The sequence below is a fragment of the Bos indicus genome, chromosome X, assembly GCF_029378745.1.
Source record: "Bos indicus isolate NIAB-ARS_2022 breed Sahiwal x Tharparkar chromosome X, NIAB-ARS_B.indTharparkar_mat_pri_1.0, whole genome shotgun sequence".
NCBI classification, from domain to species: Eukaryota; Metazoa; Chordata; class Mammalia; order Artiodactyla; family Bovidae; genus Bos; species Bos indicus.
Genome location: NC_091789.1, coordinates 106,420,582 through 106,492,670, shown reverse-complemented (window position 1 = coordinate 106,492,670; position 72,089 = coordinate 106,420,582). Strand labels below are relative to the sequence as shown.

General features: G+C 43.5%; 1 protein-coding gene across 1 annotated transcript; it reads right to left on the bottom strand.

Annotated features, from left to right (window-relative positions):
• Positions 1 to 19,905: 19,905 nt before the first annotated feature.
• DIPK2B (divergent protein kinase domain 2B) lies at positions 19,906 to 69,846 on the bottom strand. The gene is made up of 5 exons (XM_019956020.2): positions 69,448 to 69,846; positions 63,278 to 63,542; positions 33,497 to 33,670; positions 29,300 to 29,588; positions 19,906 to 27,609 (listed from the first exon to the last, which is right to left on the bottom strand). The coding sequence occupies exons 1-5, from the start codon at positions 69,678 to 69,680 to the stop codon at positions 27,269 to 27,271; spliced, it is 1,302 nt and encodes a 433-aa protein (XP_019811579.2). The 5' UTR covers positions 69,681 to 69,846; the 3' UTR covers positions 19,906 to 27,268.
• Positions 69,847 to 72,089: the final 2,243 nt, after the last annotated feature.

Below are 72,089 nucleotides of genomic sequence, written 5' to 3'. Positions count from 1 at the left end.
TTTTTTTTTATTGCTGAGTATAATCTCAATGTATGAGTAGAATACAATGTATTTATCCATTGTCCTGATATTTGCATTAGGTTGTTTCTGATTTTTGCTTCCAATTTTTGTTTTTCTGAGAATAGACATAGCTGGATCCTAAGATAGGTATATATTTAATTTCACAAGAAATTGTTAGATATCTTTTTGAAGTGGTTGTACCAGTTTACACTTCCTCCAGAAATACATGAGAGCTCTAGCTGCTCTGCATCCTTACAGACATTTGGTGGTGTTAGATTTCAGAAGTTTAGCCATTCTAGTCAATGTGTAGTATCTCCTCGAGTATATAATTTGCATTTCTGTGGTAACTAAAAGTTGAGTGGGGCTTCTTGGGTGGCTCAAATGGTAAAGAATCTGCGTGCAATGTGGGAGACCTGGGTTCAATCCCTGGGCTGGGAAGATCCCCTGGAGGAGGGCATGGCAACCCACTCTGGTATTCTTGCCTGGAGAAATTCCATGGGCAGAAGAGCCTGGCGGGCTGCAGTCCATGGGGTCACAAAGAGTTCGACACAACTAAGCGACTAACACTTTCACTTTCTTTCAAAAGTTGAATATCCTTTCATGTGTATGTTGATCACTCATATATCTTTCATGAAGTGTGCAAATCTTTTGCTCAAATGAGGGTTCCTTTTTTGTTACTGATTTATGGAAGGCTCCTTGTATAATCTGATTAAAAGACGTTTGTCAGACATTTGCATTACAAATAGTTTTCCCAGTCTGAGATTTGCCTTTTTGTTTTCTTAATGGTGTCTTGATGAGCTAAAGTCTCAATTTTGATAACGTCTATTTTATCCATTTTTATAATGTTTAGGTTTTTTTTTTTTTTTTTTTTTTTTTGTCTCAAAGGTATTCTGCTATATTTTCTACTAGGAGCCTTATAGTTTCAGTTTTTACATTTAGATTCTTTACCTCTGAGCTGTAAAAACTGGGGAAGCCAGTTTTTACATTTAGGTCTGTGAGTCATCTCAATTTAGTTTTTGTGTTTTGTGAAGTCTTTCAATCAGCTAGTGTACATTTTCCAAGTTTTCATTTTCAAAATTGTTTCAGCTATTCTGGCTCTTTTCATTTCTCGATGAATTTTAGCTTGTCAATTAAAAAAAAAAAAACTCTGTTGGAATTTTGACTGACACTGTATTGAATCTTAAGCTCAATTTGTGGAGAATTGACATCTTGACGATACTGAGTGTTCAGACTCATGAAAAGCATATTTCTCCATTGATTTAGATCTGTAATTTCTCTCAGCAGTATTTTATGGTTTTCAGTAAACAGATCTTCATATTGCTAAGTTTTTTATATTTTTGAGACTATTGTAAATTGTGTGCTTTAAAAAATCTAATTTCCAATTGTTTGTTGCTATTTTATAGAACTATAATTGATTATTGAATATTAACCTTATGTCCTGCAACCTTACTTAGCTCATTTATTAGTTCTAGTAGCTTTTCTGTAGATTCTTGAGGGTTTTCTACATAAGGAATTATACCACCTGTGAATAAAGTTAGTTTAACTGCTTCCTTCCCAACCTGGGTACCTTTTATTTCTTTTTCTTGCTTTTTTGCACCGGCTTGAACCTCCAGTACAACGTTGAAGTGGTCAGAGCAGACATCCTTGCTTATTCCCAGTTCTGGTTAATTGAAGGTTTTTCATAGATTCCCCTTGAAGATTGAGGACATCCTCTTCTATTGCTGGTTTGCTGAGATTTTAAAAAATCAGAAATATATGTTGAATTTAAATAAAGTGATTTTTGTGCATTGATTGAGATGATTATATGTTTTTTCTTTTTTAGTTTGCTAATATGGTGAATTTCATTGATTTTTATTAATAAAAGTTAAACTAATATTAAACTCTTGGGATAAAGCCCACTTGTTCAGCTGTTTTATTTTATATATTGGTGGATTATATATTGCCAATTTTTTTGTTGAGATTTTTATATCTGTGTGCATGAGGGATATTGGTCAACATTTGTATTTTCTGATAATGTTTTTGTCTGGTTTTTTTATCAGGGTAATTTGGCCTCAGAGAATGAATGGGAAAGTATTTTCTCTCCTCAGTTTTCTTGAGTTTGTATAAAACTAGTGTTATTTCTTCCTAAAATGTCTGATAGAATATTGTAATTACCAGATTATTTTCTTTAACATATGTATTTCTTCTGGAGTGAGCTTTGGTAGTTTGTGGCTTTCAAGTAATTTATCATTTTAATATCTGTGGAATCTACAGTTCTTTGTCATTCCTGATATTAGTGAAATTGTCTTTTTTCCTCCCCATCAGTCAGGCTAGAGGTTTACAAAATTTTCTTGATCTTCTCAAAAAATCAATTTTTTATTTCACTGTTTTTTCCCTATTGTATTTCTAGTTTTTTGTCCTCAATTTTCCCTCTCTTTATTATTTTCCTTCCTTCTGTTTACTTCAGGTTTCTTTAGCTGGTTTTATTTTAGTTTCTTTAGGTGGAAACTGAGATCATTGATTTGAGACATTTTTTAGTACAGTAAGTCCCCAACATATAAACAAGTTCTGTTCCAAGAGCACATTAGTAAGTCCAATTTGTTCACCAAGACCAACAAAGTTAGCCTAGGCACCCAACTAACACAATTGGCTCTATAATACTGTACTGTTATAGGTTTATAATACTTTTCACCAAATAAAACATAAAAACAAACACAAAAAATAGAACATTTTTTGATCTTATAGTACAGTACCTTGAAAAGTACTGTAGTATGTTATAACAGCTGGCATACAGGGGCTGGCATCAAGTGAACAGGCAAGAAGAGTTACTGACTGGAGGAGGAAGTGGAGGTGGGAGATGGTAGAGCTGAAGGATTGTCAGCAACAGAGATGGAGGGCAAGCTGCAATTTCACTCATAACTGACACTGATTGGACTGGTTCCTTGCTGGATTCAATTCTATCTACCCTCTTGAAAAAATGATCCAGTGGTGTCTGGGTAGTAGCTCTTTTTTTTCTCACTGTAGATTGCATTCTGAACAGCTGCTGCAACCTCTGTGTACCATTCTGTGTTCTGTCTGGATCCTATGCCTCAAAAACGAACAGTGTCTCCTCACGTAAAGAAAATCCCCTTGCTATTTCCTATCTCCTAGAAGAAAACATAGGTAAAACATTCTCTGATATAACTTCCACCAATGTTTTCTTTGCTCAGTCTCCCAAGGAAATGGAAATAAAAATGAAAGTAAACAGTGAGATCTAATCAAACTTACAAGCTTTTGCACAGCAAAGGAAACCATAAACAAAAGACAACCTACAGAATAGGAGAAAATATTTGCAAATGATGTGACTGATGAGGGCTTAATTTTGAAAATATACAAATAGCTCATACAACTCGACAACAAAAAAGCAAACAACCCAATTTAAAAATGAGCAGAAGACCTAAAGAGACATTTCTCCAACATGAAAAGATGCTCAATATCACTAGTTATTCAGATCAGATCAGATCAGGTCAGTCGCTCAGTCGTGTCTGACTCTTTGCGACCCCATGAATCGCAGCACACCAGGCCTCCCTGTCCATCACCAACTCCCACAGAAATGCAAATCAAAGCTACAATGAGGTACTACCTCATGCTGGTCAAATGGCCATCATTAAAAAGTCTACAAAATCAAATTCTGGAGAAGGTGTAGAGAAAAGGGAACTGTCCTGCACTGTTGGTGGGAATGTAAGTTGGTGCAGCCACCGTGGAAAACAGTATGGGTTTCTCAGAAAAGTAAAAATAGAATTGATCCAGCAATCCCACTCCTGGGCACATATCAAGACAAAACCATAATTCAAAAAGATACATATACCCCTATGTTCATAGCAGCACTATTCACAATAGCCAAGACATGGAAACAATAAATGCCCGTCGACATATGAATGGATAAAGATGTGGTATATATACACAATGGAATAGTACTCAGCCATAAAAAGGAATGAAATAATATTTGCAATAACACAGATGCAACTAGAGATTATAATATTAAGTGGAGTCAGTCAGAAAGAAAAAGACAAATACCGTATGGTATCACATATATGGAATCTGAACTATGACACAAATGAACTTATCTATTGAAACAGAAGCAGAGTCAGAGACATGGAGAATAGAAGGGTGGTTACCAAGGGGGAGGGCAGTGGGAGAGGCTTGAATTGGGAGTTTGAGATTAGCAGATGCAAACTGATATATATAGAATGGATAAAGAACAAGGTCCTACTAGGTAGCACGGGGAACTATATTCAATATCCTGTGAGAAAACATAGTGGGAAAGAATATGAAAAAGAATGTATATGTGTGTGTGTGTGTGTGTGTAACTGAGTCACTTTGCTGTAGAGCAGTAATTAACATTGTAATTCAACTATACTTCAATAAAATATAAATCAATGAAAAGAATGAGGTGGCTATTGGAAAAAGCTCAGGTCACCAAGACATGGATCTCAAGGTGGGAGGAGGGGGACTGTCATTGGATTCCCTCAGGTGGGTTTGATTATATGGACTTCTAAGAGACCATGATAGGCCATGGTGTCCTTTCTATGAGTGTAAAGAGGTGTGAAGTGACCTTGTAGAAGGAACATTTTCTTCTAGGGCTTCAGCAGGGAACTGGAAGCCTACCTGTTTCTATGGGGAGCCCCTGAGAGATGAGACCACTTTGTCTTCTACCACTTTGGGGTCTACTGCCTCTGTATTTTAATAACTGGACTTCAGCCCCCAAGTAAAACTAACTCAGAAGTCCCAGAAACTAGAGAAAAGATAATTCAGATAAGGATTGTCCAGCACAACTTGTTCAAGATAACCATTTGAATCAAAAAATATGAACATGGGAGGAGTCATTTTCAGTGCAAAATATTTTCTGAGTCAGAATTACTTCCCAAGTGCTCAATTCAGGAGCTGATTAGAAGAAAAGGATGGTTGTTGTTAAGACACAACATGGTGGCTTGCAAACTCAAGTTGAAGAAATACTTCAGTGCATAGCACAAAAACACAAAGATGGAAAATGAGGGACTTGTCATAAATTGACGTGAATGTATGCATGAATTTCTTTAGTATATACCTGAGTAGAACTGCTAGGTCATAGGATATGTGTATCTTCACCTTTGTCAGAATATGCTAAAGCATTTTCTAATGAGATGGTACCAATTTGCAGCTCATCAGCCATTTTGAGTTACTTTGCTGCACATCCTCCCCAACATTTGGGGTTATCAGACTTTTAAATGTTTGCCAATATGATATGTGTATAGTGTTATATCATCATGGTATTAATTTGTATTCCTTCTTTAACATGAAGTCAAATAGTTTTTCATATGCTTATTGGCTACTTATATTTACTTGTTCGAAATGGCTATTTCAGTGTTTTCCCCATTCTTATACTGAGTTGCCTTTTCCCCCTTCATTTGTATGTATGTATTCTTTATATATTCTGAATGAGTCCTTTTTTTTTTTCTTTTAAAAAAAAATTGTTTTTGGCAGCGACACTGGTCTTGTGGGATCTTAATTCCCTGAAAGTGAAAGTCATTCAATCATGTCTGACTCTTTGCGACAGTCCATGGAATTCTATACAGTCCATGGAATTCTCCAGGCCAGAATACTGGAGTGGGTAGCCTTTCCCTTCTCCAGGGGATCTTCCCAACCCAGGGATTGAACCCAGGTCTCCTGCATTGCAGGTAGATTCTTTACCAACTGAGCTATCAGCAAAGCCTTCCCCGACCAGGGATCAAACCTGGGCCTGGCAGTGAAAGCGACAAGTCCTAACCACTGGACTGCCAGGGAACTAACTCTCCATGAGTCCTTTGTTAATGACTGATTTGTAAACATCTTCTCTCATTTTGTGCCTTCTTTATGTAGTCGTCTAATGAATTAAAATTTTCAAAATTTTAGTGTAGTCAAATGTATCAATCTTTTACTTTGTGATTATTGCTTTTTGTATCTTGTTTAAGAAAATGTTCCTTCGTCTCATGTCATGAAGATATTCTTCCATATTCTATTCAGAAGTCTCAAAGTTTTGCCCATATTTAGTTTTATAATCCACCAGAATGCTTATGTGAGGTATAAGGTAGGGATGAAGGTTGTTAGCCTCTTCCAATCTGCCAAATATCCTCACATAAGTAGTAATCTTTTATTATCTCCCCCTTGTTCTAATCAAGGACCTCAACTGAACACTCTCTGGCACTTCTCTCCCCTCCTGAATTTTCATTAGACCAACATAGTTCAGACCTTCTCTTTCTCTCCTACAGAAAAATGTCTCATAGAGACAGTGAACAAGATAGTGAACATGAGGCTGATTGTATAATTGATCATGAAGACAAGAAGTGCTTGATAAGAGGGAGACTACTGAAGGGCAGTATCAACAGGAAAGACCCCTCCAGGAGCAGGTAAGCTTCAGCTGGGTTTTGAAGGATGGTTAGTCCTAAGAAATCCCAAGCAGAAAAAAGAGCAAATGCAGAGGTGGGCTTGGACTCAGAGTCTGGTGGTACATTTGGGTTGGTAGTCCTTGCCACTGTGCTCTGACCTTGTGGCCTGACACTCAGGATCTACCTGGCTGTATGCCATTCCAATGGTTGGTGGTAGAACATGAATGTGAGCAGAGGTCTTGATACCATCAAAGCATTGTATTATAGCATGGTGGTTAAGTACGTGGACTCTAGAGTCAGACCTAGGCTCAAACCCCAGGTCCACTGCTTACTAGTGTGTGCCATGGACAATTGACTACTATGCACTGAATTGTGCCCTCCTCCCCAATTCATATGTTGAAGCCCTAACCCCCAGTGTGATGTATTTGGAGATGGGGCCTTTAGGAAACAAGTAGGTTTATATGAAGTCATAAGACTGGGGCCTTCCATGATGGAATTAGTATCCTTATAAGCAAAGGCACCAGAGAACTTGCTCCCTCTCCCTGCTGTGTGGGGACATGGCAAAAAGGCTCTGTCTACATGACTGAAGCAACTTAGCACACTACAAGCTAGGAAGAGAGTTCTCACCAGACCCTGACCATGCCAGCACTCTGATCTTGAGCTTCCAGCCCCTAGAACTGTGAGACCATAAATGTCTGTTGTTTAAGCCACCCAATCTGTAGTATTTTGTTAAAGCAGCCCTAACCTAAAATGTTTATTTTCTCTAAGCCATGGCTTCCTCACCTGTGAAAAGAATAACATAATATTTACCTCTCAGGGTCTATAGAAGAAGTAAATGCATGCAAGAAGCGAACAAGCACACAACAAAATGAAATCATTTGTTTCTGGCACACAGTAAACACTCAGTAAATCTGTGAAGTTACCTTGAGGAGTGGAAATGGGAGGAGGGCATCATTGTGACTGTGGGAAACCTTCTTCAGCAACATGGATTCTGCAAAGGAGACTAGATCAGTTTCCTTGGTCTCCATGGCGTGGGGTGGGATCCGTAGTCCTTTTTCTGGACCCATGGCTAATACCCTCTCTCGAGTGAAGGGATAGGGCAGGGTCATCTATGAAGAGGTGGGTTCAAACCCCATAGATGAAGTCATTTATGTTAGACTTGCCAGAGTCTGAAGAAATCAGCCAAGCACAAAATTTTAATCAAAAATAAAAACTTGAGCTCAATCACAACTCCCATTCATTGCCATCAGACACAGCTGCCTTTGAACTGTTAGGAGCATTGGACAGCCTCCTTGAGTGGGAATACCTGGGGCACTTCTTTGATGCTCTAAATCTATTTGTGAGCCGGGCCTCTGGCCATCCTGCCAATGTCCTGTTGCTCTCAATGAAGATTTTGGACCCAGACCTAACTGCCTTGGTCTTCACTAGGAGAAATGGATTCTTCTGTACAACAAGAGTGTACGTAAGTCACATGAAGACATGTACAAGAACATTGACAACAGCTTTATTTCTAATAACCCCAAACTGGCAGCAACTCAAATGTCCCTCAATGGATGAATGGATCAAGGATAGATGATATCTCCACTCAACAATAAAAAGACACAAAGAACAGATACACACAACATGGGTACACCTCAAAAATATGTTTAGTGAAAGAAACCGGATACAAAAGAGTACACAGTGTGCAAATGAGGTGCACTTCAAGAACAGATGAAACGGATCTACGGTGGAACCGTTTGGAATTATGATGACCTTCAATGTAGGTGAGAGGGGAACAGTAGTGAATAGGAAGTTACATGGAGGACATTTCTTGGGAAATGATGGTGCTCACGTGGGTGTAGAAATCTGAAAATTCATCAAAGAGTACGCTGAAGATGTGTGCCTTTTAGGTGTCTAAGTTATACCTCAATTAAAGTAATAAGAAAGAAAGGATGGGAAGTGAGAAATGGAATCATCAATTAAACCAGTAGAGCACAAAAGAAGGCTAGATGGAAGAGTCACATCAGCATGTCCTCTGTGGAGGAGGGTAGCCAGCTGCAGTGTGGTCCCGTAAATGGAGCCAGTGTTCCCAGCCACTCTGGGGGGTAGGGGAGCTGTGCAGAGTCACCCCAAGAGGGGAGGCCTGCCTTTATCTGGGTGCAAGGATTGGGGCTACTCAGCCAGAGACTCCTCAGCCTCCAGGAACAAGTTATCACACAGTCTTTCTGAGAAGACAGACAATTTGCTAAAAATTACATAAGCTTTTGCCAGCCCTATTCAGTCTCTTAACCTCTTGGCAGCTGCTTCAGGCATGTCACAGAGCCAGTTGAGAGAGTTTCCAGAGTGGAACAGAGTGGGCGTTAATCCCACAGATTTGCTGCCAAATGGGAAGAAAAATGGCAACTTAAAAAAAAAAAACGAAAACCAAAGTAATAGTATTTACAAGCCAAGACTGCTTTACTGAAGGGCCCAAGTGTCTCCCAGAGCTTCCGCCCAATTCTGGGTTGGATGGAGTTTCCTCCTGTTCTCAGGGGGCCACTCCCACCAACACTGTGGCCTCACTTGCTTGTTCCGTCAACACTGAGCCACTTTCTTCACGAGCAGAGGTCGCTTGTCCCCTTTCACTCAGCCTAGAGTGGCCCCTGCTTCCCTTTCTTTCCTCCCAGAGGTCCTGAGAGTGGCAGGGCAAATTGGATTTCTCTCTCTCTCTTCTTCCATCTCCAACATATAGTTTTCATGCATCTCTCCACAAAAACCTCTATTATGGACACTGCAATGGACGATTACTCTTTGATATGAGTAGCCCAAAATTATGTATGTGCAACCTTACCAAAACTTTTTTAATGTATAAATATTATCCCCCTTTTCTATGAGTATACCAAGGCAGTATAAACTGACTCCCACGTGACTCATGACTCTAAGGAGCAGCACAAAACTCAAATGGAAACTGAGAGACAGCAGGCTGGGGGTTTAGCACTGAACCACATAAAATAAAAGAAACGGTCAGTGTGAAAATTATTTGCTCCAACTTTCATAGTCAGTCACCCAGTTTTTGAAATTCTTCGGAAACTTTGCGTGGGTGACTTTTTAGTTTCTGGGACTTAACTGGAAACTCAACATTAAAACTGGTTCAGTTTTTTTTTTCCAATAAGATTTTATCTCAATTTTTTTTTTAAGCAATCTTGGCACTGAAGATTAAGTCTGTCTCAAAGTCAAGGCCAAGTCTTGGAAGCCTTGGTCAAGTCCCAGTTGGCCAGACCATCTTGGACATGGCTGCTCCCAGGCCACTGAGCGTACATGAGGGAGAAATCTCTGCTCTTTAATATGTCTGCATTTTTTCATAGTAAAAAAATAACTCTCCATGCTTTTTCTTTTATTCTAGGTTCATGTTAATGCTTTTTATTTTCTATAGGGACCACATATTTAATATTGTTATTAAAATAGTTTTAAAGCTCCAAAAGAATATTTATTAAATTAAAAAAATAGAACTGGTTTTGTAAAGAATCCAAAGCCCCATTATCTAAATCCAACCACTGTTAATATTTTGTTGTCTTTACTTCTAGTCTTATTTCTATGCAAAACTTTTTATTGAAAAAGAAGCAAGAGAAACAAAAACCAAAAACAGAAAAAGAAAAAGCTCAACACATATAGAGCAGTTTGATGACCTGTTAGTTTCACTTAGCACTGAAGTCAGAGGCATTTTCTTAGGCATTTTCTTCAGCCATTATAACTTCTCTGTAAATGGTATTTTAATTTACTTACATATATAATTGTGTGGGTGCAACCCTAAATACAGGCTTCTCTGGTAGCTCAGCTGGTAAGGAATCTGCCTGCAATGCAGGAGACCCTGGTTTGATTCCTGGGTCGGGAAGATCTCCTGGAGAATGGATAGGCTACCCACTCCAGTATTCTTGGGCTTCCCTGGTGGCTCAGATGGTAAAGAATCTGCCTGCAACGCAGGAGACCTGAATTCAATCCCTGGGTTAGGAGGAAGGCATGGCAACCCACTCCAGTATTCTTGCCTTGAGAATCCCATGAACAGAGGTGCCTGGCAGGCTGCAGTCCATGGAGTCACAAAGAGTTCCTCACCACTGAGCAACTAAGCACAGGACAGCACAACCCTAAATACACAGGCATTTCTCTACTCTTGGGAATTTAAATTACATACAACTTTGCTATTTAAAATAATGGTGTGATTATATAATTTCAATGCATACATCTTCTCTTTCTTATCTTTAAAATCTTTTAGTGTTGCTTTAGAAAAAAAATTTGGCAAAGTTATAGATGTATATACTTTGGAGAGTCATATAGTGATGCAGGGACTGTTGAAAAAACAACAGCTGCCCCTCACCTCTTCCTTTCCATTTGCCTTGTCACATGGTGGCAAAAAAATATCTTTCAGCTAATTCTTTGGTCTACTTACTCAGTTCAGTTCAGTTCAGTCGCTCAGTCGTGTCCGACTCTTAGCGACCCCATGAATCGCAGCACGCCAGGCCTCCCTGTCCATCACCAACTTCCGGAGTTCACTCACACTCACGTCCATCGAGTCGGTGATGCCATCCAGCCATCTCATCCTCTGTCATCCCCTTCTCCTCTCGCCCCCAATCCCTCCCAGCATCAGAGTCTTTTCCAATGAGTCAACTCTTTGTATGAGGTGGCCAAAGTACTGGAGTTTCAGCGTTAGCATCATTCCTTCCAAAGAACACCCAGGACTGATCTCCTTTAGAATGGACTGGTTGGATCTCCTTGCAGTCCAAGGGACTCTCAAGACTCTTCTCCAACACCACAGTTCAAAAGCATCAATTCTTCAGCACTCAGCTTTCTTCACAGTCCAACTCGCACATCCATACATGACTACTGGAAAAACCATAGCCTTGACTAGACGGACCTTTGTTGGCAAAGTAATGTCTCTGCTTTTGAATATGCTATCTAGGTTGGTCATAACTTTCCTTCCAAGGAGTAAGTGTCTTTTAATTTCATGGCTGCAGTCACCATCTGCAATGATTTTGGAGCCCAGAAAAATAAAGTCTGACACTGTTTCCACTGTTTCCCCATCTATTTCCCATGAAGTGATAGGACCAGATGCCATGGTGGTCTACTTACTACCACTTCTCTAAATACCAGGTTTGAATGAAGACGTCTTATTTTTTCCTATTGTCTGCATTATCTATTGAATCTCCGTTATGGAAGATAAAGATGTTTTGCTTTATTTTTTTCTTCCTAGCCCTCCCTTCCTATACACACTCTTCCCATTCTCCAAAAATGAATATATCACCATTCTGGCTAAGTCAATATGTAGTGTTATGAAAAGAAAAATTTCCACAGACAACGTGCTGTTCCAGTAGGTTTTTATTCAGTGATTCATGAATTAGGCATCATCCAATCTAGCAGACAGAAAGGAGCTCTGCAGAGCTGTACAAGGTGAGAGTTCTTTTTTCTTTCTTTTTAAAAAAAATAATTATTTGGCTGCGCCGGGTGTTAGTTGCGGCATATGGGATCCAGTTCCCTGGCCAGGGATGGAACCCAGGCCCCCTGCACTGGGAGTGTGGAGTCTTAACCACTGGACAACCAGGGCAGTCCCTAGGTGAGAGATTTTAGTGGAATAAAGGGAGCAGGGACAAGGCAGTCATACCAGGCATTTGACACAAAAAGAAGTGTTGGACCAGGTTGGGTACCTTGTGTGGAGCAGGCAAACTCTGATTGGTTGGTTGAGCTAGGCCTCCTTTTTGGGGAGAGCAGAGCATAGATACTTAGTTAAATTTTGATTTGCTGGCATGTGGCTTAGCATGAGTGACTCCATCTTGGGCCTAATCTGGTTGTTTTAACAGTGTTTCGATTATTGTGTCTACGTAAATGCCATTCAAAGCTGAGCCATGTAGTACACAATGCTCATTTTTTCCTTTCATTCATAAATTTTTTTTCCCCTCAGAAATTAATTGTGTGGTTTATTCCTTTGCTTGGTTTTCTATATATTTACTGTTAATTCAAATCCAAATACTTCGCCAATGGTCTAAATTATCTCTCAAAACATTCAGATGCATCAGGTTTGTATTTGCATCTTCCCAAAGGTATAGCTCTTGAAGCCTTCCGACCTGCTCCCCTGTGGACTACATAGCCCCATGCCTAGTGCACAGCTATGTCCCAGGACCAACCTTTGCCATCATCCAGGGATCTTTTCTCCTTTCTCCTGTGCTGGATCCCTTGTTTTCTATATCTCTGGTCTCTTTTTATCTTGGTCTGTGTATGTGAAGTTGCTTTAATCATATCCAACTCTTTGTGACCCCATGGACTGGAGCCTGCCAACCTCCTCTGTCCATGGGATTATCCTGGCAAGAATGCTGTAGTGGGTTGCCAGTTACTTCTCAGGGGATCTTCTCAAACCGGGGATTGAACCCAGGTTTCTTGCATTGCAGGCAGATTCTTTACCATCTGAGCCACCAGGGAAGCCCTTTTCTTGGTCTACTACCTGCTTTGGGTAGAACACCTCCTCCAATAGTTTCCTAAGACAGAGTGCTTAAAAATGAAAACTTTTGAGAACTTGAATGTCTGAGATTGGTAGTTTGAACAGATTTAGAACTGACTGATAATTTGGGTAGAGAACTGAAGGTGGGAAAAAGTTGCTTTCAGAAATTCGAAGTCGCTGGCTTCTGGCTTCTAGTGCTGTTGAGAAATATGAGGCTTTTCTGGCTCTTGACCCTTTGTATGTGGTCATCTGCCCTACTCCCCAGCCTCTAGAATCTTGTAGGGTCTTTCCTTTGTCCCTAGAGCTCTGACCAGTCATGCATTGTAATGGGCTTTCCAAAAGTTCTTCCAATGTAAACACTTTCATTTTGGGAACTTTAAGTTTCTTGTTGATGATTTCTTCCAGTGTGTCCATGTTTGTGTCTGTATCTGAGTTTGGGTATATGGGTCTGTGTCTCTGTATATGTGTTTGTGTGTGTCCCTATGTCACCGTGTGGTGCCTGTGTCTGTGTGTGTGTCCTCTTTGGAAGTCCTATTATTGGATGATGGACCTCTTGGACTAATTTAATTAGTTTTTAATTTAAAATTTTTAATTTTTTCTCTCATTTTTAGTCTGATGTTTTGCCCTAGTTCCTGGGAATTTTTCCACTGGTCAAACCTGGAAAAGTTTGGATCACCAAAATCAGTTCAGTCACTCAGTTGTGTCCAACTCTTTGTGAACTGCAGCACGCCAGGCTTCCCTGTCCTTTAGCATGTCCCGGAGCTTACTCAAACTTATGTCCATCAAGTCGGTGATGCCATCCAACCATCTTATCCTCTGTCATCCCATTTCTCCTCCTGCCTTCAATCTTTCCCAGCATCAGGGTCTTTGCCAATGACTCAGTTCTTCGCATCAGGTGGCCAAAGATTGGAGATTGAGCTTCAGCTTTAGCATCAGTCCTTCCAATGAATATTCAGGACTGATTTCCTTTAGGATGGACTGGTCGGATCTCCTTGCAGTCCAAGGGACTCTTAGACTGTTAGAGTCTTCTCTAACACCACAGTTCAAAAGCATCAATTTTTTGGCACTCAGCTTTCTTTATAGTCCAACTCTTACATCCATACATGACTACTGGAAAAAACCATAGCTTTGACTAGACGGACCTTTGTTGGCAAAGTAATGTCTCTGCTTTTTAATATGCTGTATAGGTTCATTATAGCTTTTCTTCCAAGGAGGAAGCATTTTTTAATTTCATGGCTACAGTCACCATCTGGAGGGATTTTAGAGCTCCAAAAATAGTCTGTCGCTGTTTTCATTGTTTCCCCACCTATTTGCCATGAAGTGATGGGACCGGATGCCATAATCTTAGTTTTCTGAATGTTGAGTTTTACGCCAACTTTTTCACTCTCGTCTTTCACTTGCATCAAGAGGCTCTTTAGTTCTTCACTTTCTATAATAAGGGTGGTGTCATCTGTGTATCTGAGATTATTGATATTTCTCCCAGAAATCTAGATTCCAGCTTGTGCTTCATCCAGAGTTTAGTGTGATGTACTCTGCATATAAGTTAAATAAGCACATTGACAATATACAGCCTTGACGTACTCCTTTCCCAATTTGGAACCAGTCTGTTGTTCCATGTCCAGTTTTAACTGTTGCTTCCTGACCTGCATACAGATTTCTCAGGAGGCAGATTAGGTGGTCTGGTATTCCCATCTCTTTAAGAATTTTCCACAGTTTGTTGTGATCCACACAGTCAAAGGCTTTGGTGTAGTCAATAAACCAGAAGTAGATGTTTTCCTGAAACTTTCTTGCTTTTTTGATAATCCAGTGGATGTTAGCAATTTGATCTCTGGTTTCTCTGCCTTTTCTAAATCCAGCTTGAACATCTGGAAGTTCACAGTTCACATACTGTTGAAGCCTGGCTTGGAGAATTTTGAGTATGACTTTGCTAGTGTGTGAGATGAGTGCAATTGTGTGGTAGTTTGAGCATTCTTTGGCATTGCCTTTCTTCGGGATTGGAATGAAAACTGACCTTTTCCAGTCCTGTGGCCACTGCTGAGTTTTCCTGATTTTCTGGAATATTGAGTGTAGCACTTTCACAGCATCATCTTTCAGGGTTTGAAATAGCTCAACTGGAATTCCATCACCTCCACTAGCTTTGTTCATAGTGATGCTTCCTAAGGCCCACTTGACTTCACATTCCAGGGTGTCGGGCTCTAGGTGAGTGATCACACCATCGTGGTTATCTGGGTCATGAAGATCTTTTTTGTATAGTTCTTCTGTGTATTCTTGCCACCTCTTCTTAATATCTTTACCAAAATAATATCACCAAAATAAATGATAATAATATACTATAACCATTGAATAAAATAAGAATCTCCAAGTCCATATGTATATAAATGTATTAATAAGTAAGTAGGAGGGAAGAAAAGTTTTTTTAAAAAAACAATAGAATGCCAGCTAATAAATGTGAAAGGAATAATAGAATTTAAAATATCACCATTTGAGAACTTCCCTGGTGGTCCAGTGGTTGAGTCTGCCTTCCAATGTTAATGACACTGGTTTGATCCCTGGTTGGGGAGCTAGGATCCCACATGCTGCAGGATCACTGAGCACGAACACCACAAGTAGAGAAGCCCACATGGCAATGAAGAGCTAGCACAGCAAAAAATAAAAATAAAAATCACCACGTGGAAACCATCACAGTAATAATTGATTCAGGCAAGAATCATAATGGATGTTAAAATGAGTGTGTGTGAGTTTGACGAATACAGGACATTTACATAGTCTCGAAATTTCCTCTCCATTTACAGAGTAAATGTACAGTGGAGAAACCAAGTGAACATCACCCAAAATAGGACAAATTGACCTTTTGTATCTTTTGATAGGCTTCAATGAAGAGAGCACAGCATCACTTTTGAGGCATTTCTGCCCAATATGGAGAAAAAAAAAAAACAAACTAAACTGAATCATGAGGGAACAATAGACAAATCCAAATTGATGGAAATTCTACAAAATAAACAGCCTTTTCTCTTCAAAGATGTCAAAGTGATGAAACACATAGGCACACAGATGCTGAGAAACTGTTCTAGATTAAAGGAGAGTAGAGAGATGTGCCAATTAAATGCAATATATAAGCCTGGGCCAGAAAATTTGTTTTCTGTGAAGGACATTATTGGAGAAATTGACCAAATTTAAATAAGGCCTGTAGGTAGATAATAGTATTGTATCAATGTTAATCCCCTGATTTTCAGAATTGTACTGTGGTTATATAAGCATTTACTTTATTTTTAGGATAAAAACTCTGAAGCATTTAGGGGCATATCTGCAATTTACCTTAAAAGTGTTCAGGAAAAAACTGGAGAAAAGGGGTGGTGGGGGAGAGAGATAGGGGAAGACAGAGACAGAGAGAGGGAGAGAGGGATGATGGAGAGGGAGAGAATGATAAAGCAAACATAGGGAAAAATTTAACAGTTGGGAATATGAACACAGGGTGTATGGGGGTTATTTGTACTCTTCTTTCAACTTTTCTGAAAGTCTTAAATGATTTAAAAATAATATTAGAAAAAAAGAGAAAGAAATGAGGAACTAAAAAGATGACTGGATGCCCTGAACAGCCAATGAAGTCTGCCAACTGTGACCTCATGGGCTGGGTGAGGTGGTTGAGGGGCTTCCGATGTTGGGATCTTTTAGCCTTTTCCCATGAGGCTCACTCTTCAGTTCTCCTGCCTTGGGGGAAGTGCACAGCCACTGTCACACATGCCCTTGAGCCCCCAGTTTTCAGGGTGACCTGCTGTGCTAGTCTCTCTGCAGTCCCTGAAAACCCTTGGATTGACTCTCTTCAGGGAAGAAGCTTCTAATCTGTTGGAGCTTGGAGCTTGGCCATCACCTGGCCATGAAATGTCGGGGTGAGGGTAGAAAACTGGGATCCAATTGCTTCTTAACATGGCCTTTAAGACTCATCCATATTTCAGCCTTCTCCTTCACTTTCTGAGAGATCTAGAGCCATCAATTCCTCAACCTTTTGAGAGATTTTGTGATATAAATTGAAGGGCTTCTCAAGTGGCACTAGTGGTAAAGAACCCACCTGCTAATGTAGGAAACCTAAGAGTCATGGGTTCAATCCCTGGGTTGAGAAGCTCTCCTGGAGAGGGAAATGGCAACCCACTCTAGCATTGTTCTCTGGAGAATCTCATGGACAAAGGAGCCTGGGTGGCAAAGGAGCCTGGGTGGCAAAGAGTTGGACATGACTGAGCGACTGAGCACACATACACATGATGAAAATTGGGATGGTCATCAGCATCCTTTGCTGCCAGCTTAGGATTCTGTTCTTTTGGTCCTGCCAAGTTATTTGCTTTCCAGCTTTCAAAATTTTGTTTCTATTTTTCTCCTCTCTCATTTCCCCCTGTGTGGTAGTTTATACCTATTAAAAGCTCCAGTTACTCTCATTTTAGTAGGGGTTGCTTCCGCCTGTGATGCAGGAGACCCAGGCTTGATCCCCGAGTCAGGAAGATCCCCTGGAGAAGAAAACGGCAACCCACTCCAGTATTCTTGCCTGGGAAATCCCATGGGCAGAGGAGCCTGGTGGGAAGTCCATAGCTTTACAAAGAGTCGGACACGATGGAGCAACTAACACACACTTACACAAGTGTTTCATCCATGGTTTTTAACAATCTGTGCAGAAATCACTCTGCATTCTTGATGACTTCCTTTGGATATTGTCCCAGAAGTGAAATTATTTGGTAGAATGTGCGGTCCTTTTGAGGCTCTTGATGAACATTGCCAAATTGCTTTTTGATAGGATTATATTTTCACCAAGTTCCTACAACCTGCCTCTTTCCCGAAATTTTGCCTGCCTTGGGTAGCATTATTTTAAAAGCACAAGAAATGTGTGATTTTGACATGGGGAATACTAACTCACTTTTGGCACAGTTCCTCCTAAAGAATGATTTTTTTCAGAGAGAAGATCCAGGTAGGGGCATGAAATGGAAAGGTGGATTCAGGTAAAGGGCCGGAGGCTCAGGGTACTGTGTGTGGAGTGGGGGGAGGGAGATTTCAGCTCTCTTCATGAGGCACCAGGGTTTGCTTGTAGAAGGAAAGGAATCAGAAGTGAACGTGTGAGCCCCAGGTCTCTACTGCCTTCCAGTGTGGTAGGGGCAGCCCTACTTCTAGTACATGTATATTCATTCAGCTGGGCAAACTGAACAGTGGAAATGGTGCTTCTACTCAATGTGCATCACCCTGGAGTAGGCCCTAAATGGGAGACCTGAATCTTCTTTTTATTGATTTATTTATTTCTTCTGTTGAAGAATAATTGATTTACAATATTGTGCCAATCTCTGCTGTGCAACAAAGTGACTCAATTATATACACATAGGTAATCTGAATCTTCCTTTTAATCCAACTCAGTTTCCCTTCTTAGGACCATCTTGTCACACATATAATGCTTTTGTGTTTTGTCTTTTGTGTTATATTACACAGCCCCAGTATGCAAGGCAGTTTCTTCACCTGGTGCTGAACAATTTCTGCTTCACACACTGAGTTGCTTTTTTGGTTTTTTATTTTGGAATAATTTTAGACTTACAAAAATATTCCTAAATCATATACAGAGTTCCCCCATCTGACATCCCTTAATGTTGACACCTTACATAGCCATAGTACTATTGCTGCAACTAGGAAAAGAACACTGATAAAATACTATGTACTAGTATAATTCAGTTCAGTTCAGTTCAGTCTCTCAGTCGTGTCCGACTCTTTGCAACCCCATGAACTGCAGCACTTCAGGCCTCCCTGTCTACCACCAACTCCTGCAGTCTACCCAAACCCATGTCCATCGAGTTGGTGATGCCATCCAGCCATCTCATCCTCCGTTGTCCCCTTATCCTCCTGCCCTCAATCTTTCCCAGTATCAGGGTCTTTTCAAATGAATCAGCTCTTTGCATCAGGTGGCCAAAGTACTGGAGTTTCAGCTTCAACATCAGTCCTTCCAATGAAAACCCAGGACTGATCTCTTTTAGGATGGACTGTTTGGATATCCTTGCAGCCCATGGGACTCTCGACAGTCTTCTCCAACACCACAGTTCAAAAGCATCAGTTCTTCTGTGCTCAGCTTTCTTTATAGTCCAACTCTCACATCCATACATGACCACTGGAAAAAACAGCCTTGACTAGACGGACCTTTGTTGGCAAAGTAATGTCTCTGCTTTTTAATATGCTGTCTAGGTTGGTCATAACTTTCCTTCCAAGGAGTAAGCATCTTTTAATTTCATGGCTGAAATCACCATCTGCAGTGATTTTGGAGTCCAGAAAAATAAAGTCAGCCATTGTTTCCACTGTTTCCCCATCTATTTGCCATGAAGTGATGAGACCAGATGCCATGATCTTCGTTTTCTGAATGTTGAGCTTTAAGCCAAATTTTTCACTCTTCTCTTTCACTTTCATCAAGAGGTTCTTTAGTTCTTCTTCACTTTCTGCCATAAGGGTGGTGTCATCTGCATATCTGAGGTTATTGATATTTCTCCCAGCAATCTTGATTCCAGCTTGTGCTTCCTCCAGCCCAGTGTTTCTCATGATGTACTCTGCATATAAGTTAAATAAGCAGGGTGACAGTATACAGCCTTGATGTACTCCTTTTCCTATTTGGAACCAGTCTGTTGTTCCATGTCCAGTTCTAACTGTTGCTTCCTGACCTGCATACAGGTTTCTCAAGAGGCAGGTCAGGTGGTCTGGTATTCCCATCTCTTTCAGAATTTTCCACAGTTTATAATTAGATCTTAGAACTTCAACAGTTGTCCCACTGAGAAAGAGAAACGTGGCCCACAGTAGCATGAACATTGTTTAAATAAAAATGACCAAATACACCCCATCCTGGCTACTGTGAGTGACTGCTGCTTCCCTAACTACAGAGTTACCCTGCGCCATTCCTCCCACTTTAAAGATAAGATTTACTGAGGCGTGCAATCATGGATTTACTCCCTGTTCCTGACAGCATTCCATCTAAAGCAAAGCTCTGCTTTCTTGAACTCTCCCCCAAATCACTTAATAAGCCCAAATCTCTAAGTCCTTTCTAACCCCCTCTTACTAAGACACTTCATGTTGCTCCATGGTGCCCGTTCTCCCTTGTTTTGATGAGCAGTAAATTCAACTGGTTCAACTACAGCTCTGTGGCTGCTGAGTTTGAGCTGGTGAGTGTTGTCACTGCTGATGTCCTTTTTCTGCTCCAGGATCCAGCCTAGGCCCCCATGTTGTATGTAGTTCTCCTGTCTCCTTAGGCACCGGCAATCCATGATAATTCCTGACTCTTTTCTTGTCTCTCATGGCTAGTTGTAGGTTGTCCCTCAATGTGTTTGATGTTATCTCATGAGTCAACTGAGGTTTTGCACGTGGAGCAAAAATACCCTTCTCAGTGCATCATATCAGAACGTACCTGATGTCTATGTGACTTATGACAAGTGACATTGACCTTGATCACTTGGTTACAGTAGTGTCTGCCAGGTTTCTTCAAGCATAAATTTACAATTTTTTTTCCTCTTTGTAATTAATGGGATGTTGTGGCAAGGTAACTTTGAGATCATGCAAGCATCCTGTTTCTTCCTACTTTGATCAACCAGTTTCAGCCCCTACTGAGGATTCTTGCCTGCAATCATTATTAATCTGGTGTTTGCCAAGTGGTGATTTTCCACTTGCATCATTTCTTCTGCATTTATTGGAATTCTACTGTAAAGAAGAGCTCTTGCCTTTCCCATTTATTTACTTATCTGGTTATTTATTTGTATCAGTATGGTCTCATAAGAATTGATTTTATTCTATGGATTATTTCTATCATTACTTATTTAATATTCAAATTGTCCCAAATTTGGCTATGGGAGCCCCTTCAAGTTGGTTCCTGTGTCCTTTTAACATGCCCCCAATTTTTTTAGCACGTCCTCCCTTTCTGGCAGCACAAGAGTATTACAGGCTCATCTTGTACTTTCCCTATGTAATCTCAGAATCAGCCATTTCCCGAAAGAGCTCTGGTTTCTCTTACTAGGTCTTAGAAACCAAGACCTAGGCACTGTGTACTGGAGTGTCACTGCTTATAGGCCATCTCAGAGAATAAAGCTTGGAAATATATTTCTACACACTTCTCTACACTCACATCTCTAGCCCTATATCTATCCATCTGTGTATATATATACCTAAAAAATCCCGAGTTCAGGGACTTCCCTGGTGGTTCAGGGATTAAAACTCCACACTTGCACTGCAAGGGGCTTGACTTTGATCCTTGGTTGGGGAACTAAGATTCTACCTGCCTTGAGTTGTGGCCAGAAAAAAAAAATCGTGAGTTCATAGTGATACTTCCAATTCCAGTCTAACATCACAACATTCAAAATTGGAAGGAGCACAAAATTCTGTATTTCCTGACTTGTAACTTTTTTCTCCAAGCAATACTTGCTCAAGACTTAAAGTAGTTTCAGAACTGCTAACCCAGATTCTCATAGGAAAAATAATCACTAACCAGAGCACAGTTTTTGTGAATGGATTTTCCCCCCTCTTTTTAAATTGAGGTAGAATTCACATACTATAAAATTAACCATTTTAAAGTGTGTGTAGACTTCTTGTTGTTTGTTGTCTTATACTATGTAGTCAAAAGGCTTACTTTCCAAGTTACCTAGGTTAGAGAAACCTAGGTTAAACTAGGTTAGTTTCTCTGGTAGTTATTTTATTCTTTATTTTTTTCAATACAGTTGTGTCCATTTGTTATTCTTTGTATTTCATTTTAGTTCAACCCACATACTGGCTGATCTTGATTCTTTATTTGTGGATTGTGTGAGGTAGTCTCATGATTCTAAAAAAAAAAGGTACACTCAGAGAAGTTTCACTCCCTCTTCATCCCTTCGGCTCACTCCCATTCCTCTCTTCTTTCCACTCCATTGACATCCATTCCCTGTAGGGAACCAATCTCATTAGCTTCTGGTTTATTCTTTATATAGCTACACACCCACAGACACATGTATCTGTGTATATATATATCATTTTTTGCATCACAGATGAGCAGATGCATAAATGTTTTCTTGTATATTTTTTCTTACATGAAAAGTAGCATTCTGTAAACACACCTCTGTGCTTTTTTTTCTCGCTTCATAGTATAGCTTGCAAATCACTCCATATCAGTTCCTAGAGATCTTCCTTATTCATTTGTAGAGCTGCGTAGCACTCCTTTGTGTGGATGTGTGCTGCAGCGTCTTCAATCACTCTCCCGTGGCATTGAAATTGTTTTCGATATTTGCAATTATGAACAATGCTACAATCAATAACTTTGAGGCACTGAGTTTTGTGAGAGGGGCTGGTACAAGATTTGAAGGCAGATGACTCAGCTTCCAGAACTGCCACTCTGTCTGCAGGGCCACACTGCTTCCACAGGCAGCTCAGGCCTGAGATGATGCCCTGATCGCCCTAGTGGGCTGGGGCTTCTCCCTCTCCTTGTCTGCTTCTACGATGAGCTCCAATAGGCAGGCCCCTGGTTGTTCAGTTCCCCTTTGCTGGCCTATTCCTCTAAGTTGCCTTCTTGGAGGGTCATTATATCTGCACATTTGGGGCCCCCTGCCTGGGTGTTAACCATCCCTCACAACCCACAGTCACAACCATTTTTAAACAATGACACAAAGTTGTTGTGGACAGACCAGAGTATACTTGTGTGCATGTGAGCTCAGCTGTGCCAATATTTGTGGACAACAGGCCCTAAGTGGGCAGAAAAGCCATATCACCATGCATAGACAGTGAGCCAAGAGCTTTCAATGGGCCAAGAGGGCACTAGAATTTCCTGAGCATGGATGGACTTCCCAAGGCCCCCCAAATTACCTGCTTGAGGAGGATTCCCTCCTGAGCCTGGTGGAGGGCCAGTCTGGGGATGCGAGCGTATTGGCTTCCCAGCTGCCTTTCAAGATCAACCCAGAGTCTGGAGAGTGAGAGGGAAGAAAAATGGCCCCTGTCACACTGTCTGGCAGCCTGCAGCACCCTCATGATTCCTCTGGTCTGGAGCAGAGCCTTGGGACAGAGGTCAAGATCCCTCCCAAGAGGCTACAGCACTCACTTCGGCTGTGTGAGGAGCCCTTTCTGCCAGGAAACCCTCTGCCCTTTCCTAAGGAAAGGCCATCAGATACAGAATGCCCACATGTGCCAGGCCCTTGAGAAATGATCAGTTATTTAAATGGGATAATAACCCTATGAAGGTAAATCTTTTCCTCACCATTTTATGGATGAGGAAAGTGAGACTTGGAGAGACTAAGCAACTTGCCCAAGGTTACCGAGTAACCAGCAGAGTCGTGATTTGAAACCAGGTCTGTCTGATTCCAGGGCTCTACTTTTTTCCAAAATGAACACAAATCCCACAAAGTATTTATTTAAACTCTAGAGGAAACATTCAGGCTCTTGCAATTGCTTATCAGCAGAAGTCAGATGCTACACGGGAGGACTAGGAAAGCGGGAGACCTGAAAATTGTTGCCTTGAGCAAATCGCTGAACCAGTTTCCTTGTTTGAAAAGTAGGACTTGCCCACAGGGCTGTGGGGATGCAGACCTGACAACTGCAGCCAATGGAGTCTTTTCTCCTAGGTCAGTTCCTTTGCCATGATAAGGCTTCCCTGGTGGCTCAGACAGTAAAGAATCTGCCTGCAGTGCAGGAGACCCAGGTTCAATCCCTGGGTCCGGAAGATCCCCTGGAGGAGGAAATGGCAACTCACTTCAGGATTCTTGCCTGGAGAATCCCATGCACAGAGGAGCCTGGTGGGCTATAGGCCATGGGTACTCGACTGAGCGACTAACACTGTCACTTTACCATGATGGTTACTAAATATTTTATATCACCTCTGGTTCCACAGATACTCCTTTTGGTTGTGGAGGTCAAGTGAGACCCCAGTAAATCCCAAGAACCCACTACACAGAGGTTAATCAGCATTCTCAGGCACTCAGAGCTGGCTGCGTGGGCAGGCAACATAGAGTTACACAAGACCTGCACTTAGTTTAATGCTCTGCTGGTGCCATCTTGCATTTCTCAATGACAGGAGGCCCCATGTTTCCGTTTTGCACTGGGCCCCACAAATTATGTAGCTTCAGGCAAAAAGACAGTGGCTGATGAAACCCAGAAAAATACTCTATTGTCTCCAATCACATTCCACTACAATGATTTTATTCTGACTGAAGTCTCTAGAGTGTTTACTCACTTGTCTCCTGGCTGTTGAGGGGAAAGAACTGTCTTGAGGAAGTGGCTATATCCTGTATATGTCCAGCATGCTGTCTTTGTCTGTTCTGGCTGCTATAACAATACCACAGACTGGGTGGTTTATAACCAATAATTGTTTCTCACAGTTCCAGTGGCTGGGAAGTCCAAGATCATGGCACTAGCAGATTTGATGTCTGCTGAGAACAAGCTTCTTGGTTCACAGCCAGGACCAGATCTTCCTGCTGTGTCCCCACAAGGCAGGAGTGATGGAGCTCTCTAGGGTCTCATTTATAAGGGCACTCACCCCATTCATGAAGGCTCCACTCTCATGACCCATTAATAGTTAACTCCCCAAAACTCTACTCCCAAATACCATCACATTGGGAGTTAAGATCTCAACCTATGAATTTTGGAGGGGGACACAAATAATCAGTTTAGAGCACATGGTATACGAAAAACACCAAACAAAAAGGGTTGAAAAACATAGTCATTATTCTTAGCAAGAACATTTTCTGAGCACTTGCTCTGTGCTCAGCCTGGTGCTGGCTGTGACAGGGAACACAAAGAGCTCTGTGCCACTGCCACCTTCAAGGAGTGCCCAGCTGGATGGGAAGGAGGGGCATATATCTCTCTGGAATACCCTTGGGATTAGCCTCATATGGGCACAGACTTGGGGTTCAGGGGTACAGAGGAGGGATTCAGAAAGGGCTTGATGGGGACTGGGCTGTCAGGAAAAGCTTAGGGTCCAGGTAGGACTCAGGTCTAGTTAAGATGCCTGGGGCTTAGTAAGTGGAGGAACAGAACGGTCCAAGCCTCAGACCTGAATATGGACACATAATAACTCCCTCCTGGTGGGTCTGGCTTTTGAATCCATCAGAATAGACTGGAATTAGGGAGTACTGCAAGTTCAGTTCTCTGTAAGCAGACATTAAGATGAGTTCAAGATATGTGTTTGTCTCCTGTGGCTGCTATAACAATTATTCCAAAGTGGGTGGCTTAAAACAATAGAAATGTATCCTCTGAGAGTTCTGAAAACCAGAAGTTTAAGATCAGTTTCACTGGGCTAAAAAAGCAAGGTGTTGGGAAAGGTGATCAGTCACCCTCCAGACCAAGCCAGGAAGTAACTGGCTCAGAAATTCTCAGGCAGCCCAAACCTGCCCTTCCAAAAGCTTGTCTTGGCATCCTCATTGTCATGGTTGCCCCAGAGGTAGTCAAAAGGGAGACCCCCCAACTGCATCGCAGTGTACAACAAAATATGACTTTCCTTGGCTCATCTTTAAATGTCAACAAAGGGACCAAAGTTGGGCAGGACAGAGGCTGAAGGGGACTTCCCAGGTGGCGCTAGTGGTAAAGGACCTGCCTGCCAATGCAGAAGACTAAGAGACTTGGGTTCGATCCCTGGGTTAGGAAGATCCCCTGGAGAAGGAAATGGCAACCCACTCCAGCATTCTTGCCTGGAGAATCCCATGGACGGAGGAGTCTGGCGGGATACAGCCCATAGGCTTGCAAAGAGTCAGACACGACAGAAGCAACTTAACATCCACACACAAGGCTGAAAGGGAAGGCAAGAGGAGCCTGGACTGGTTGCTGGAGTTCTGAAACTATGCTGGCAAGTCACTCTGCCTCCCTGGGCCTCAGTTTCCACATCTGCTGCGTGAAGCCTATTACGCCAGGCATTTTATCTTAAAGGTGGTGACTCAGAGGTAGAAAAGTGAAAGTGAAGTCACTCAGTCATGTCCAACTCTTTGCGACCCCATGGACTGTAGCCTATCAGGGTCCTCTGTCCATGGGATTCTCCAGGCAAGAATACTGGAGTGGGTTGCCATTTCCTTCTCCAGGGGATCTTCCCAACCCAGGGATCGAACCCGGGTCTCCCACATTGCGGGCGGGTGCTTTATCATCTGAGCCACCAGGGAAGCCCAAAAGAGGAGGCCAACTGAGAGGTCTCTGAGGGTAGAAGGCAGGCAGGGAGACTGGGCAAAAGTCCAAGGAACTCCCATTAGTGTTTGCAGCCTGGGCAAGAGGGTACATGGAAACTGACATACCACATGGCTAATCATTTGAAAGGTATAAAAACACGCAAGCTGCTGAATAAAATATATTCTGTTGGCTGACCTTGAAAAAGTTTTTTTTAGAATGACCCATAAGGCCAAGTTTTAACGAAAATTCTCAGACTCCTTAGAGTCCTGCCCTGGAGGAAGTTATATAGAGAGACCTGGCCCTGGTCCCCGGCTATGGCTATGAAGAATGTTCTACTCACAGACCTCCTGCTCCAGGGAGCTCAACTGGCTAAGTGCCCTGCGCTGTGCTTTGAAATCCATCTTTGCAGTTGGGCTAAGGCCACGCTTCCCATGGGCTGTTCCCTGCAGCGGGAATATAAGGGCCGTCCATCCTTGGGAAGTTCCTCTGATGACTGGCTTCACCTCAAGGACACCCTGACAGCCCTGCTGAATCTTATTTTGGTTGAGCAGAGGGGATTCTGGGATGCTCTCATCTGATCTTATTGCCTTCACTCAGGGGAGGGGGCGTCAGCCTTCCAGCCTGGCCTTATGGTTCTCCCCATGGTCTTTGGCTGCCCCCTCCTTTCCTCCCACACAGCCATCTTCCTCAATACAATCCTTGCCCACTTAATCCTGTCTTGACATCTGGTTCTCAGAGGATGTGGACAAACATGTTGGCCCCCAGCCCAGCACTCTTCTCTTCTTACCCCTGCCTCCTTCCCACGCCATTAAGTGCCTCCTGTCCCCATGTCCCCTCGGCCTTCAGTCTCCTCACCCCATGGCAGTATGGGGAGTGTGGCAGGAGGGCTAGCACCAGGGCCAAGTCTTTCCTCCATGTCACTCTTTTGACTCCATGGCTCTGTCTCATTTACCCTGCCTGTGCATGCGTGCTTCTGGAACATTCTTTGTAACCAACTGGGTTGGGAGGAGGAAGTGTGTGTCCTGGGCCCTTCACATCTCTGGCATTTTTCACTAACTCAAGAGTCTTGTGGAGAAGAGAGAAAATTGAGGCTCAAAGAGGCTGAGTGAGTGTCCACATCCAGGTCTTCCAATGCCCAACCCTGGGCTCTTCCATGATGTCCCAGCTAGGGGTAGAGGGGACAGGTAGCAGTCACGCCGCCCTCTGGCCCAACTGTCCTCTGGTGGTTGGCATGTTCCTCTGTCTCTGGGACACCAAAGTTCCTTTCTCCCAAAATGGCTAAAAGGGAGCAGCTTCTTTCAATCATGCAGTGAGCCAAGTGGGCAGTGGAAGTTCCGAGGATGTGGGTAGGCAAGGCTCCAGCCCCTCAGAACTTATCATCATACTTGCAGTCTGGGTAGCGGTAGGCGAATCTGGGGTCACAGGTTCTCAGGGGTCTCAAGATGTCCTTCAGCCGGCTGGCGGCCCCGAGGACCTCCGGGTCTGGCCGGGTTCCGTCTGCGCAGCGAGTGAGCTCGGCGTCAATCTCCTCCTGCACTGGGGACGGGAACTTGGCCTGGAGAAGCAGGGGCAACACCTGGCTGCACACCAGCACCAGGTTCTGCTTCTCAGGGATGGTGTCACAGGAGGGCAGCTTGGTCTGGCAGCCAGAGACCAGGCAGCTGAAGATGTCTTTATTGTCTCCTGCGCTGGAGGCTGCTTGGCTGCCTACACAAGAGATGGAAGATGTTATACACCCTATAGCCCCTGTTCCCTGGGGAGAGGCGCCCCTAATGAGAATTGCTGGGCAAAGTGGTTCAGGCTCCTAGCATCTCCAGTCCCCAGGAAATTTAGGGTTCAGGGACATGACAGGCCCTGTTGAGAACCCTGGAGGGGAGCTCCTTCTGCTAAAATAAGATGAGCTGGCCAGGGAAATGCACTTCTCTGTACCAGAACTTGGCCTTCTAATTATAAGACTCTTGGAAGATTCTTGAGAGTTCCTTGGACTGCAAGAAAATCCAACCAGTCCATCCTAAAGGAAATCAGTCCTGAGCATTCATTGGAAGGACTGATGCTGAAGCTGAAACTCCAATACTTTGGCCACCTGATGTGAAGAGCTGACTCTTTTGAAAAGACCTTGATACTGGGCAAGATTGAAGGCAGGAGGAGAAGGGGATGACAGAGGATGAGATGGTTGGATGGCATCATGGACTCAGTGGACATGAGTTTGGGCAAGCTCTGGGAGATGGTGAAGGACAGGGAAGCCTGGTGTGCTGCAGTCCCTGGGGTTGCAAAGAGTTGGATATGACTGAGTGACTGAACAACGATTGTAAGGCAGACATACCTGCTGTGATTCTCCCATGATTACTACTGAATTGGGGAACACTGAGGAAATTCCTCAGACCGGTTCCATTTGCTCTTTTTAAACACAAAGTCGGGAGAAAGAACAGGTAATCCAGAATATGTCTTCAACCAATTGGAGTGGGACTGCCATTCAGTGAGTCACATCTCTGAATATTCTGGAATCACCCTCATTTCTTCTCTTCTTAATAAAGGCAAATCAGGAAAGGAGTAAGTGTGGCTTAATTGGTCTATCTTTGTAGGCCTTCTCATATAAATAAAATCAGAAATTTGAGATTAAAATCCTCTGTCCTACTACAGGGCTCAGAATATCTGGTCACCATTAAGGACTGGGGTGTTCAAAAGGTTCTAGAACCCCGGCTGAACCTGTGTACATCATGAGAAACACAGTTCACTCATACACCTCAGTTGGTGCCATGCTTTTCAATCTGCAGCCCACCAGGCTCCTCTGTCCATGGGATTCTCCAGGCAAGAATACTGGAATGGGTTGCCATGCACTTCTCCAGGGGATCCAGGGATCAAACCCAGGTCTCCTGCATGGCAGGCAGATTCTTTACCATATGAGCCAACATGGAAGCCCTTACACAAACAAAGCATCCCAAATGGATTGTGAAATGTATCAGTGAATCTGCCAGATTGTTCAGACAAAGGCTGAAAGCATTGATGGGAAAGGCTCTGAAGGGGAGCTGGATGTGGTGTGGGGGGTTCTCCATGTGTGAGGAGGGGCTGAGCAGGTCCCTGCACCATACAGACACATCGGGCAATGGCAGTGCCCACAGAGGGTGCCGCTAGGGCCATACCTCCATGACCACCATGCCAATCTTCCTCTCCTGCATTAACAAGGTCAAGTCCAACTCTGCTTTGGCACTGGAGCAGAGACTTAAAAGGGGGAAAGGGACCCTTCCTCTTCCCAAACCTGGGCTTCTCTCAATATGACACACTGGTCAAGCCCAGTAATGTGATACCCCTCCTCCACCGCCCATCACCGTCCCCCCCCCAACTCCTGTCACCCCGACTTTCCCTCTGACAGCTGCTCAGCCAGACCCATGCTGGGTACCTTCCTGCCTGTCGATCACGCCCAGCGCACTGGCATCCCGGATGAACAGATGCCCGTTGTTGAAGATGCCAAACATGTCTGCATCCACGTGGGTGAAGTAGAAGAAATAGTTCAAATCATTGCTCCTCAGAGATTCCAGGACACCCAGGAGCTGGTAGGCCAGGTCGGCCGCCTGGTCTGGCGGCGCACCATAGAATTCCTGCAACGGACTGGTGCTGGTACTGACCAGAAATCTACCACAGGAGCCCAGGTACTTGGGAAGAGGCCAACCCTCAGCGCCCGGGAAGATCTGCCAAGCCAAGAGGAGGAAAGATGAGAGGATTAGAGAGAAAAAACTCCTGGAGGCAACTCTCTCCCTTTCTCTCTCCCTCCCTTCTCCTCCCTCCTCTCTCTCATTCTCTCTCATGAAGAGCACACAGAAAAATCAGCCTTACATAGGTACCTACTGTCTCAAGACATCAGCAAAGCATCTCTTAACCTTGTTTATACCTCTTGGAACATGGCAATTCCTTGCTCCCCCACCACCCACCACCAGTTATTATTCTATTATTGATGGAAAGATTCGTAAAAGGAAGTTCTTCTTTCCGTACGGTGGATTATATTTCAACATAGTTGCCCCAAGCGAGGTAAGAGAGTGCCGATGCACTTGCCATGATTTTAGAGGGTATTCAGGCATCAGGGGAGCTTCCCCAATGGCTCAGTGGTAAAGAACCCGTCTCCAATGTAGGAGACACAGGATATGTGGGTTCGATCCCTGGGTCAGGAAGATCCCCTGGAGAAGTGCATGGCAACCTACTCCAGTATTCTTGCCTGGAGAATCCCATGGACAGAGGAGCCTGGTGGGCTACAGTCCATGGGGTCACAAAAGAGCCAGACACGACTGAGTTCGCATGCATGCACTCAGGCATCAGGGGAATGTGTTTATTTTCAGAGTTGTATATTTGAAAAAATATGACTAGCATTTCAGATTTCACAGATATGTCTGCTTAGGAAGAGGCTATGGAGGGGAAAAGGGTCAACTTAAGACTAATTTAAAGAAAAATATTTTAAAAAATAACAGTGCAGTTAGTAAGTTCTGGGATAGGGCAAAAATTATGAAGATGACCCTTGAGTAAAAAGTTTTCGGAACCACTGCACTGGCCCTGAGCGAATCTGCCTGGCTAGGATAATTACATATTCACAAAGACTCCACAACTGACTGGAATGTTCTGACAGCCTAACACTGGTCCAGGGAAGCACAAAGCTCCAGCCAATTCCATCTCCTTGTAAGGGCTCCAGGAGTATGAGATTAACATACACACTAGTACATACATATAAAACAGATATCCAGCAAGGACTTGCTGTATAGCACAGGGAACACTACTCAATATGTTGTAACAACATATAAAGGAAAAGGATCTGAAAAAGAAATATGTGTGTGTGTGCTCAGTCGTGCGTGTGTGTGCTCAGTCGTGCATATGCGCGCGCGTGTGTGTGCACTCAGTCATGTCTGACTCTTTGCAATGCCATAGTACTTCAGGCTCCTCTGTCTATGGAATTCTCCAGGCAAGAATACTGGAGTGGGTTGCCATTTCCTACTCCAGGGCATCTTCCCGATCCAGGGATGGAACCTGCATGATTTGCATCTCCTGTATTGGCAGGTGGATTCTTTACCACTGTGCTACCTGCCCATATATATATATGTAACTGAATCACTGTGCCGTATATTTGAAACTAACACAACATTATAAATTAACTATATCTCAATAAGGAAAAAAAAGGAGGAGAGAATCCTGGCTTGTCTTTTTTCTTTCTATTTATTGAGGCAGCTATATCTAGGATGGTGTTTCTTTATGGGAGAAATGACAGAAACTATAAATACTTGGCACTTTTCCTCTTATTTTCCTTCTTAAAAAAAACAGTCATCCCCCTTCCTGATGATGTTCTGTGGCCTCCTGCCATTTTAGTCCACTTGCCACGTTGTGAAACCTTTTCTTGTTTTCTCTGTCCACTGGGACCTCTCCCACTGTGTGCCACAGAGGAAGGTCCCTGGTCCCCTGGCAATGTCTAAATGTGTGGCCACGGAGTCACCCCTGTGTTGCAGGCTTGTCAGGAGCTAGGGCTGGAAGTAGTCAGATCATCTGCCTCAGCCACCAACAGTAGGACAACGAGAGAAGAAGACCTCTGAGGGTGCAGGAACCAGCAATTCCTTCTTCTCCTCTAGGATTTGAAATGCTAATATTCAGTTCAGTTCAGTTCAGTTGCTCAGTTGTGTCCGACTCTTTGCAACCCCATGAATCGCAGCACACCAGGCCTCTATCCATCACCAACTCCCGGAGTTCACTCAGACTCAAGTCCATCGAGTCAGTGATGCCATCCAGCCATCTCATCCTCTGTCGTCCCCTTCTCCTCCTGCCCCCAATCCCTCCCAGCATCAGAGTCTTTTCCAATGAGTCAACACTTCGCATGAGGTGGCCAAAGTACTGGAGTTTCAGCTTTAGCATCATTCCTTCCAAAGAAATCCCAGGGCTGATCTCCTTTAGAATGGACTGGTTGGATCTCCTTGCAGTCCAAGGGACTCTCAAGAGTCTTCTCCAACACCACAGTTCAAAAGCATCAATTCTTCAGCGCTCAGCCTTCTTCACAGTCCAACTCTCACATCCATACATGACCCCTGGAAAAACCATAGCCTTGACTAGACGGACCTTTGTTGGCAAAGTAATGTCTCTGCCAACATTACCAGGTGGCTTTTAGCGGATCAGGCATGGACTCTCAGCAGACAGCTCTGGGTTTGGGTTTCATTGCTGACACTGGCTAAGGTACTGTGAGCAAGTCACTTCACTTGTCTGAGATCCACTTACCTCATCTGAAAGAGGGGACAATAACAATATCCCTGTGGGGTTTGTCCTGAGCATTAAATGAGATCATGATGTACAACATTCAACACAATGCTGAGAAATGAGTTGTTATTATGTACTTAGCCATCATCCTTTGGCCAATAATATATAATTACTATATCATATATAAAAAGAATATATAATATCTCATAGTTATAATAACATATATATTATATATAATAGTATATTTAATATATACTGTATAATAATTTATATAGAATAAATAATTATATATTAGTATATTATATACTAATATATACTATATAATTATACTATATTAGTATTATATAGTAATATTATACTATATTAGTATAACCAGGATAAAATATAATTATAACACAAATCATTATAATATAATATAATAATTAATTATAAGTATTAATATTAGTGCAATACTATAAATAATTAAAATATAATAGTAATATAATATCAATCATAATATCGATGTAATATATAATTATTATAATCATCAATATGACTGTATTATATAATAAATAATTATAATATACTTAATAATAATACTAATCATTATTAATTGTTATGGTTCTTCTTCTTCCTCCACGCCCTCTTCTCCCTGCCCCTTCTCCCTCTCCTCTTCCTTCTCTTCTCTTTCCCCTCCCTCTCCTCCTCTCCCACTGCCTCTTCTTCTTCTTTTTTTTCTTTTCCTCATCTCCTCTCTCTTCCTCCCTCCTTAATCTGCTACTCCCTCCCATTTCCTAGTTTCCTTTGTGCCCATTAAGTAAGTGTCCTGACTCTTGGGATCGGGGAGAAATGGGTGTCCTATAGATGTTGACTTGTTAAGAACTGTCTCTATCCCTGGACTGAAAGCTGCATGAAGGCAGGGACCAGCACACCTGCCTTGTTGACCAGTGTTCTAGAGCATCCTCACCTATTTGACCCTTCCCTTTTTGATGGAGGTTTAGGTTACTTCCATCCTTTCATCTTTTCCAAGCACAGCTGCATAGCACACCTCTGAGTGGGTCATCCTTTGGTTTTTCCCCACCTCCCGAGCTTGTTCATACCTTTCTAATCTTTAAGACACCTAGTCAAAATTGCCCTCCTCCACAAAGCCCTTCAGGGCTTTCTCTGGCCATGAAATGTCCACTCCTAGCTGTGCCCCCTCCCCCCCAGCTCCCACACTTCTTTCCTCTGAAACAACAACACATTTTTACTGAGTGCCACAGAGGTTCTATTATAACATGGACTGGTGGCCCCAAGATGTCCAGTGATGGGAGAGAAAGCTCAACCCAGGACCTACCCCCTCAGAGCCTGATGTGAATCCCCTCCCGGACAGGCTTTCCAGGGCAGGGTCACTGCATACCTGTAGAAGGACAGGATGCGTGTTGACAGCTAGTGTGTAGAGGAGACGCAGCTTGTCCCGGTCCGTGAAGTGGTCCATGAAGATGCTGCCAGCGTCAGCCACCTCTGCATAGCGCCGGACCACGCGATCCAGGAGTCGCTGTGAGGGGCAGCGCAACAGAGGGCTGGACAGGCCCTGCAGTGGGGCAGGAGAGATCCAGGGGGGAGAAAAAGGTGCTGAGTGCTTGTGGGGGGCTAGCAGGAGTGGGTATGGGCAGGCTTTGCTGTGGGGGAGATCCCTGGGTTGCGGGGGTCAAGTGGGCCTTGGGGTGGGAAAAGACCCCCAGGGGGTATGGAGCAGAGTACCCCTAGGAGGTGGAGTGAGAGGGGCCTGAGTGGGGTACATGGGTGAGAGCTGGCATTGAGGAGAAGGGACTGAGAGATCCTGGGGTCACGTAGGAGGGTGCTAGGCAGGCAGTGCATCCCTAGCAAGCTCCTAGTAAGAGTTTCGGAGCCTCTGTGTCTCCACACACATTTTGCAACTCAGAAATTGGAAGTTTGTAGGTTAGTGTTGGAAGGGTTGGATTCAGGATTTGAACCCTTTATGAACTGCATGTTTGCTCCTCTCTTGCACCTCATTCATATGTTGAAACCCTAATCCATAATGTGATGGTATTAGGAGGTGAGGCCTTTGAGAGGCAACCAGGTCATGAGGGTGGAGCCCTCATGAATGGGATTAGTGACCTTATAAGAAGAGGCCTGAGAGAACTTGCTCCCTCTCTCTGTTCTCCATCACCCCAAGGAGACCATGAGGAGATGGCTGTCTGCAAACCAGGAGGAGAGACTTCACCAGCAATCAATTGGCTAGCACCTTGAGTTTGGATTTCCCAGCCTCCAGAACTGTGAGAAATACAATTTTGTTTTTCGCTCACCTAGTCTATGGTCTTCTGTTACAACACCCCAAGCCAGGACAGAACCCAATCTGATAGACGCTAACATCCAGGCCTTTTCCCCTGTGGTAGGCCTTGCCCCTCCCTCAACCTGATAAGCTACCCAGGTGGAGACCATAGAAGATAATTTGAAGCTATGAGACAATCTCTGCTTCTGATAATCTTTTCTTGCACGGCCTGAAATTCTGCCATTAAAGATAGTCATTGTTGGGGCAGGGTTGTGTGCGTGTGTGCGTGCTAAGTCACTTTCAGTCATGTCTGACTCTGCGTGACCCTATGGACTGTAACCCACCAGGCTCCTCTGTCCATGGAATTCTCCAGGCAAGAATACTGGAGTGGGTTGCCATGACTTCCTCCAGGGACTCTTTCCAATCCAGGGATCAAACCCGTGTCTCTTATGTGTCCTGCATTGGTAGGCAGGTTCTTTACCACTGAGCCACCTGAGAAGCCTGATGGTTAGGGTTGGAGGTAAGTAATTTCTTCTTCTCTTTTCCAAGAGCTGATTTGTAAATAAAAAATACCTCTGGGAGAGGTATTGGCCATAAAACAATGATAATAGTAGGTAATAATTATTGAGTGCCTACTATACAACAGGCGCTGTTCTAAGACCCTCACAGGTAGTGTGTTCTTTCATTTCCTTCTTCCAAGAACCTAATAAGGTAGATACTACTATTGCCCATTTTGTGGATGGCAATACTGAGATTTAGAGAGATTAAGTGAGTTTCCTCAGGTCACACATACCTAGTATTTGTACTAAGACACAGTACACCAGGTGAGAGGTAGGTAGGTGGAGCCAGGTAGGACCTGCATCCTTATCTTTACTGGGGTTGTAACTCTGTATTTGAGTAAGCTCAGAGCACTCATTCATTCATTCACCTACCAATGTTTGCAGAGAATCCACCAAAGACCAGGCTGTATTCTAGGCACTGTAGATGTAAGGGGGGGCCACAGCAGACACTGCCCTTCCAGGCCTGTCAACTGGGCAGTTGACAGTTGTTAGTGGCTCAGTCATGTCCTACTCTCTGTGACCCCCATGGACTGTAGCCCACCAGGCTCCTCTGTCCATGGAATTCTCCAGGCAACAATACTGGAGTGGGTTGTCATTTCCTTCTCCAGGGGATCTTCTTGACTCAGGGATCAAACCCAGGTCTCCTGCATTGCAGGCAGATTCTTTACCATCTGAGCCACCAAGTAGGAGAGACCGTCAAATGCCCAGCAGTTACTATATGGTGTAGGGAGTGCTAATGACTGGCCTGAGGTCAGGGAGCTGTGGGAGCCCATGGGTGCAGGGCCACATTAAAGCTTTTGGAAGCATTGGTACAAAATCCTTTGTTTTCATGGGCCCCTTTCTCCATAAAAAATGCTTAAAATGATATTTTACAACTGCATTGGTATAAAGATAAATACATTAATATTATACATTCAAACATGTTCTTAGGCCTAAAAGATTATTTTTCTTCTGATTTTGAAGGAAATCAAAACATTTTTGTGGGCCCCTCAAAGGCTTCTTGGAAGACAGTGAAGTCTGAGTGGAGGCCTGAAGCAAGAATAGAGTGAGCCTGCAAAGAGGTGGGGAGGGTATCTGTGCAGAAGGAACAAGATGTGCAAAAACCTTAGTGATGCTATGACAGCATGGAATAAAGAGCCCATTCTTGGAATTTCCAAGAAATTTTTTTTTTCACACTTTAAAAACTTTATTTAAAGAAATTCTTTTTTTTAATTTATTTTTTTAATTGAAAGATAATTGCTGTATAATATTGGGTTAATTTCTGCCATACAGCAACACGAATTAGCTATAGGTATATGGAGAGAATAGCATGGAAGTATATACACCAACATATGTAAAATAGATAGCCAGTGGAAATTTGCTGTATGACTCAGGGAACCCAAACTGGGGCTCTGTAACAACCTAGAGGGGTGGGAAAGGGTGGGAGGTTGGAGGAAAGAAATTCATTAGTTTTTAAAAGCATTACCAAGAGAGAAAAACAGAAAAGGTTTGGAGCAGAAGACATGCCTCCCATCCAGGTGGAGTCTAGTTCTCCCCTGGAGTACAGACTGGTTTTGGTGACTCACTTCCAGTGACTGGAAAGTTTATGGGAGTGATGCTATATGGTTTCTGAGCCTTGGCCATAAAAGGAGATACAACTTCTACTTGGCTCTCTCTTGTACCCAACCACCATGCTGTACAGAAACCCAGGCTACTTGGAGAAAAAGCAAGATCCTTAGCCCTCATTCAGCTGAGTACCTAGTTGACAGCCAGCCCAACTTGCCAGACAAGTGACTGAGCCATGTTGGGAATGGCTCCTCCAATGCTGTATTGAGCATCCTAGTTGATGCTGTGTGGGGCCTCGGGAGTTTTCCTACCAAGCCCTACCGAAATTGAATATTCATGAGGAAAATTGATGATTGCTGTTGTTTTAAGCCCCTAGTTATGAAGTGAGTCGTTATTCAGCAATAAATAATTGATATATTTGCTGAAAAGGTTCAGGGCCACTTCTAGAATTATCACCAAAAGAGGCTTTAAAACCATCTGGTACCCCAGTCTCCCTTAAAGGTGGAGGCAACTGCTTCCCAAGGCCCCACTCACAGATTGGGGCTCTGTAAACTTCTGTTTGTTGTGTGATGGCCACGTGCAAGCCCACAGTGACATTGGCCAATGGCAAACAGAAGTAGGACACTAAACATTTCCAATAAAATAATGACTCATTCTGGATTTCCCATTACTTTGGAGGTTCCAAGTCACTACTCCATTCTCTATACATGGGCAACAGGGCTAACACATCACCTTCCAGTGAAAGACAAAAAGAAAACCAAACCCTGAGCTTCCGTCGCCCCTCCCTCCTCATGCCCAGTTTCCTCATCCTTGTATTTCCTGGCGGTGCCATTGGTAGGTCAGGGTCTTCATGGTGCAGTGATAGGGACCAGGCTTTTGCTCTGCTGCATTGTCACTTTACAGGGACCTTCAGTGCAAGGCGGTACTGAGTGATTGTCAAGCTTCTCTACCACAGTCCCTAACAGTCTATAAAACAGTCAATGAAATAGAATGGGTATATCATTGTGATGGTCAGTTTTATGTGTCAACTTGGCTAGGCTGTGGTGTCCAGTTATTCAATCAAACACTAATCTAGGTGTTGCTGTGAAGAAACTTTGTACAGGAGGTTAACATCTACAGTCAGTTGACTTAAAGGAGGTGAGATTGTATTTGATAATGTGAATGGGCCTGATCCAAGAAGTTGAAAGGCCTTAAGGGCAAAACTAAGGTTTCCTTGAAAAGGAAGAAATTCCACTTGTGGACTATAACATCAGGTCCTGCACAAGGGTCTCCAGCCTGCTGGCCCGTCCTATGGATTTTGGACTTGCCAGTCTCCTCAATCTCATAAGCCAATTTCTTAAAATAAATCTGTTTACATATATGTGTGTGTGTGTGTGCACAAATATATCATATATGTCATATATAATTACATTACATATAATTATTTTTTATAAAATTTATTATATTAATAATTTATACTGTATTAATATTGGTTAACAAATTATTAATATTGTATATTTGTATAATATACTATCATTATACAATACATGCATTACATATATATATTATATACACACACATATTATACACTGGTGCCAAGGGAAAAGCACTTGCTCTCTGCGGAAACAATAGCAACTGAGAAGGAAATCTAGATTTGCTTTCACTTTTGAAGCTTCTAGTGAAATCTGAGTACACCAGAAATAACTTCCCCAATGAGCTGTTTGACCCTCAGTTGGCTTAAATCCACATCCTTGCCTGTGTTTGTTCAACAAAATCACCAGCAATCAGCAGTGTCCTCATGTAAAGGGTTCTTACCAGAACAAAAGCATGAAAGCGAAATTGTTAGACAAATGACTTTGTGACTCTGATGGAGGTCCTTAAAAACTTAAAAGAGTTCTGCTTGTTGTTCTCCCTAGGAGCCAGAGATAAGAGAGTCAAGGGAGCAGGAAGGGGGTTTCCTCAAAGCAGACCACAACTTAGAAGTTCTGTGGACCTTCAGTAACCTTGCCAGAATTGCCCTAGGACTTAAGTTCCAAGCCATGGTTGATGGGACACAGTTCGGGAAAGGAGGGTAACACTTTCTGGAAGTTCCAAATGTCAGGCCATATGGCAAGCCTTTACACAGACATTATCCCGGCATACAAGAACTCTTAGCCTTTAGTTCTCTCTTGCTCTGTGATGCTCCTGGAAATTTAAAGTGATTGATTTTGAAAAGAGCTTAAAGGATTTGTTGGAAATGCAGTAACATTAATTTTTGCACCTTGTGCTGGCCAGTGCAAATGGTAGACTGCGTTATCAAGAGATCTGGTAAAATATTCCCATTTTTCAGATGAGAATACTAAGGTAAGGAACAAGAAAGGGAAGTAGCTTGTTAAAGACCATGTTGCTTATGGGTGCATATTATCCTCAAGTTCATTTCCCATATTAATGATCTCACTTGGTTCTGGATGGTTTTTAGCTGTTTCTCCAAAGCAAATGCTACTTAAAAAGCAAAGATTTACAAAGCAAACTAAATGTCCATCAACAGATGAATGGATAAAGTGGTGTATATATATATATACACACACACACAATGTAATACTACTCAGCCATAAAAGAATGACATTTTACCATTTGCAGCCACATGGAGGAACTTGGAGGGCATTGTGTGCTAAGTCCCTTCAGTCGTGTCCGACTCTGTGTGACCCTATGGACTGCAGCCCCCCAGGCTCCTCTGTCCATGGGATTCTCCAGGCAAGAATACTGGAGTGGGTTGCCATGCCCTCCTCCAGGGGATCTTCCCGACCCAGGGATACAACCTGTGTCTCTTATGTCTCCTGCATTGGCAGGTGGATTCTTTACCACTAGTGCCTCCTGGGAAGCCCTTATACTAAGGGCTTATACTTCCCACCTGGGAGGGCATTATACTAAGTGAAATAAGTTGGTCAGAGAAAGACAGATACTATATGATTTGTTACTTACATGTGGAATCTAAAAAAAAAAAAAAAAGACAAAATAGTGAATATGAAAAAAGACACAGATAGAGAGAGCAAACTAGTGGTTACCAGTGGGGAGAGGGAAGTAGGGAGCGGCAATGCAGGGGTTGGGGATTAAGAGGGTACAAACTATTATGCATAAAATAAGCTACAAGGGTACATTGTATACACCACAGGGAATATAGCCAATATTATTTTTTTGAAAAAGGCAAAAATTTACCACCACTGAATACACTTGTTCTGATGGAAATAAATGTGTAGAAGAAAGAACACTAGCTGCTTTTAGAAAGAAAAATCTAAGACAAGAAGTTGGCTTCCTTTTAAGATTGGAAGTCAGCAAGTTATGGTCACAGTGCTAACTAAAGGCACAGTTTAATTCAGGAATCTGAGCTTCTTTCCAAGGACACATACAACTGACTAATGGAGAGTTTCATGTTAAAATGAGAGTTGATTTTCACTTCTCAGATAGGATCTGTTCTTCGGTCCTAAGGCTTTAAAGAACGTAAAAATAAGACAAATAAAAATTATGTTTGCAAATTATGACACACATCTGAAGATGATATCAGATGTGCTGACTCCAATCACTTTATTCCCCTCCTTACTCTTTCCAAGGGTAAGGGCTACCACCATCTTCCCCATTGGTGGATCAGAACACAGGCGGTGCCCACGCTGTCTGTAGAGAATGGTCAGCCTGTGTACTTTTTTCCATGCACCAAGAGGATAGACATTTCTAAAGTTTGCCATCTCGAGCATGTTCATTGTGAGATACTAAAACACTATGGAAGTATACAGTGTGAAAGTAAAAAAAAAATCACAGAGGCCACCACTGTTCTGTGTGGGTATGTATGAATACACACATGTAGTGATGCCAGGAAAAAAAAATATCTGAAGTTAGCTTTTCCAGTAAGGTTTCTCTGGCCAGCTCAGTTTGGAAAGCTGAGGGAAATCTTGAACAAATGAGTTTTTACATTTAGTGAATTTATTTTTGTCAAGCTCCTAGCACCCAGGGAGAAGAGAAAGTTCTAGGGCTAATAAACGTGTGAGTTGTCTTTCTGGTTGCACGACTCAACACTTTTCACATGATTTAGTTGTTAAATATGCTTGTGAAGCAGGGTTAGGTTAATTATGTATCAGAGTTAATCAGTTGTCTTGATTAGAACAATGACAATTCAATAACTGTATTGGTTGTGGATAATTAAGCCAAAAGTTGCTTGAACATTTCTTCAAGCTGCATTGTATTCAAAACCATGAAAATCCCTGTTTGGTTTATGATACTGAGAGAAACAGCTCATGGTTCTTTTCCTACTCCAGTAGATGGATTTTTTTCTCCCACCTTTTATTAAAGTGCTTCCTGTTTGTTTGGTTTTTTTTTAATCTGAAATACAGACTTGATGTGAGGTTTCTTAGTTTGCTAACTTTTCATTCTACAAATGCTGGCCACCACAGTGATTATCTTGGAGAAACCATACGGATGATTAAAGCATCCAAAAATGTCCTCATAAAACAACGTTTTATGTTACTTTATGACACAGCTTGTCTCAGCCGCTGTTATTGGTACTAGAGGAGGGAGGGAATTTTGTACAATAGATGGTCCCCAAATCGTTTCAGTTTTGCTTTGAAATCCATAAGCTATGGTAGCTTTACAATAGGCCCCTTCCCCCCGGCCCCCGCCCAGGAAGCTTCTCTCTGTTACGGATCAATTTAGGTTCCCTGCAGTTTAGTCCCTGAAGGAAAGCTAGTCACAAAGGGTAGAAGCAAGGACAGGGAGTCAGCCAAGAATGAATCCAGAATCTGGAGTTTACCTTGGATCACCTCAGAGTGGATAACATACCTCGGAGGGGTGACTAGATGTTAAAACAACATTAAATTAAAAACTAAACAGACTTGGTTGGGCGGGGCGAGGGCTATTAAACATTTCCCTTGCACAGGAACGCCTGTCTCTGACAGAGCTCTCATTTCCACATAAAACAGAGCCTCTAGCTCTGCAACATCCTTTCTTTGGGTGGGGTTTCTGTTTGTTTAGATTCTTGATACTCCGCAGAGTTTCTGGGTTGAGCCCTGATGGAATGTTTGATAAGTTCTGTTTAAGTCGATGGAGAGGATTCCCAGGAGAGGAGTAATGGAGATTCCCTGCTGGGATCCCCCTTGGGTGGTTATGTGGCTTTATCCTGTCTCCTGCTTCTAGCAGTGCCTCCTGGTGGATCTTCTGCATATCTAACCTCTCCAGGCCACTGCCTGCTCCCCTCTTATTTCATCCTGGAATCCATTGGCCTGGGTAGGTGGCAACCCAACTGCAAAGGTGACAAACTGGATTCAGTAGCAACTTTGAGAGGCAGTGGGGCTCCCCAGGTGGTGCTAGTGGTAAAGAACCTGCCTGCCAATTCAGGAGCCATAAGAGACGTGGGTTCAATCCCTGGTTTGGGAAGATCCCCTGGAGAAGGGAATGGCAACACACTCCAGTATTCTTGTTGCCTGGAGAATCCCATGGACAGAGGAGCCTGGAGGGCTACAGTCCATGGGGTTGCAAAGAGTAGGACACGACTGAAGCGACTTAGCGCGTGCACTTGACAAAATAGTTACAAGCATGTCTTTTAGAGGCAAGTTACCTCTAATACCAGCTGTCATTTAACAACCACATGACCTGGAAAAATTTCTTCAAATGATCTATGCCTTAGTTTCCTCATGTGTAACTGAGGGATAATAATTAAGGGGACTCTTATCTTCTAAACCTGGATATTTTTGAGATTGAATGGGATGATACTTGTTATTCGATCAGGACAGATGGCATATGCTGGGACTATCTCTGGCAAACCTGAATGTATGGTTGCTCTAATAATTATGGTACCTACCTCATCAGGGTGTTGGGAAGGTCAAATCTTTGGAAAAAGTGTCTGACACATGGGAAGGGCTCTATGACTATTTGCTATTATTTACCCCAAAGATAGGACCTTTCCCAGTTTTCTCACTTCTGTTAGTGACCCTTCTCCCAGTCTTCCAAGTTAAGAATATCTGGAGCTATTTTTGACTTTCTTATCTTAATGGCTGATCTCTTCCATATTTGATTCACCATGTCAAGTTGTGCAATTGTCAGTGTGATCTCCAACATGTATTATGTTGTGTCTATTTGTGACCTCAGTCACCTCTTCTGTCGGGAGCCACGTTAGGCATTACTGACACTCTCCCCCAGCTTGTGCTCCCCCTGGGCTTAGCTGGCCCAAGGGTATGCCTTTAGGCAAATTTCTTTCCCTCTCTGAGGCTGTTTCCTCATCTCTCATGAGGATATGATTGTTGTTGTTGTTCAGTCACTAAGTCGTGTCCAATTCTTTGCCACCCCATGAACTGCAACACACCAGGATTCCCTGTTCTTCACCATCTCCCGAAGTTTGCCCAAACTCATGTCCCTTGAGTTGGTGATGCCATCCAACCATCTTGTCCTTGGTCACCCACTTCTCCTCCTGCCCTCAATCTTTTCCAGCATCAGGGTCTTTTCTAATGAGTCGGTTCTGCTCATCAGGTGGCCAAAGTATTGGAGCTTCAGCTTTAGCATCAGTCCTTCCAATGAATATTCAGGGTTGATTTCCTTTAGGATTTACTGGTTTGATCTCCTTACAATCCAAGGGACTCTCAAGACTCTTCTCCAACACCACAGTTCAAAAGCATCAATTTTTTGGCACTCAGCTTTCTTTATGGTCCAGATACATGACTCCATTGCCTGGCTCTAACTGGCTGTCTGGACATTGTAGATACCTGATATGACTTTCCCGAAAGTATGATAAACATCTCATTTTGTTTTACACGCTGTGGAGTGCTTTGTAAACATAAGGTAGTGTTATCAGTTCCAGAGATCAACAGGGTCAAAGGGAATATCCCCCTTCCCTAAATTTCACAATAAGTTGGATCTCTGAGTAGGAAACAAGGTAGCCTTTGGAGGGTCAAACAAATGAACTCCGTGCTGTGACTTTGGTTGACCCAGGACTGTCTTTAAATTTGGAAAAAACAGTTGGGAGCCCCAAGAAACCCTGGTGAGGGAGCTATGGAAGGAACTTTAGAGAGAAGGGTTGGGGAATGAGTGTTATCATCTTGTCCCCTTTTTGGAGTTGCCAAGCAGACATAGGGATTGGTTACACTGGGAACTCAGACAGGAAATCCAAGGGTTGGGAGTTGGCTTTGTGGTTGGGGGAAGAGGGTGCACAGCCCGTGGCCTCCTGCAACCCATGGGTAGGTGGCCAGGCCACTAAAGATCACTTGGCCGATTTTCCTCTCAGATCAGCACCCACCTAGCAGGCTTCTGACTAGGAGCTGTCTTCCACTGAGGAACCCTACTTAGTGGTGGAGTCAGGATTTGAACTCAGGCCTAAGTTCCAGGTCAGATGGTACTGCTTTCTTGCATTGAAACTCAGCCTCTCCTCCCTATTTTCTTCACAAGCAGCTGTGTTTTGGGGGCCCTGTCCTATTTCTGCCACACAGCCTCACTGACCTCACTCCCTTGCCCATCCACCCCACATACCACTTTTAGGTCCCATTCGTGGAAAGAGCCACTGTCTTTAAATCACTTTTCTTTAGAAATGCCAGTTTTCAAACCCTGTACCAGACCTGCTGAGTCAGCAGCTCTGGGGCTAGGACCCAGCAATGCCAGTGTTAACCAATCCTCCAGGGGATTCTGATGCTTGCTCAAGTGTGAGAACCACTGTCTTACAGAATAAAATGTAGCCTCCCACCCCCCTGCCCCAGACCTACCATTACATCCACCCACTGCTCTTGACACATACTATAATCATGGGTTGTGACATTTGCCACTTTCCACAGTTACATCTTATTCTCACTTTCATGGCTTTGCCCAGACACTCTTCATTTATTCTCTGGCAGATCTGCCCTGGTCAGGGCTACCTCCTCTTGCTTACTGTCCCTTACTGTGTCTCTTACTGTCAAACCTTTGGCAGCCAGAGGCTCCCTTGGTGGCGATCATGGCCTCTTCGTCTATGAGGTAGTCAACACCTTGAGTGACCCTGCTGGTGGAAGCGGTAACTAGCTTTTTCCTCTTATAAGAGTCTATCTCTTTCTTCCCACCTCATCCTCCATCTTCCTGCATTCCAGGGTCCCAGAGGCTTTGCCACTGAAGTCTTTGTGGCCTGCTCCAAGATTTTCACTGTGGCAGATGAAATAATCATTGTGGCAGGCAATTCAGCTGATAGTTGGGACAGGCAGGGCAGCTGACACAGAGTAAAACACATTATTTCATGGTTTGTCATTTTGATTCAGGTACACCAAGGTTGGTCATAATTCTCCCCTGGGCCATTTCATTTTATAGGTTGCTATTTTTTTTTGTTTGTTTCTCTCTTTCTTTTTAAATCAAAATATAGGAAGCCAAGTGCTTCTGACAACTCATTTGTGCATGCAAACTTGCAGAAATTTCCACTGAAGTTCAGTGGCTTCTGCTGTGCAAAGGTCTGGTGGTTCAGGAAGCCCAGATAGAATTCTGATTATCAGGAAAACCTTCAAACCAGCCTCAAGCTTGCCTGGGGGGAGGGATTACCAGGCTAGTTTTTAGCCCCAGCTGCTCTTCCCAGTAGGGAGAGGTTAATAGAAACTCAATGAAATGGAAGTCCTGGTGTGTGTATGTGTGTGTGTGTGCTTAGTCACTCCGTTGTGTCAGACTCTTTGTGACCCCATGGACTGTAGCCTACCAGGCTCCCCTGTCCATGGGGATTCTCCAAGCAAGAATACTGGAGTAGGTTGCCATGCCCTCCTCTAGGTGATCTTCCCAACCCAGGGATAGAACCCAAGTCTCCCACATTGCAGGCAGATTCTTTACCATCTGAGCCACCAGGAAAGTCCAAGAATACGCATGGATAGTCTATCCCTTCTCCAGGGAATCTTCCTGACCCAGGAATCGAACTGGGTTCTCCTGCATTGCAGGAAGATTCACCTCTTCCCAGGTGGTGCTAGTGCTAAAGAACCTGCCTGCCAATGCAGGAAAGGTAAGAGACGCAGGTTTGATTCCTGGGTTTGGAAGATCCCCTGGAGAAAGAAATGGCAACCTACTCCAGTATTCATGCCTAGAGAATCCCCATGGACAGAGGAGCCTGGTGGGCTACAGTCCATGGGTTCACAAAGAGTCAGACACGACTAAAGTGACTTAGCACGTACCTCTGTTGAGGTTATACCACCTATATCAGTCAGAGTTCAATCAGAGAAGCAGAATCACTAGATTTAAAAAAAAAAAAAAAAACGGGATTTGAACTTACAGAATTGTACATGTAGGTTAAATAGCCTCTGTAAGGCAGCTATTCTCCTATATGATACTGGAGCTTGAAGTCCATAGGCAGGCACTTGAGAAAGAAAGACAGATGCAAAATGGGGGAAGATCAAGGACAGGGTTGAATCCATAAGCACAAGATGGATGGAGCTCATGAGGATGAACTGAAACCCATGTCAGTTCTTATTGCCCTTGAGTTTGATAGTGTCGAGACCTGCAGAAGCTGGGGCCCTTTGGTGTGGAGCTAACCCTACCCTGGAGTCAGAGAAGCTGAAGGAGGAACCAAGAGAAAGCAAAGCTGCAGGCCTGGCTGCTGCCTCACCCCAGTGAGGGGAGCCGGGACAACAATGTGTGTGAGCCACAGAATGGCCACTATTGCCCTTCCACTCTCTCAAACTCCTAATAGAATCTCTGTAGTCTACTCTAACCGGAAACATGAGAGAAGAGATCTCTGGGAAATGTAGTTCAGCTTATAGGGCTTGCCTGGTGGCTCAGATGGTAAAGAATCTGCCTGCAATGCAGGAGAGCTGGGTTTGATCCTTGGGTCAGGAAGATCCCCTGGAGAAGGGAATGGTAACCCACTCCAGTATTCTTGCCTGGAGAATCCCATGGACAGACTATGGAGTCTCAAAGAGTGGGGCATGACTGAATGACTTTTGCTTGGTCACATTGATACATTCCAAAGGCACCACATCACCCTTGGCTTCTTTGCTTCTCTCTTGGTGACTTTTCTTCAACCTGACTGAAGTATTTCACTGGACCCCAACCATCCTAAATGTATTTGGTATATTACCTTTTCTTTGAGGTGCTGTCCTCAGAAGTGCTTGGGCCAGCCTATCAGACAAGCCTCTGGAGGGATCACTCCTCCTCCTCTGCAAGAGGCCAACTATCTATTTCTCCCTTGTATGCTTTGGGTCAAAATGCCTCAGCTGTCTCTCTTCCAAGATAACTATGGAGAGATCAAACCCTAGGGAAGCTAATAGATAACTGTGTCACCATCCCTCCTCACCCAAATTAGGTAGACATTTTTGGTATCAAAAGTCATTTTCCAAGGAGTAGGAACCACGGGACTTTCAGGCTTGTTAACACCTGAGTCATGCCAGGAAAGATGCTCTCTTGGGGAAAGACTTGGCTTTCCAAGACTCTGAAATCTGATTGCCTCCAGAGTTGATCGACTGGGGAGTTAGCACAGGTGTGGATTGAGAGTCACCCTGAAGCCATGAATAATGATTGGTGAATGAGGTCTTGTTCATTCACTCATTTGATCACTCCTTCATTTCCCAAAGATTTATGAAGTGTCTACTCCATGTCAGACATGTGTGAGGGAAGACATTGATGAATAAGATGCAGTCCCTACCCTCAAGTGGCCCTCTGTCTGGTTGAAGAGGCAAAAACAGAATGAAAGAGAGAAAGAAGGGGTGGGGGAGTAAAGGAGGAAATAAGGAAGGAAAGAAAATGAAAGAAAAGAGAAAAAACCCAATGCCATGTACTCTATGGAAAGTGCTTTTCTGGTCTGCTGCTGCTGCTGCTGCTAAGTCGCTTCAGTCGTGTCCGACTCTGTGCGACCCCATAGATGGCAGCCTATCAGGCTCCCCCGTCCCTGAGATTCTCCAGGCAAGAAAACTGGAGTGGGTTGCCATTTCCTTCTCCAATGCATGAAAGTGAAAAGTGAAAGTGAAGTCGCTCAGTCGTGTCTGACTCTTAGCGACCCCATGGACTGCAGCCTACCAGGCTCCTCTGTCCATGGGATTTTCCAGGCAAGAGTACTGGAGTGGGGTGCCATTGCCTTCTCCATATGGTCTGCTATAACTGTGTTATTAAGTCAGATTCTCCACTGGCTCCCATGACAGGCTTGATTCCTTTCACATGTGCTGGGCTGAAAGCCATAGGTATTCCCCAGGCTTTCTTCAGCCTTGAAATAGCATCCAAAATGCCAAAGGTTTTTAGAATAAGGTGAGATTTTCAAAAGAAAGGAAGATGGTTTTCATAGTTATATTTGGATTTGGATATATGAATGCAACAGCACTAGCTTTTTCCTCTCCTGGAAATCATTTTGAGATTTCTAGTTCTGGTCATGACAGAGTAAGTGGTATCAGGCTTACCCTTGTGATGGAAATAGCTCTAACACCTGGACAAAATATGTGAGACAACTATGGGCATTGGACCATGACCAACATAAGGCAGTGATCCTTGAGAGAAAGGATGCATATGAGCTGAGCCCCATATCTCTCTGTGTTTTCCCCCGAGGACACTTTCCAAGCTTCACTGCAGAGTCCTGCTAGGTAGAAGAACCAGCGAGCAGGATTTGAGGCTACTTGAGTAGCTAGAATCTGGGGGGCAAGGTCCCATACAGGAAAAGTCACAGAGAAGGAGCACCTAAAAAGTATGTGAAAGTTTTCCTTCAGATCTTTGGCCAACTCCTAAACTGTGTAGGAGCAGGGTGGGACTCTAGGGCCACATTAGATGGCTGTATCACTGAGCAGAGTTTAGAGGCCACATTGTGCTGGAGAGGTGGGGGTTTGGGCTAGACTTCTCAGTGGGCACCCTGGGCTTTTGACTGGACCTCAAAAAGTCCACATTCTAGTAGTAAGGCTCGTGTTCTATCAGCAAGGACTATGTCCTAGGAGTAAGGACAAAACTGAAAGAGAACTGCAGTAACAAAGTCCCAAACCCAATCTCAACAGAATTAAGGCAGCAGTTCTTGACTCAGATCAGATCAGATCAGATCAGTCACACAGTCGTGTCCGACTCTTTGGGACCCCCTGAATCACAGCACGCCAGGCCTCCCTGTCCATCACCAACTCCCGGAGTTCACTCAGACTCACGCCCATTGAATCAGTGATGCCATCCAGCCATCTCATCCTCTGTCGTCCCCTTCTCCTCTTGCCCCCAGTCCCTCCCAGCGTCAGAGTCTTTTCCAATGAGTCAACTCTTCACGTGAGGTGGCCAAAGTACTGGAGTTTCAGCTTTAGCATCATTCCTTCCAAAGAAATCCCAGGGCTGATCTCCTTCAGAATGGACTGGTTGGATCTCCTTGCAGTCCAAGGGACTCTCAAGAGTCTTCTCCAACACCACAGTTCAAAAGCATCAATTCTTCGGCACTCAGCCTTCTTCACAGTCCAACTCTCACATCCATACACGACCACAGGAAAAACCATAGCTTTGACTAGACGAACCTTTGTTGGCAAAGTAATGTCTCTGCTTTTTAATATGCTATCTAGGTTGGTCATAACTTTCCTTCCAAGGAGTAAGTGTCTTTTAATTTCATGGCTGCAGTCACCATCTGTAGTGATTTTGGAGCCCAGAAAAATAAAGTCAGCCACTGTTTCCACTGTTTCCCCATCTATTTCCCATGAAGTGATGGGACCAGATGCCATGCTCTTCATTTTCTGAATGTTGAGCTTTAAGCCAACTTTTTCACTCTCCTCTTTCACTTTCATCAAGAGGCTTTTGAGTTCCTCTTCACTTTCTGCCATAAGGGTGGTGTCATCTGCATATCTGAGGTTATTGATATTTGTCCCAGCAATCTTGATTCCAGCTTGTGTTTCTTCCAGTCCAGCGTTTCTCATGATGCACTCTGCATATGAGTTAAATAAACAGGGTGACAATATACAGCCTTGACGAACTCCTTTTCCTATTTGGAACCAGTCTGTTGTTCCATGTCCAGTTCTAACTGTTGCTTCCTGACCTGCATACAAATTTCTCAAGAGGCAGATCAGGTGTTCTGGTATTTCCATCTCTTTCAGAATTGTCCACAGTTGATTGTGATCCACATAGTCAAAGGCTTTGGCATAGTCAATAAAGCAGAAATAGATGCTTTTCTGGAACTCTCTTGCTTTTTCCATGATCCAGCGGATGTTGGCAATTTGATCTCTGGTTCCTCTGCCTTTTCTAAAACCAGCTTGAACATCAGGAAGTTCACGGTTCATGTATTGCTGAAGCCTGGCTTGGAGAATTTTGAGCATGACTTTACTAGCATGTGAGATGAGTGCAATTGTGCGGTAGTTTGAGCATTCTTTGGCATTGGCTTTCTTTGGGATTGGAATGAAAACCGACCTTTTCCAGTCCTGTGGCCACTGCTGAGTTTTCCAAATTTGCTGACATATTGAGTGCAGCACTTTCACATCATCATCTTTCAGGACTTGGGATAGCGCAACTGGAATTCCATCACCTCCACTAGCTTTGTTCATAGTGATGCTTTCTAAGGCCCACTTGACTTCACATTCCAGGATGTCTGGCTCTAGGTGAGTGATCACACCATCATGATTATCTGGGTCGTGAAGATCTTTTTTGTACAGTTCTTCTGTGTATTCTTGCCATCTCTTCTTAATATCTTATGATTCTGTTAGGTCCATAGGGGCAGTTTTGTTCCCCAGGGGACGTTTGACTACATCTGGAAACAATTTGGATTGTCACCACTGGGAGTTGTGATCCTACTGGTACCATGCAGGTGAGGGCTGTGGATGTTGCTAAACATCTTACAATGTACGGAAGCGCCCCCACCCTATCCTCCCAACAAAGAATGATCCAGCCTCAAGAGTCAATAGGGACAAGATTGGGAAACCCTGGATTTAGGTGATCAATTTCATTGGCTGCTAGAACAAAGCTCAGTAATCTTTAGGAGAAGATAACATAATTTAGAGTCTCTTTCATGTGTTATCCTTAAAATCCAGCATATAATGAAAAATTACCCAAAAAGAACACTTACTTCACTGTATTACAGTTATTATATACTTCACTTCTATCAGATTTAAGAGTAATAAACACACCAGTACCCTGTTCTCCTCCATCCCATTCCAATGGTGAAAATATAAGTCATTCAGTCGTGTCCAACTCTTTGTGACCCCATGGATTATACAGTCCATGGAATTCGCTAGGCCAGAATACTGGAGTGGGTAGCCTTTCCCCGATAATCAAGAAAAAAAAGGGGCTTCCCTGGTGGTCTAGTGGTTAAGAATCTGCCTTGCAATGCAAGCGACATGAGTTCAATCCCTGGTCTGAGACGACTCCACATGCCACAGACTGCCGGGAGCTGATGAGGCATTCCACTCGTGACAAAAGTCATGAGGAAGGAGGATCGGCATACGCAAAGGCGGGATCGAGCCTCAGGAGTCCGCCCGGATATTCTCGAGCATCTACCCCCCAAAAAACCAGAGTCTGCCTACTTTATTGCTTTGTGCTCTCACCTCTGACTTTACTGGGGGCTGTCCCCCACCACCATCTCGCTCTCTCTGTCAAAGAGTTAACTTACAGCTCCAATTAATAAAGTTCCTGGGCAATTAGGAGTGTTTAAATCCAAACCCCTCAGATGGCTCTCTAACTCGCCTGACAAGTTTACCCGGACTCCTACAGCTATGCATACGATTGTTTACAGTCTCCCAGCCTCAAGAGGCACAGGAAGCTTAAGATATTCAAATAGCTTAGAGCCTCTCAGAGAGTTAGAAACTGTCAGAATAAACTAGTAAAAGATTTCATTGATGAGCCAATGCTTGTTGCCAAGTTTTCACATCCCCTGAATTGTATCCTTGAATATGTATTAATTAATAGTTGGTATGTAGAAAAAATAAGTAGTGGCCTTGGTGTTAGTAACTTTAGACCCTTAAGGTAATAAATTCTTTCCTTTGTTGTAAACCCATTACACATCCTCCCTATAGGAATGCAATTTTATCTTCGGAAGATGGCGCCAAACCTTAAAATAATTACTCTTAGAGAAAATAAGTCTTTGTTGATAAGTCCTTGTCAAGAGTCATAAAATGTTAGTAGGCCTTCTGGCCAGAAGATGATGTAAATCACCTAAACCATTTGTATATGATAAATTTGCAGGAAAGAAACCCTAGTTTTTGATAAGGATCAAAAACTGCTGACTTTGCATCCCCTATTATCCTCTATGTGTAACTTAGGGTATAAAAACCCCTGTTGAAAATAAAGCTATGGGCCTTGCTCACCAACGCTTGGTCTCCCCATGTCATTCTTCCCTTTAACTTCCAGCTGAGTCTCCATCTGGAGCGCGGAACCCACCATGCTTACTAATTATGCCTGGGCTTCTAAGACCCACTTGAGAAGGTGTCTAGGGTGGGGCACCTTCCGCTATTCGAGAGGGCACCTGCGGCCTACGTAAGTGGTGCAAACTTCTTGTCTTGAAGTTTTATTGATGTCCCGCGTAAACCAAGCTACTCAGCCTCTTTTCTCCACTGAATTTTCCCTACTGAGCTATCCTCATTCTATTACTCTTTATATCTCTAATTAGCATATAAATAGTCGCCTAGGCCGTCTCTCCTTCTAATACCCTGGATCAGCTGGGGCTGGACCCCAGCAACAGACCAACTCTCAAGCCCTTGAGCTACAACTACTGAGCCCACACACTGCAACTACTGAAGCCCAAATGCCTAGAGCCTGTGCTCTGCAACAAGAGAATCCACCGCAAGGAGAAGCCCGTGCACTTCAACAAAGAGGAGCTCCCACTTGCCGCAACTAGAAAAAAGCCCATGCAGCCATGAAGACCCATCGGAGTTAAAAATAAAACAAAATAAAGAAAAAAGAAAACAACCAATAAAAGCAGAAGTAGAACTAGAGATAATCCAGATATTAAAGTTAGCAAGTATAGAAGTCAAAGTAACTATGATTAAGATTTCAAGAAAATAGAGGAAAAGACAAACAAAAATAATGAAAGGGAGAGAATTTCAATAGAGAATTGGAATCTATGAAAAAAAGTTAAATTGGTGTTTAGAAATACAAGGTACAGTATCTGAAATTACAAAGTTACTGACTGGATTTAACCCCAAACTGGGCAGAGCAGAACATAAAATTAGTGAGCTATGTATGAGAGATAATATATGAAAACTTCAGAAGTAAATGGGGGAATACCTTTGTAGCCATAGGATAATTAGGACATTTAAAATAATTAATAAACTGGACTTCATTTAAATTAAGAATGTCAATTTATCAAAAGGTACCATTAGGACAGTGAAAAGGCAAGCCATAGGCTGGGAGAAGATATTTGTAATACATATATCCAACAAAAAGTCTTGTATCCAGAATATAAATGTAACTTTCGCAATGAGACAGACAACTCAATAAAAAATGGACAAACAACATATGCCAACACTTTACAAAAGATGAAACCAGAATAGCTGATAAGTATATGAAAAGGATCTTTATATTTTAAGTTATGAGAAAAATACAAATTCAGCTCACACAATGAGATATTGGTAGACACTCACCAAGATGACTAAAATGAAAAACTAACAATATCAAGTGTGATGAAGATGTGGAACCATGGAACTCTGTCTTCCATTGCTTATAGGAAGAAATCAGTACAACTACTTTGGGAAACTGTTGGGCAGTATTGACTAAATCTATCCATAGGTACACAATAAAACCCCAAAATATCCTTTCTGTATGCTTGTGTTCACCAACTGACATAGATAAGAATGTTTGCAGAAGTTTTAATGTACAATAACCCAAACTAAATACAACACAGATGTTCATCAACATTAGAATGAATAAACTGACTTCATCATACAATGGACTAGTCTACTGCAATGAAAAACAAGCTACTGATTCATGCAACACTATGGTTAAATAGCTTGACAACATGTTGAAGATGTACTGTGTGATTCCATTTAAATGAAGTTCAAAACCAGGTAAAACTGATTTATGGTGATTTAGTTCAGAATGGTTACTGTTGGGAAGGGATGGGTGGGGTGATTGATTGTTCCATTTTTCCTGGAACTGAGGGGTTTCACAGAATGTGAGACTTTCAGGGCTGAAGCAAGTCTAGTGTCAAGAAAATCAGATGGTTGGTCACCCTAGAGGCAGTCTTTTTAGGGAAGGGACATGAAAGAGCCTTCTGAGGGGCTGGAAATATTCAGTATCTTGATGTGGACAGTGGTTACAGGAATGAACACATGTGTAAAAATTTATCTAGCTCTACATGTTATATATGCACATTTAAGAGCATAGGTTATACTTTGATTGAAAAACTTAGGAGAGAACTCTATTTTTCAAAGTATTAAGTGAAAATAAACTACAGACCAAGGCCATGGGGAGAATTTTGGTGGATAAAAAAATGAAGCCCCAATGTTCATAATGTTTGTCTGTCTTCTTTGATCTGGTGGAGCAAAACAGTGGTGAACAAGAATGGGGTGCCAGTATGTGTAAAGGAAGCTTTCATTGTTTGGAACGAGTCTTCCCACCTGGAAGATTCAGAGACCTTGCAAACAATATTGCTGAATCTCGGGCAGTGAAAGGGGAAAATAGAAAAGGCATGAAAATTCATTTCTGATATTCAAAGGAGCAAGAGGATAGATTTTTCAAAGTACTGCATGATAGGAAATATTCTTAAGACAAGATATTAATAGAATGATTTGTGCACCTCTAAACTGTGGGAAATTCTGAAAGAGATGGGAATACCAGACCACCTGACCTGCATCTTGAGAAACCTATATGTAGGTCAGGAAGCAACAGTTAGAACTGGACATGGAACAACAGACTGGTTCCAAATAGGAAAAGGAGTACATCAAGGCTGTATACTGTCACCCTGCTTATTTAACTTATATGCAGAGTACATCATGAGAAACGCTGGGCTGGAGGAAGCACAAGCTGGAATCAAGATTGCCGGGAGAAATATCAATAACCTCAGATATGCAGATGACACCACCCTTATGGCAGAAAGTGAAGAGGAACTCAAAAGCCCCTTGATGAAAGTGAAAGAGGAGAGTGAAAAAGTTGGCTTAAAGCTCAACATTCAGAAAACGAAGATCATGGCGTCTGGTCCCATCACTTCATGGGAAATAGATGGGGAAACAGTGGAAATAGTGTCAGACTTTATTTTTTGGGCTCCAAAATCACTTCAGATGGTGACTGTAGCCATGAAATTAAAAGACACTTACTCCTTGGAAGGAAGTTATGACCAACCTAGATAGCATATTAAAAAGCAGAGACATTACTTTGCCAACAAAGGTCTGTCTAGTCAAGGCTATGGTTTTTCCAGTGGTCATGTATGGATGTGAGAGTTGGACTGTGAAGAAAGCTGAGTGCCGAAGAATTGATGCTTTTGAACTGTGGTGTTGGAGAAGACTCTTGAGAGTCCCTTGGACTACAAGGAGGTCCAACCAGTCCATCCTAAAGGAGACCAGTCCTGGGTGTTCTTTGGAAGGACTGATGTTGAGGCTGAAACTCCAATATTTTGGCCACCTCATGCGAAGAGCTGACTCACTGGAAAAGACCCTGATGCTGGGAGGGATTGGGGGCAGGAAGAGAAGGGAACGACAGAGGATGAGATGGCTGGATGGCATCACTAACTCGATGGACATGAGTTTGAGTAGACTCCGGGAGCTGGTGATGGACAGGGAGGCCTGGTGTGCTGTGATTCATGGGGTCGCAAAGAGTTGTATACGACTGAGCAACTGAACTGAACTGAGAAGAGGAAGAGATGATCTTAAGTCATTACCGGGAAATCATTTAACAGAATTATTCTAGAATAACTCTTTTTCTTTGATCTGGTCTTTGGCATTTCTACTTTTTAAAATGTATTGAATGTTTCTGTGGCTTAATAAATGGTTTTAAGAATGTAACACATGTATCAATTACTTCTACCAATTTTTTCAAGCAAATATCTTTATAGATTATATATTATATACTATGTAGATAGCCAGTCCCCAGGACTCTGAGACAAGCTACACTCTATCAAAAGCGTTTGCTCCAGAGTAGGTTGTGATAGTGATAGGGATAGCTAGATAGCCAGGAAAGACATCGTAGAAAGAACAAAGGATGGCTTGATTGATTTAAGAAGGGGCGTGCTTGGCTAATGTCTAAGTTCAGGAAAAGCTGGGGGCCCAGGGAAGATGAAGTCTGCTCTGATGGTCTGTCTTGGTGACTGTCCAGGCTTCAGTAATGCTTTGTCTGGGGACTGCCTCTATTCTGCATTTGAGACTCGTAGGGAAGGAGCCACTGGCAACTCATGTCTACCTTTCCTGAGTCTTCTCTTGCCTCCATTTTCTTCTCCGAACCTGTCTGTGTCAAGGGAAACCTTTCACTGTCTCCTTTTCACTCATGAGATCAATAATAATTTAGGAGTCATTTTCGAGGATGGGTTGGATAATCTATGAGTGCTGTTTCTTTTTTAAAAAAATTATCTATTTTTGACGTGTACACACTGCTATATTTATTTATTTATGGCTCACCAGGTCTTCCCTGGTGGCTCAGATGGTAAAGAATCTGCCTGCAGTATGGGAGACCCAGGTTCGATCCATGGGTCGGGAAGATCCCCTGGAGAAGGGAATGGCAATCCACTCCAGTATTGTTGCCTGGAGAATGCCATGGACAGAGGAGGCTGGTGGGCTACAGTCCACAGGGTCGAAAAGAGTCAGACACAACTGAGCAATAACGCATACACACTGCTAAGTTATCAGACTTCATCACATATGCTTTGTCTCCCCCACTGGGGTGTTATCTCTCAGAGTGCAGGGGCCTTGTCTGGACAGCCTTATACCCTCCTAGGGTCTAGGATATGTCCTGCACATACCCCTTCAATATTTTTTTTTTTATAAAATTTAAACAAAAAGAAATTTTATCATTCATTTAGCAGTTACCTGTAAAACTATATTCTGATTAAATGGTTAATACACACTTTGATTACTTTATTTCTCTTAATGTATGTGTATGGTGGTTTCATACTGTTCATGGGGTTCTCAAGGCAAGAATACTGAAGTGGTTTGCCATTCCCTTCTCCAGTGGACCACATTCTGTCAGACCTCTCCACCATGACCCACCCGTCTTGGGTGGCCCCACGGGCATGGTTTAGTTTCATTGAGTTAGACAAGGCTGTGGTCCTAGTGTGATTAGATTGACTAGTTTCCTGTGAGTATGGACCTAACAGAAGCAGAAGATATTAAGAAGAGATGGCAAGAATACACAGAAGAACTGTACAAAAAGGATCTTCATGACCCAGATAATCACGAAGGTGTGATCACTCACCTAGAGCCAGACATCCTGGAATGTGAAATCAAGTGGGCCTTAGAAAGCATCACTATGAACAAAGCTAGTGGAGGTGATGGAATTCCAGTTGAGCTATTTCAAATCCTGAAAGATGATGCTGTGAAAGTGCTGCACTCAATATGCCAGCAAATTTGGAAAACTCAGCAGTGGCCACAGGGCTGGAAAAGGTCAGTTTTCATTCCAATCCCAAAGAAAGGCAATGCCAAAGAATGCTCAAACTATCGCACCATTGCACTCATCTCACACGCTAGTAAAGTAATGCTGAAAATTCTCCAAGCCAGGCTTCAGCAATACATGAACTGTGAACTTCCAGATGTTCAAGCTGGTTTTAGAAAAGGCAAAGGAATCAGCGACCAAATTGCCAACATCTGCTGGATCATCGAAAAAGCAAGAGAGTTCCAGAAAAACATCTATTTCTGCTTTATTGACTATGCCAAAGCCTTTGGCTGTGTGGATCACAATAAACTGTGGACAATTCTGAAAGAGATGGGAATACCAGACCACCTGACCTGCCTCTTGAGAAATTTGTATGCAGGTCAGGAAGCAACAGTTAGAACTGGACATGGAACAAAAGACTGGTTCCAAATAGGAAAAGGAATACCTTTTCCTATTTGTTACCCTGCTTATTTAACTTATATGCAGAGTACATCATGAGAAACACTGGGCTGGAGGAAGCACAAGCTGGAATCAAGATTGCCGGGAGAAATATCAATAACCTCAGATATGCAGATGACACCACCCTTATAGCAGAAAGTGAAGAGGAACTCAAAAGCCTCTTGATGAAAGTGAAAGAGGAGAGTGAAAAAGTTGGCTTAAAACTCAACATTCAGAAAACGAAGATCATGGCATCTGGTCCCATCACTTCATGGGAAATAGATGGAGAAACAGTGGAAACAGTGTCAGACTTTATTTTTTTGGGCTCCAAAATAACTGCAGATGGTGACTGCAGCAATGAAATTAAAAGACGCTTACTTATTGGAAGAAAAGTTATGACCAACCTAGATAGCATATTGAAAAGCAGAGACATTACTTTGCCAACAAAGGTCCGTCTAGTCAAGGCTATGGTTTTTCCTGTGGTCATGTATGGATGTGAGAGTTGGACTGTGAAGAAAGCTGAGTGTCAAAGAATTGATGCTTTTGAACTGTGGTGTTGGAGAAGACTCTTGAGAGTCCCTTGGACTGCAAGGAGATCCAACCAGTCCATTCTAAAGGAGATCAGCCCTGGGATTTCTTTGGAAGGAATGATGCTAAAGCTGAAACTCCAGTACGTTGGCCACCTCATGTGAAGATTTGACTCATTGGAAAAGACTCTGATGCTGGGAGGGATTGGGGGCAGGAGGAGAAGGGGACAACAGAGGATGAGATGGCTGGATGACATCACTAACTCTATGGACGTGAGTCTGAGTGAACTCCGGGAGTTGGTGATGGACAGGGAGGCCTGGCGTGCTGCGATTCATGGGGTCTCAAAGAGTCGGACATGACTGAGCGACTAAACTGAACTGAACTGATGGTGGTTTAGTCGCTAAGTCGTGTCCAACTTTTGCGACTCCATGGACTGTAGCCCACCAGGCTCTTCCTCTGTCCATGGAATTTTCCAGATAAAAATACTGCCGTTTCTTTCTCTAGGGGATCTTCCCAACCCAGAGATTGAACTTGGGTCTCCTTCACTGCAGGCAGAGTCTTTACTGACTGAACCCCCTGTGCCTCTTGTGTCTCCTACATTGGCAGGCAGCTTGTTTACCACTAGCGCCACCTGGGAAACCCATCTCTTATTGTATTTATGTAGAAAAAGGAATTGAGACAAGGGAAGTAAAATTGCCAGGCATCTTGCTTTAAACAAAGCTTCCTGAACACTCTATACACTCTATACCACCATCTAGTGAGAGAAAAAACTCCACTTCCCACCTGACAAGAAACAGGGTTAGCGTATAGAACAATGTCGAGTGGATGACAGTTGAGGGGATGGGAGGAGGACCTGATGGAGGAACTGTTTTTCCTCTGATTAGCCACGTGCTGCTGAGGATGGTTGCTTCTTGGCACTTGGCGTAACAGCAGAGGAAGCCTTCTTTGTGGCTTTGTGAACAAGCACATCATGATAAACTCTGGGTGCTGTCCTTGGCCATGGCTCTGTTTGTGGGCTCGTAATTTAGGCTGTGGGATATTCCCGTCAGAACAATGCAGGTTTTGGAAGAGAAAAGTCATGGTTTTATTAGTGTAAGTGCCACAGACACACACCCACGTACGTTGCCTTGTTTCACCCTTTTGCTGATTCCTGGTCCAGTCCAGCCTCCTTGGCAGCCCTTAGCTGCAGTGTATTGCCTATGTCTCAAGAGAGGGTCCTTGGTATTAATACAAAATTGCACTTGGCATCTGATGATGAGCACTGGATCTTTTCATCCAAGTCGACTTTTCTAAGCAACGTCATCAGTCCAGGTTCTGAGGGCCCTGCACCAGTCAGATCCCTCCTGCCTTCAATTTTCTTTTATTTCTTCATTTCTCCTTCCTTCCCTGCCTTGCCAGTTTTCTGAGCCAACTCATCAGTTTCTTGTGGCTGCTTTTGTCTCCTCCAAACACACATTAGCACATCCTCACTCAAATACTCACACTTGAGGGTCCTGGCCTAGATCCCTGGTGGAAAGTGGCTCTTGAGGAATTCAGAGAAAGCACACTGAAGCCATGTGCCGAATGGCCTGCCGATAGGCAGAGTTGGCATTGGGCCATTTAATATAGAGCTGAAGGATGAGGCAAGTCTCCCTACCACCCATTCTACAATCTCTCTCCACTTGACTCCTGAAACTTCCATGTGAAAAGAGAAATACTATAATTTCTAAATTAGAAATCAGGACTTCATGTCTGACCGACTATCAGAAAAATAGGGTAGAGCTATTTGGCCAAATCTAGGATGAATTGGCAGTTACATAGATGTCACCTCATAGTCCAGCTGAAATCATGACAAAGGCTGCTTGCATGGAACACTACCAAGGAGAATTCCAGGGCCACATCTGGGTTTTGTGGGGAAAATAATGCAGGGAGGTATTAGGAAGGTCTGAGATAGACATGGGATGGGCTAGTGGGAGCATCATAATATTGACTTTACACACAAATGGTTTCTCAGAGGGCTACAGTGAAATGCTATTAGCTGTTAACATCCTGGCATGAATTAAATTATTAATGTCACCTGTCACTCCTCAGGGCTCTAAGTGAATGGAGTCAGAGGATTGGTGAAGTTTTGTAAATGGCTTATTTTTCCTTTTTTTTATTAAGGTAAAATTTATACCACGTAAAATTCATCATTTGGACCATTTTAAGGTCATGTATGGATGCGAGATTTGGACTGTGAAGAAAGCTGAGTGCCGAAGAATTGATGCTTTTGAACTGTGGTGTTGGAGAAGACTCTTGAGAGTCCCTTGGACTGCAAGGAGATCCAACCAGTCCATTCTAAAGGAGATCAGCCCTGGGATTTCTTTGGAAGGACTGATGCTGAGGTTGAAACTCCAATACTTTGGCCACTTCATGTGAAGAGTTGACTCATTGGAAAAGACTCTGATGCTGGGAGGGATTGGGGGCAGGAGGAGAAGGGGACAACAGAGGATGAGATGGCTGGATGGCATCACTAACTCGATGGACATGAGTTTGAGTAAACTCTGGGAGTTGGTGATGGACAGGGAGGTCTGGCGTGCTGCAATTCATGGGGTCGCAAAGAGTCGGACACAACTGAGTGACTGAACTGAACTGAACTAAACTGAAGGTGAACAATTCAGTGGCTTTTAGTTGTACGACTATCACCACTATCTAACTCCGGAAATTTTCATCACCCCAAGAGATTCTGTGTATCTATTAAAGAGTCACTCTTAATTCTCTTCTCCTCTCAGCCCGTGGCAACGACTACAATATGGATGGGCTGCCCAGGTGGAGATAATGGTAAAGAACCCACCTGCCAATGCATGAGATGTAAGAGACGCGGGTTTGACCCCTGGGTGGGGAAGATTCCCTAGAGAAGAAAATGGCAACCCATTCCAGTATTCTTGCCTGAAGAATTCCATGGACAGAGGAGCCTAGTGGGCTACAGTCTGTGGAGTTGCAAAGAGTTGGACCCAACTGAACAACTAACACTTTTACTTTCAGGACTCAGCCACAGTTTCTAGTTCCCAGGGATCTTCTGCTTTTACCACAGCATCTATACTCATCAAGGTAGGTGACACTAGATGTACATGGCAGGTTGCTTTGGACTTTCTAGCACCCCCAGGATAATCTCCACTGCATTCTGAAGTGTCTAGAAGTGAGGAAAAGAGGGAGTCTTCCTTAGTTCAAAGCCCAAGACCAGTTTGGTCACTTTCTGTGGAATCCCAAATGTATCTTATGTGCCAGGAAGTTCTGTCCTTTGGTACATGGTCCAGGTCCCAGGTGGAAATAGTCTGGGGCCAGTGACTTGGGAGAACTGTGCCTGTCAGCAAGGGAGCAGACAACAATGAGAGCAGGAAGAAGTGATGGGATTTTCAAGGGGTTCTGAAACAATTCCTTGTGTATCTTGTTTTACTCTTCCTGGGGACTCCTATTTGTGCCTGAGCAAATAATTGAGGCAAAGCCCAGGAGGTCTCATATTAGTCCTTCCCATGTGGCCAGCCTGAGAAGGACAGATGGTGGGTACCCCAGGCCAGTGCAGGGAGGGTGTGTCTGCAGGCAGAGGATGTGTCTGCAGGTGCAGAAAGAGGCACAAGGCCATTACACCTAGGGTGTGTATCATGGTGTGGGCTTTGATATCTGTCCTCTGTTTTCTGTTTCTGCCCAGTGTTGAGCAGCTCCCATAAGGTTCTTCCCACCTGAGTCTCCAATTCCTATCTCCCACACCAACTCCAAGATCCTTAGGCTGGGTCCTGCCACCACCTCCCCAGCCTGGGAATAGCTTGACTTCCTCTGGCTTATTCTCTCCCCATTCCAGGCTAGTGAGATTTGTAAAGTACAGAGTACAAAAGGATTACGTGTAAAGTTCAGTGTCAGATGATGGCCATGTTACCAGCAGCTTGATTCCTCTTGATTTCTAAGCAGTTTCCACACAACCATAAGGCAAAGTCACATGGCCTTGCCACGTGGTTGAGGTATCTAGGGACCAGTGATTCTGCTTTATTCTGGGTGACTCATCTTGAACACACCAAAGGGAAGGTCTATTAGTGTTCAGAAATTACCTGGGCAGCCTTATGTGCCCATTTGAAGGGGCTAGTGGTCTGGGGACTTCAAGAAACAATCTTGGCATGCCCCCGAGGAATGCCAAATCCTCCAGCCTCATCATGGCAGGAAGATTGAGGTGAGTTCTTCTTCCTCATCTTTGCTAAAGGTGAGTGGCTCCTCAATCTTTTGAGGTGGCATTGTCTGCCCTAAGGGGCTGGGCTGGATGGGCATGGAGGTGCATGACTATGTTGGTTTGGATAAAAATCAGATGATACCAGCAATGACAGCACAGGAGGGGACAAACACAGGGTAAGATGTCACCAGCATGTGCCAAAGCTCTGAAGGCAGCCTACTCATGGGAGTGGGTGGGAACTCTCAAATGGGAGGAGGGAGCTGCGTTACTGGAGTCTACTTTCACAGTGACTTACGTTTGGTTCTTCTTTATGGTGGGAGTTGAAAAAGGAAGCTGATTTTCAAAGTAGGGTCTCTGGATCATGAAAGAGGATGTATATGGAAGCGTCTAAGACAGTCACATGGAGTATAGAGAACAGACTTATGGACATGGGCAGGGGAAGGAAGGAGAAGGTAAGATGAATGGAAAGAGTATCATGGAAGGATATACACTACCATATGTAAGATAAACAGACAATGGAAATTTGCTGTATGACTCCGGGAACTCAAATCAGGGCTCTGTAACAACCTAGAGGAGTGGGAAAGGATGGGAGGTGGGAGGGAGGTTCAAGAGGGAGGGGACATAGGTATACCTGTGGCTAATTCATGTTGATGTATGGCAGAAACCAATGCAATATTGTAAAGCAATTATCCTTCAATTAAAAATAAAATCGTTATGAATATTCCAAAAAAAAAAGAACAGTGACAGTTCAGGGGTTAGCAAACATTGTAGGCGAGGTAAGCCCTTTTGGGGGAGGGGGCAAGGTTGGTGATGGTCATCCCGTCAGATGTTCAGACCAGAGATGGCAGCTAGGAACTGTTTCCCAAAGAGTCCCTCAGGGTCACATTGGAGAGAATGGAGCATGACAATGGGAGCAGTCCCTACAACTAAACCACTTTGTGAAGTTGCTCAGTCGTGTCCGACTCTTTGTGACCCTATGGACTGTAGTCTGCCAGCCTCCTCTGTCCATGGGATTTTCCAGGCAAGAATACTGGAGTGGTTACCATTTCCTTCTCCAGGGGATCTTCCCGACCCAGGGATCAATCCTGGGTCTCCTGCACTGTAGTCAGACTCTTTGTTGTCTGAGCCATCAGGAAACCTCTTTAGTTCCTGTCTTGTCAAAAGCCATGTTGTTTCATGACACTGTTTTGTCCCACTTTAGACAAACTACAATTCCTTTTGCCCAGACAGACTGAGATGTGGGCTGGCAATGGTACCCTCCGTTCTCCTGCCCCCCACAGCCAGGACACTCACCCGCACCAGGTCTGGTGTGAGTCGCTTGGCCTGCAGCCATTTCTGGAACCTCCCTGTTTTCCGCAGGACACGCTCAATACTGCAGGTTTTGGGGGCAGCTGCGGAGGCACAGATCCTCCCGTCTGAGATCTTGTTTTGCTGTTTGCTGACCAGCCTTGAGATCTCCACTGGGCGCCAGGTTTTGAAATCATCTGAGTAATTTGCAGAGTAAGAAGGCAAGTCGTCAGGAGGTGGTCCGAGGTGTAAGGCCAGCCCGTTGTCAAACCTGAAAAAGCATCAGCCATTTTCAGATCAGCCTGGGAGCTGGAGAGAAGGAACTAGGCAGGGACCAGTCACACTGCCAGAGCCAGCAGAGCCCGGGGACAGGGACATAGGGGCCCACGTCTGCTTGGATCCAATTCTTCTCCTTAGACTGGGGTGCTCCAGGCTCTTTCTGTCAAAGGACTATTTTTGTTTTCTCAGGCTTAAGGAAGTTTATATGTGATGTCAGAAACGGTGAGGGATCTGCATACCAGACACAAACTTTATCTTCTTCCCTTAACTGGCTTTCTGTGAAGGCAGCAGTTTTACACATGCTGGTACCTTTGATTCTCCTCATGTCCCATCCTAACTTTACAGATGTGGAAGCAGACTTACAGAGCTTAAGTGCCTTGCCCAAGGTCAGATAATATGTGGCTAAGCAGGGGTGCAAACCCAGGGCTCTCTGTCAGCAAAACCCATGATCTTTCTCCTTCGCTACCCTGGTTCTAGTTGCAGCATGCGGAATCTAGTTCTCTGGCCCCTTGAGTTGGGAGTGTGGGGTCTTAACCACTGGACCACCAGAGAAGACCTGAAACCAAAGTTTTTGAAGAAGCTTATTGCCCTGCGCTGGGGAGAGCACTACCCCCTTCATATCCAACCCCAAACGGCCCCGTCAATTTTTCTTTCAGTCCAAAGATTTAAGTTAGCAGTCCCAGCCAAGTGTCAGGGAACAGTGGCTGTTAAAGGGTCAGCAGACTCAAAACTATCTGGGATCCAGGAGGTGTGTGATTCCACACAATGGCCTGGGCGGTGCTACATGCTCCCCAGGGGAGAGGAACTGGCCTATTACCATTTGCTGATTTTCTACACCCACCCACAGTGACCCTTTTCTCCAGTCATCACTCTAGCTGTGTGTCAACATTTCCATCAGGAAAGAATGCTAAATCTTCTTCTCATTCATGTATGAAAAATTACTAAGAAAATTGTGTATCTTCATTATTATTGAGGGTACACAGCAAATGAAAATTAGGTGTATATGTTATATATTTTCTTTTTTAAAAAATAAATAATTATTTTATTGAAGTATAGTTGAATTACAATGTTGTGCTAATTTCTACTGTATAGCAAAGTGATTCAGTTACATGTGTATATACATTGTTTTCCATATTCTTTTCCAGTATGATTTATCACAAGATATTGAATATAGTTCCCTGTGCTACACAGAAGGACCTCACTTTTAATTTAATTTCAATAAGAATCTTTAAATTCTTATTATTGGGCATTACTGGGCAACCTCACGATAATGAGTTTTCGAGGAACTAGCTCCACACCCTACATTGTATTTTTTTCTCACTTACATGACACAGTTACCCTAAGAGACTGCAAGCTTTTCTAAGAAGATGCTCTAAGAAACTGTCAGTCAATACCTTCTGTGATACTGGACTGTTCAAACTTCAATGGAAATAGGCACAAAGAATTCTGTTCCAGGACATTGCCACAAATCTGTTTAAAAAGACCGAATGCCAAAAACTTGCAAGGAATCAATTTTACTGGCATTTTTAGGACAATCATGGGAATTGATCCTCCCCACTGGGAGGATAAGGAAGGGCCTAGGGCCCTGAGGCAGGCCTGTCTGTTTCCTGTAGCTGTTCTTGTTCAGGTGGGTTCAAACCACTTCTCCCCAAGGGCCTGTAACTAAGGGTCTACAACCAGGTGGCTCTTTTAGATAACAATAACAGCAACGCACATTTATGAATCACTTTAGCAATCACTTTGCTAAACACTTTATGTGCCATAATTCAGTTATACCTTTCAACAAACCTATGAGGTCAGCGCTGCTGTTATCATGCAGATAAGGAAACTGAGGCACAGAAATGTTAAGTGCTTTACTCCAAATCACACAGCCAGGAACTGGAGGAAGTAGCCTTCAGGGCTCCAGAGCTTGTCCTCTCAACCACTTTGCTGCTACTTAGTCCTTTATCATCCATTTTATGAATTAGCTCTTGGGAACAGACTGGTAACATTATTAGGGGTTATAGCTGTATGCTAAGTCTCTTCAGTCATGTCTGACTCTTAGTGACCCCACGGACTGTAGCCCACCAGGCTCCTCTGTCCACGGGATTCTCCAGGCAAGAATACTGAAGTGGATAGCCATGCCCTCCTCCAGGGGATCTTCCTTACCCAGGGATTGAACCCAGATCTCCTGCACTGCAGACAGATTCTTTACTGTCTGAGCCACCACGAAAGCCCATGAATACTGGAGTGGGTAGTTTATCCCTTCTCCAGGGGCTCTTCCTGACCCAGGAATCAATAGGGAACAGATAGGGAAAGAAGGAAAGGTGACATCATCCACCAATCATGTGTCTTCAGCCTACCCAGTCAGCCTCAGGAGCTCACTCTCTGTTGTTGAACAACAAGCATTGTCCAATTCTTAATGAGGACAGGTCTTGGAGTGCTAATGCTTGTCTGGCAACAGCATTTCAGCTTACCATCTGAAAGTCTGGGGTGGGTTTTCTCAAAAGGCAGCATCATGATCATTTTTCAAAGTGGAGAAATGTTTGGAGCTGAACAAGAACAAGATGAACAAACACACCTTTGGAAAGAGAGGCGAAGGATGTGAATTTGCAGACCATTTATCAAAGAAGAAATACAAAAGGCCAAGAAGTCTGAAAAAAGGGCTCAACTCAGAAGAATATACAAAGCAAAAATAATAGTAATAGTAAACATTTCTGAGTGTGCAAGAAGTAAACTCTATAGGAAGAAGTCTCCATTTGGCTATATATACATATATGTCTCAAAATTCTAAAAATTCACTAAATTTTTTTGACCCAGAAATTTTACCTTTTAGAATTTGTTATAGGAATTAATTACTGATATGCATAAAAGTCTAACCACAAGGAGGTTCAACATAGCACTGTTTTTAATAACATAAAGTGCAAAAAGCCCTAGTTGTCCCACCACAGTGATTTAGTTAAATACATTAGGATTGACTGATGCAATTGTATACCATGAAACCGCTAAAAATCAAATTGTGGGGAATAGTTAATGTGGAAAAATCTTCCCGATATATTGTTAAATAAAAGTTTCCAAAAGAGTGCATAATATGCTCACATTTTTGTTGAAAAGAATTTAATCCACACTTAGCAAAAAGGTAGTAAGGGTCATACACCAAAATGTTAATGAAGCGGTGATCCTTGGTGAGGGATTGTCTGAGATCTTTATTTTGTGTTTTCTTTAATTGATATTTCCTGAAGATTCTAAAATAAAAATATATCACTTTTAAAATAAGGAAATAACTATTTACGATGTAGAGAAAAGGACTATAAACAAGGCTACATTTCCAGACCCATTCACTGGCCTCAGTTTCCTTGCATTGAGAATGTGATTTCTCAACGTGAAGCGTTCCAGACCCCAAACTGCCCTGCCTAGTGATTTCCTGCTTGGATCTGCACACTTCCCTTTCAGGCAGGCACATGTGGAAAATGAATTCTGAGGGAGCTGAAGTAATATCCTGAACTCGAACTGGAACACAAACCTATTTGGGGAAATGTTTCCTGAATTTGGCCGTTACTTGCCTGCTGAGAAAAGCCTCATTTCTTTCCACTTGGTGAAGAGTCGACTGTAACATTCATATATTCTTGTTTACTTATCTGGAGGAGGAGGTGAGTCTGGAGCTCTTCCTCAGGTGAATCCCTTAATTTCCCTCCCTCCTATCTTAAAATATGTCCATATTTTCACTGCCTTCTTTCTCTAAGGAATCAGTTCCACCCACTTCCCCTGTGTTACTGATTTTATTCATCCCATTTCTTAGGTGGGAATTCTTGAGTTCATTTTCCACATCTCCATCTTTCTTTCCTCTTGCATTGAGTTGATCAACAAAATAAGTCTCCAACTAAATTGACTTGCATCCTTCCTGCTCAGCTTTGTTCTCAATGATCTTTCTCTTGGATGAGGAGAACTGGTCTGCATCACCTGGCCATTCTGCACACTGCTTTCCAGAAGATCTTTGCAAAATACTGGCCTCATCTTGTCCCCACCCTACGTAACACTCTCACCATTGCCTGCTACAGAACTCCTGTAGTCTTTCAATTTTTCAACATTCAAAATGCTTTAAAAATGATAATAGAATACACACACACACGTGTGTGTGTGTGTGTGTGTGTATTTGCGCTCAGTCGTGTCTGACTCTTGGCAACCCCATGGACTATAGCCCGCCAGGCTCCTCTGTCCATGGGATTTTTCCAAGCAAGAATGCTGGAGTGGGTTGCCATTTCCTCCTCCAGTGAATCTTTCCAATGCAGGGCTCAAACCTGCATCTCCTGTGTCTCCTGCTTGGCAGGCATTTTCTTTACCCCTGAGCCACCTGGGAAACCCATATATATGTCTCCACATATATATATGCACTACCATACATAAAATAGATCACTAATAAGGATCTGCTGTGTAGCACAAGGAACTCTACTCAGTATTCTGTAATAACCTATATGGGAAAAAAATCTAAAAAAGAATTAATATATGTGTATAGATACTGATTCACTTTTCTATATACCTGAAACTAACATTACATTGTAAATCAGCTACACTCCAATACAAATTTTAAAAAAACAGTCTACTAGGAAAAGTTCATTTCAACTCCCTGTGATATCTACCATCTCACAAAAGAAATTCAACATTTTTATTGGTATTTTCTGTTTGTTATTTCTGTTTAGTAACTTAGTGGAATACTCAAGTTTTGGTTAATGTAGACTGAAAATAAAATTATTGTCAGTTAATGCCTTCTGCCTGGTCACCAAATCTTACAAGTCAAGGGCATAAGAGAAGAGGTCTATTACAAAGTGTCTTTGATATTGAGAAAGTTGGAGACCACTGGCTCACAGGTTAGGGTCCCAATTCCTTGGTATGGCATTCAAGGCCCCCTGCCCCTTGCAATCTCCTCCTTGTGCCATGCCTCCACATGGGCCCTATGCTCCAGCCACGAAGGCACACCTCTGGGCCTTTGCTTAAGCTGATCCTTCTACTTTAAGCTGCTCTCCTCCCACTTAATTTCAGCTCATCATCCTTCATGGCTGTGCTCAGAAGCCCTTCTCTAGTCCCCATTTGGAACTAAAATTCTCTCCCTGGAATTCCCCAAGGTCCTTTACACTTCACTTCTGGCCTGCATCAGATCAGGCCTTATTGCTATTTGTAACACTGTTCCCTACCTCCTGAACCCCTGGAGTGCAAGGACCAGAGTTATAGCAATGTCATTATAGCACGTACTGGGCCTTGGCCATAGTAAAGGTTCATTGAACATGAGTTGACAGGGTTGAATTCCAGAGCATGGTACCATTCTCTGGAGAGAGCCATGTGCATGAGATTTATTAAACTTAGGTTTTCCTCTGATCAAGGTAACAGTTCACAACAGAAAACTCATTCAGAAACTTTGGAGCGAACTGCTTTGGTTTGAGTCCCAGATATGCCACTTATTAGGTGGTGACCTTGAGCCAGTCACTGAACCTTGCTAGGTTTCCGTTCACTATCTGAATCATGGGTGCGAATCTCTAACTCCCAGGATTGTTGTGAGGCGAAAATAACAATAGTTTAAAAACGTTCATCACATAGTAAGCTTTATATAAATTTTATTTCCCTGCTACTATGAGAAATGAACTTGGTAAACTCAATAGTCCCGGGCTACTTCATTCATGAAAAAGAAAACTTTATGCTCCCACTTCCAAAGGAAATGTTGGATTTAGCATTTAGAGCTGAAATTAGACTTCACACCTTCCCTCCTCTCCATCCCAACCTTAACCCATTACCACTATAATTAAATGGCTTTGCTTCAGCTCGCACCCAAAAACTACACCCTGACTTGTTTTCAAGAAATTCCAGGACCTCATCACATGAAGGGAACAACATTTTGCCCCTCAGAGTTATCCAACTGAGATTCTGACCTTATTTCTTCTTTAAAGAACTTCTTGCAAATAGATGTCCCGATGCAGGCGTTACATTTATCAAGACCAAGGAAAGTCTTTCCCAAATTGTAGCTCGTTCGGACTCGGGATACCGGAGAAGGAGAGGGAGAAGCCGGTGAGGAGACAGAGTAGCTCAGGCCGGAGACCCACAGCAGCAAGAACGGCCAGCCCAGGTGGAGGGCGGCAGCTTTGGGCCCCAGCCGAGGCTCCATCGCAGGCTCAGGATTCCAGCTGCACCCACTTAGGGCTGCGCAGAGGCAGGTCTTGGCAAAAGAGAAGGGGCTGGCTTTAGGGCGCTGACCCCATCCCAGCGTCACAGGTTTCTGCTGGAGGATGCTAAGGACCTTGGGGCTAACGAGGCTGGGGAGGAGGTGAGGAAGTCCGTGGAGGATGCTGATAAAACCGTTTCCAGAGTTACTCTTCCTCTGCCCCGGGGCGGCTGCTGCAGGCTGGGGAGGGGCTGAAGGGCAGATTTCGGGATGGACAATGGCCAGGGCCTCCCTATGCAGTCCTTTTGACAAACACAGGATATCCTGGCTATGCAGGAAAGGTCCAGGCAGGATGTATGTCCGACCTGGTTTCCACCTGGGAGTTTTAAAGGATCCTGAAGGCCTCCACCCTCCACTGTTTTAATTCTGGGTGTATCTGTCCCTATGGATCACACACACACACACACACACACACACACACACACCAACCCCTCCCCAGCCCCCTGCTGTGGATAATTCGTCCTGCCCCTTCACCAGCCATATTTGGCTATGAAAGAACTAGAAGTCAGTTCACCAGCCATTAAGCAGCACATTTTGATTTGAAAGGTGAAGCCTTTTTACCGCTTAGGGCAGGGGTCCCCAACCTTTTTGGCACCAGGGACTGTTTCATGGAAGACAAATTTCCCGTGGACAACGGGGATGGGGGGATGGTTTGGGTATGATTCAAGCATATCACATTTATTGTGCAGTTTATTTCTATTAGTATTTCATTGTGCTAAATAATGAAATAATTATACAGCTTACTGTAATGGGAGCCCTGAACTTGTTTTCCGAGCTTAGGTGGTGACAAGAGTGATGGGGAGTAGCTGCAAATATGGGTGAAGCTTTGCTTGCTCACCTGCTGCTCACCTCCTGCTGTGCAGCCCAGGTCCTAACAGGCCATGGACCAATTCTGGTCAATGGCTAAGGGTTGGGGACCCCTGGCTTAGGAAACAGAAAAACTCAATAGAGTTTATGCTTCAGCTCTTCTTGCCTATCTGAGAAGAAAGGAGGGGAAAGGACCCAATGGCCTCTGGTGTGATGGGGAAAGCACCAGAAAAATCCTTGTGCCTGCACCCAGCTGTGTCTACCCTTATCCCCACTTACCTGAAAATCCCTCTTCCTTTAGCTCAGTTGGTAAAGAATCCGCCTGCAATGCAGGAGACCCTGGTTCAATTCCTGGGTAAGGAAGATCCACTGGAGAAGGGATAAGCTACCCACTCCAGTATTCTTGGGCTTCCCTGGTGGCTCAGCTGGTAAAGAATCCACCTGCAGTGCAGGAGACCTAGGTTCGATCCCTGGGTTGGGAAGATTCCCTGGCAAAGAGTATATGTCAACCCACTCCAGTATCCTGGCCTGGAGAATTCCATGGACTGTATAGTCCATGGGGTCGCAAAGAATCAGACATAACTGAGCAACTTTCACTCCCTTCTTAGTGGCCAGGCTGACTTGGTGGGACTGGATGCCCCAGGATGGCCTTCCTCCTGACACCAAGATAAGGTCCAGAGCATGAGGTAGATGACTGTGCTAATTAAGGCAGGCTTGGGTTGAGAGAGGGGAAAAGGGAGTCAAGAGGAGGCTGGGGGTGGCCTCTGAAGAACTGGGGAGTTTTGCTAAAGATTGGTGGGAAGAGCAGGATAAGAGCAGTTCTCTGATGGTTAAGCACGTGCTTATTAGCTAAGTGTATATCCTCCTCAATGAAATGTCATTTTTTGTTGTTGTTGTTGTGAAGTTGTGAGAATTCTTTATATATTCTAGACACTAGTTCTGTGTTGGTTAGGTGGCTTGCAAATATTTTGTCCCAGGTGGTAACTTGTCTTTCATCTTCTTAACAGGGTCTTTTGCATTTATAAAAAGTACAGAAATACCAAAAATGGTACAGGGCTAAGTACAGATCCCTGGAGAAAGTGCTAGAAATGATGTTCTAGATTCAGTGTGATTTAACAAAATATATATTACACCAGGTTTCTCTGGTGGCTCAGTGGTAAAGAATCCACCTGCAATGCAGGAGACATGGGTTTGATCCCTGGGTGGGGAAGACCCTCTGGAGAAGGGAATGGCTACCCACTCCAGTATTCTTGCTGGGATCCCATGGACAGAGGAGCCTGACGGGCTACAGTCCATGGGGTCGCAAAGACATGAGCAACTGAGTGCACATTCATATTGTACTTACTGTTACCTCGAGGCTTTAGTTTAGGTCCTGCAGATGGTATCAGCAGCAGGGGGACCAAGAGCTCAGGAAAGTTGGTCATGGATAGTACAGCAGCAGCTTGCTACACTAGGGGCTTGATTCAGCTCCTGATATCAGGTACTGATTAGAGTTACCAGCTGTTCCAGTGTGCCCAGGGCTGTCCTGATATTAGTCCTGAAATC

What these genes read in the sequence shown, in the direction of transcription:
- DIPK2B (XM_019956020.2), bottom strand. Translation starts at nt 69,680, where the DNA reads ATGGAGCCTCGGCTGGGGCCCAAAGCTGCCGCCCTCCACCTGGGCTGG. An exon ending in CGCATCCTGTCCTTCTACAG is followed by an intron (nt 29,589 to 33,496) that starts GTATGCAGTGAC and finishes TTGGCTTGGCAG; the next exon opens with ATCTTCCCGGGCGCTGAGGG. An exon ending in CGTGATCGACAGGCAGGAAG is followed by an intron (nt 27,610 to 29,299) that starts GTACCCAGCATG and finishes TCTCTTGTGTAG; the next exon opens with GCAGCCAAGCAGCCTCCAGC.